The following is a 70,716-nucleotide window of genomic DNA, read 5'->3' on the forward strand; positions in this document are numbered from 1 at the left end:
GTGGGGGGCCCCCACTTCGGTGGTAATTCGGCAGTGGGGGGTCCTTCCACTCCGGGACCCGCCACCGAAGGGCCCCGAAGACCTGCGGTGGGGACCCCCCACCACTGAATTACCGCCAAAGCGGGACCCACCACTGAAGTGCAACCCGGTCTTCCGCAGTAATTCGGCAGTGGGGAGGTCCCCGCCGTGGGTCTTCGGGGCCCTTCTGCAGCGTGTCCCAGAACGGAAGGACCCCCTGCCGCCGAATTACCGCCAAAGACCAGGCTGCACTTTGGCGGCGGGTCCCACTTCGGCAGTAATTCGGAGGCAGAGGGTCCTTCCGCCCCGGAGCAGAAGGACCCCCCGCTGCTGAAGACACGGAGAGGAAGAAGCTCTGGGGACCCAGGCCCCATGAGAGTTTTCCAGGGCCTCTGGAGCAAGTGAAGGACCCTGCTCCAGGGCCCACAAAAAACACTTGTGAGGGCCCCTGCAGGGCCTGGGGCAAATTTCCCCACTTGCCCCCCCCTCTGGGCAGCCCTGTGCCAGCCAGCCTTTATAGCCCTTGAACCCTCAGGCCCACAGGTGCAGCCAGTTCTAACGGCCAGGCACCAGACTTCTCCCTAGCCCCAATCTATTTCCCCTGATTGGGGCTGGCTGAGCAGGGGCTAATTCGGTGCCTTTGCACCAGCACCCTGATACAGTCCTGTTCTCATGCACACTGCTACAGTGCCTCATGCACCTTAAGTATGGGGGCATTTTAGTGTCCCTCTCCTAGCTCTGACTTCAGCCAATGTGCAGAGCGGGGGGAGAATTCCATGTGCGCCAGGTGAGCAGAGACACAGCAAGAATAACATGACTGATGAGTGTTCCCAGAGCACAAACAACCAACATCTTCAACTGGAGCCATCGGGACCAATCCTAGAGAGACAGAAAAGCAGCACCATTGCGTAAAAAATTCCTTTAATCCAGAAGAAGGGGCCGAAATGGACACCAGTCTTATTTATCATGTCTCTGCTTCTCAGCAAAAGGGGGACATTTTGACGACATACAGACACTTCTTAACTGCCCAAAGGCCTTTTGTTTTCAATGGGTACAGAGTGCTTAACTGCCCTGGGTGCTTTCAAATATGCCATAGAAAAATAAATTATTTCAATATCATAAAAGCAAATGAATCATCCTTTGTTCTCTCACCTAATAAATGTAGCATCTGTGTCCAATATTTTCCTAAATGATCGTCAGGCCCAGTGTTGGGGACCCATATTGCTGCACCTCTCTGGAGGTGCTGACCACCCAACTTCTCAAAATCAAGCCCCTCTAAGTTGCCTCAAAGTGGCAAAGAAAAACCCAGGGACACTAAATCACTAGTCCTTGGTAAACAGTTTATCCTGTGTGCACGGTAGGAAAACTGGTGTTGAAATGACACGGGACCCAATATTGTAAGGATGATCTATGAATTGACCAGGGCTTTGATTAAGTATCAGGCACCGTGTGAAAGATACATCACACAGTCCTTGCTAGAGGCTCTAGTGCATCACTCTCCTCCATGAGCTCGGGGCTGGGAACTGGAGCCCATTCACAGATGGATTGATCAGACCCTTAGGAAAAGGGGACCATGATGCAGCTGGGGCTACTCACTGCCCCTGATTTAAAGCCCTCATTCCCCAGCCCTTGCAGGTCTTGAATGGAGACGCTGCAGCCTTGTGGGTTCAAGCAGTGAAGTGCAGTAGTTAGAATCACAGAATCATAGAACAGGAAGGGACGTTGAGAGGTCATCTAGTCCTATCCCCTGCACTCATGGCAGGACTAAGGATTATCTGATCTGGGGTTGCCAAACTTTTTGGCCTGAGAGCCACATTGGGGTTGCAAAATTGTATGGAGGGCGAGGTAGCGAAGGCTGTGCCTCCCCAAACAGTCTGGCCTCTGACCTCTCCCATTTCCTGCCCCCTGACTGCCCCCCTCAGAATCCCTGACCCATCTAAGCCCCCCTTCTCCTTGTCCCCTAACTGCCCCCTCCCAGGACCCCCTGCCCCTAACTGCCCCCGGGGACCCCACCATCTATCCAACCCCCCTGCTCGCCATCCCCTGACTGCTCTGACCCCTATCCACACCCCTGCCCCCTGACAGGCCCCCCAGAACTCTCACGCTTATCCAACCCCCTGTCTCCCCTCTCCTGACTGCCCCCCAGAACCTCTGCCCTATCCAACTGCCCCTTGCTCCCTGTCCCCTCACTGCCCCCCGGGACGCCCCACCCCGTATCCAACCCCCTGGCCCTGGCCTCCTTACCATGCTGCTCAGATAGGCTGATCAGATAGCAAGTACGAAAAATCAGGACAGGTGGTGGTGGTGGTGGTGGGGTAATAGGTGCCTATATAAAGAAAAGCCCCAAATATCGGGACTGTCCCTATAAAATCAGAACATCTGGTCACCCTACGCTCAGAGCAGCATTTCTGACAGCCGCGCCACCCGGCCAGAGTCAGACACGATGCTGCTCTGCTCGGCAGGAGCACACAGCCCCACCGCCCAGAGCGCAGCCCACGCAGCGGCGTGGCTGTGGGGGAAGGGGGAACAGTGGGGAGGGGTCGGGGGTTAGCCTCCCTGGCCAGGAGCTCAGGCCCATGGGCTGTAGTTTGCCCACCTCTGATCTAGACCATCCCTGACAGGTGTTTGTCCAACCTGCTCTTAAAAATCCCCAATAATGGATATTCCACAACCTCCCTAGGGAATTTATTCCAGTGCTTAACCACCCTGGCAGTTAGAGAGTTTTTTCTAATGTTTAACCTAAACCGCCCTTGCTTCAATTTAAGCCCATTTCTTCTTGTCCTATCCTCAGAGATTAAGAAGAACAATTTTTTCTCTCTCCTCCTTAGAACAACCTTTTATGTACTTAAAACCTGTTATCATGTCTCCCCTCAGTCTTCTTTTCTCCGGAGTAAACATACCCAATTTTTTCAATCTTCCCTCAGAGGTCATGTTTTCTAGACCTTTAACTACTTTTGTTGCTCTTCTCTGGACTTTCTCCTATTTGACCACATCTTTCCTGAAATGTGGTGCCCAGAACAGGACACAATACTCCAGTTGAGGCCTAATCAGTGCAGAGTAGAGCAGAAGAATTACTGCTCGTGTCTTGCTTACAAGACTCCTGCTAATACATGATGTTTGCTTTTTTTGCAACAGCCCTACACTGTTGACTCATATTTAGCCTGTGATCCACTATGACCCCCAGATCCCTTTCCTCAGTGCTCCTTCCTAGGCAGTCAGTTCCCATTTTGTATGTTTGCAACTGATCCTTCCTTCCTAAGTGGAGCACTTTGCATTTGCCCTTTGCATTCCATCCTATTTCTTCAGACTATTTCTCCAGTTTGTCCAGATCATTTTGAATTTTATTCCTATCCTCCAAAGGATTTGCAACCCCTCCCAGCTTGGTATGGTCTGCAAACTTTATAAGTGTCTTCTTTATGCCGTTATCGAAATCATTGATGAAGATATTGAGCAGAACCAGACTCAAAACCAATCCCTGCTCTGTGCCCTTCCAGCATGACTGTGAACCACTCCCTGGGAATGGTTTTCCAACCGTTATTCACCCACTTTGTAGTAGCTCCATCCAGGTTGTATTTCCTAGTTTGTTTATGAGAAGGTCATGTGATGACATACCCTTTCCCCAGATACACAAACCAGGGCTCATCAGATTAAACCAATAGGCTGCAGCATTAATACAAACAAGAGAAAATTATTTTTCATACAACACACAATTCACCAGGGAAACTCATTGCCACGAGATGTTGTTTTGGCCCAAAGTATAACTGGCTTCAAAGAAGAACGAGATAAATTCCTAGTGAATCAATGACTATGAGCCAAGAGGGTCAGGGCCCAACCCCGAGCACGAGGGACCCTAAATCTCTCAATGCCGGAAGCGGGGAGTGGAAGATTCCAAATGTCGCTGTTCTGTACATTCTCCCTGTAGTTCTGGTGGGGCCACTGACAGAGACAGGATACGGGACGAGATAGGCCGTGGGTTTGAACCACTAGGGCAGATCTCTCTCTCTCTCTCTCTCTCTCTCTCCCCCCTTATTTCTCTAGCAACGCGTCTTGCCCCTTGTTGTGGGTCCCCAGGCAGGGAGTGTGATCATTGGGGAAGGAGTTGCTGTCCCTTATCAGCAGAGGGATATGCAAATGAGGGTGACAGTGTCCGGTTTAAATCCGTCTCTCTCTGTCCCCAGGCTGCACAAGCCGAGACAGTCCGCAGCCCCCTGTCTCTGTGCAGTTACCAGCCAGTCCCCTGAGAACTTTCCCCTCCAACATCAGGGAAAATGAGACTTTGGCTCCACCTAATTTTCATTGTAGCGGCTTTCGAAGGTATTTTTTCCCGTAATTTCTTTATAGATAGAGGGGAATATTGTGTTCTTCCCAAACAAAATTGATACGATTCTTAATGTTACTTTATTCCCAGGTGTCCGATCCCAGGCGCTGGTGGAGTCCGGAGGGGATGTGAAAAAGCCTGGAGACTCTCTCCGCCTCTCCTGCAAAGCCTCCGGGTTCACCTTCAGCAGCTACAGCATGAGCTGGGTCCGGCAGGCTCCTGGGAAGGGGCTGGAGTGGGTCTCAGCTATTAGGGGCAGCGGGGTTACTATCTACTACTCCGACGCAGTGAAAGGCCGATTCACCACCTCTAGAGACAACTCCAACAACCTGCTGTATCTGCAACTGACCGGCCTGAAGCCCGAGGACACCGCCCGCTATTACTGTGCGAGACACAGTGCGGGGAAGCCGGGCTGAGCTCAGACAAAAACCTGCCGTGGCGGTTACCAGAGAAAGTCCCAGCTGGTTTGATGCTGAAAGGCCGCGCTGGGAGCTCACAGGAGACAGTAATTTCCTCCCTTTGAAATGGGGGAAATGAACCCAGCTGGTCAGTCAGATCTAGATCGACAGGAGGCGGCGATACCGGGAACGGGGTGTCCCGCACTGGGCGTGGTGGGGATTCACTCGGTCCCAGATATTCTATTACAGACAATGATACGGGTGAAAAGAAAGTTTTATCTGCCAAAAAAAGTCTTAATTTCCCCACGTTCACCTCTCCGTACCAGTGTGAGGATAGAAAGCAGGAGAGGTGAAAACACAAACCCTGGCAGCTATAAAAGGACCTAAGGGAGCTGCTCAAATCCCCATTGGTCAATGCCAGAGAGCTGGGTAGTGTCTGTTTATAGATTTATTCGACTCTCTGCCCTGTACATTGTCTCACGTCTATTAGACTCATCAATGAACTGGTCTCCAGCCAGTCTGAGAGCGTAGTACCACGGCGCATTATCTGTCTATTTAAATTCCATTCCCAAATATCCATCGACCTATCTATCTCCCCACACACTATCTATCCTCATTCACACCCATCACTCTCCGGGTGACAGACACTTACCCGGTTTCACAGTACGGCGTCTGCCACCGTCAGGAAGACAAATGCATTTCGGGGCTGATCCAATTCCCATTGCAATCGAGTCTGAAAACTTTCTCTGACTTTCCGGAGCTTTGGCCAAGGCCGAAGGAAGGACAATTGTTCTGGGGTCAGAGCCTCACTGCAGTGAATTCTGGAAGCTCCACGGATCCCAGGGCTGCTACTCCGACTGACGATAGCTGGTGCTCCGGGTCATTCATTCAAACAGATTGAAACGTAGGTAACAGAAGGGATCTAGCGATACAGTGAGATGAGGGCCAGGCACCCACCCGATTGAAATGGCAAGCCTGGTTTAAGAGGGTATTCTTCACATACCGATGTACTGAGTACCCGACAACAATCAGTCAGCAAAACAGAATAGGTGAGATCCCTGTACAGTTATCGACAAGCAGTTCTCAGTTATTGATTATCAATAGCAAATCAAGAGCCAAGACTGGAATTTTAAAAGGCCAAAGAAGCCCCCTGTTTATAACTTGGGAACGGGTTTTTAAGCGTGAGGCTCCCTGGCAAAGACACCCTCTTGTCAAATGTCACTGAAATCTAGAGAGCAGGCAAGAATGTTGTGTCTCTTATAAGGAGAGGGATATGCAAATAGGGGTTACAGTTTCCTGCTTTAATCCCTCTCTCTCTCTGCCCAGGCTGTACCCGGAGACACAATCCGCAGCCCCCTGGGTCTGTGCAGTGACCAGCCAGTCCCTGAGAACTTTCCTCCAGCACCAGGGACAATGAGACTTTGGCTCCATTTACTTTTCCTTGTGGCAGCTCTGGGAGCTGTTTTCTCTCCACAAATCCACTGCAGAAGCAGGAGACTCACTGATTTTTCTGCAATGATATTAATATATTTTGTAAAATGCTCTTCTTTAATTTATTCTCCTGTTAATTAAAGGAGAATGTGTTTCATGCTCCTGGGTCCCTCATTCTTCCTTCCTCCCGCCTTCCTACTTAGGGGCCCAGACACAGATTGTTCTGACCCAGTCCGGTCCAGAAATGTAGAAGCCTGGAGAATCCACTTGGCTGAAGTGCATGGCGAGCGGTTCACTGTTACCAGTTGCAACCCTCACACTATAGGAACTCTTTCAGATTTACAAAGAAATAATTTATTAACACATTTAGCAAAGTCACACACTGGAACTCAATAAGGTAGATAGAGATAATACAGAAAGTACAGCTGAACATCCATACTCACACCATCCTTTGCAGAACAACCTGAAATATTAGCCATTATCTTCCTCATCATCGTCACCTTCCTCATCTTTGCCAGTGGCCACGATTCTGGCCAATCCCAAGGGCTACATCGCTCTCTCTCTTCTACTGCCCTGGGATGCCACTTTTATAATATGTTACGCTGATGTTACCAACCATGTCTAATGCATATTCAGTAGGGGGTTTCTCCCCTCTTCCTTATTTCTATTTCCTCCCCTTACCAATGTTAAGGTGTCCTTCTTCTATAGGTTAGTATAGGTATGATTTACCACCATTATTATATACATCAATTCCTTGCCATCAGGGCTGTCCTTAGGATTTGTGGGGCCCTATACAGTATTATTAAACTGGTGCCCCTATGCCCGACTTGGGGCACAGCCACTACCCCCGCCCTGGCCCCACAGACCTCACCTCGCATCACCGACTCACACCTAGCAGCAGACGCTGTGGCAGCCAGGGCTCACAGGCCGGGGGGCGGGAGGGATGAGGCAGCAAAGGATACCGAGCCACCCAGCCCACCTCACAGCGGCGGAGAATCACAATTCCCCACAAAGACAGGGTACCCTCTCCCTCATACAGACTGCGCCGGCGCAATCGGCTCTGTGAATAAGGCACCTGCCTAAGGAGACTGCAGGGCACGCTGGGTTTGCAGGAGCTGACCCGCTCTTATCTGCTGTTCCGGTGGTGCCGCAAATTTTTGGTTGTCGTGCGGAGCTGTGTATGCTGCATAAGCCTAAGGACAACCCTATGCACCTGCAGAACTTAGCTTTCTCAGCTCTTGTTCTGTCATCTGTATAGGGAATAACTTCCTCTGAAGGGAGATACTATTTTCATAAGTGTTTTATGTGTATTAAATATTGGGTGCCCAGCATGGAATTCCTGCAGAGGGTTTCTCATGAGAAAGTTCTACTCCCCAAAACTCTGAAAGACAACCTCTAAGGCAGTAGTTCCCAAAGTGGGGTTTGCGAACCCCTGGGGTTTCACAGAACATTACAGGGGCTTTGCCAGAAAAAATTCACTACTGGTGGCCAGACTCATAGAATATCAAGGTTGGAAGGGACCTCAGGAGGTATCTAGTCCAACCCCCTACTCAAAGCAGGACTAATCCCCAGACAGATTTTTACCCCAGTTCCCTAAATGGCCCTCTCAAGGATTGAAGTCACAACGCTGGGTTTAGGAGGCCAATGCTCAAACCACTAAGCTATCCCTTTGCCTCAGAGGACTCCAGACATTGGAGGCAGCAAGTGGGACCCGGTTGCAGGGCAGACAGGCCAAGCCCTAAGGAGAGCAGGGCCGGCAGTTTGGGCTGGCAGCCCAAGCCCTTCCCTGTCAGCTGGGGAGCCGGCAGTGGTTCCGGCCTTCCAAGAGCTCTGCAGAGCAAAGCCAGGACATCCATCATACTGAGGAAATTTAAATGTAAATCCCTAGAAATATTCATTTTTAGGAAGGGGTTTCACAATTCAGTGAAAGGGGTTCGCGGGCTGTTAAAGTTTGGGAACCACTGTTCTAAGGTGTCTCAAACTCAACACATAAAAATTGAGGCACTTAACACAATCAGTCAATTTAAAAAAAATTAAATCTTGGTTTTAAAAAATCTTGGCCTATGTGCACAGTAGGGAAATTTATATTTCAGTGATAAAGGCTGAAAAGTTCTCTGCTGAGGACGTTACCTTAACAATTTACCAGCTCTCCAATCAATTTATCGGGCTGTGTGTTATGGACACAGTCACTCCCAGAGCCGGATCTCTTGCTAAATCACTCTCCTATTTGAGCTCTGAGTTGGGGATTTCAAGTCAAGGAAGGGATGAATTTATCAGCCCCTTACAAAAAACCTCAGCTCCCTGCCACCCCCCAGACCCTGCAACCCCAGCACTGAAAAGCCACAGCCTTGAGGGAGAGTGAAAGAGTCAATATCAGCAGAACACCTGACCCAGGCAGAGACCTGAGACTTTGGCTTCTCGCTCTAGCAGAGCTCAAACGTGATTTACTGCCCATCAGGACCGCAGCATCCCCAGGTCCGAGGAGGCAGTCGGCAGCCCCCTGTGTCTGCGCAATAACCAGCCAATTCCCTGAGAACTTTCCCCTCCAGTACCAGGGAAGAGGAGACTTTGGCTGCATTTAGTTTTCATTCTCGCAGCGTTGGAAGGTATTTTATCCCCTCCAGAGCACTGGGGACGCCATAGGAATGCTGTTACTTTCGCGTTTATATTAATGTGATGTGTAGCGTGTCTTTTATTTCGTTTCACAGCTATTGTTTTACAGGGTAAGGAGTGAATGTGGCTGGGTCCCTCATGCCTCCTTGTTCATTCTTTCTGTTCGCCCGTCCGACAGGTGGGTGGCTTGGGTCAGACAGGCGCCCGGGAAGGGGCTGCAATGGCTGGTCAGCTACTGGAAATCTTCAGTGAGCAGCCACTCTTCTCCCAGCGTCCAGGGCGAGTCAGAGACCGAGTCTCCAAGGTCAGCTCCAATTTCTACTTGCAGATAAGCAGCCTGAAGCCCGAGGACACCGCCCTGCGTTGCTGCGCCAAAGACACAGTGAGGGGAAGCCGGGCTGAGCTCGAACACAAACCTCCCGTTGCGGTCTGTAGGGGAAGTCCCAGCCGGTTTAATGCTGACAGTCCAGGCACTGGAAACTCGGAAGAGGAAACACGTTGTTCAGTTCATGATGGGCGGATTTAGCCTGGGTCAGTGCCACAAAAGACAAAGATCCAGGGCTTGGTCCCTGCCTGATGGGAAAAGGTTAGGGAGACCCTCGGGGTCAAATGTTTGATTGAAATATTTATACAGTGTAGAATAAATAGTATGTGCACAAGGCATTAAACACCCTCGCACCGTCCCCATTTCCCAAAGGAGAGGAAAAGGCAGGATGAACCAAACCACAAAGCCTCACAGGTATAGAAAGTCACCCAGCTGGTCCTAGAGACACTGTGCAGTGAAATGTTAACTTAGAAAGGCATTAAATACTGGGTATAAATATAGATCTCATCACTATTAGCCTCATCAATAAACGATGATCTATACAATGTATGAACATAGGGCCAATTCCGATTACCGAGCCCTCTGTTCATCCATTCCTCCATCTATCTGTCCTCATCCATCCCATCTATCTGTCTATCCCCCTCCACTCCCTCTATCTATCTATCCCCATCCACCCCCTCTATCTATCTATCTATCTATCCCCATCCACCCCATCCATCTATCTATCTATCTATCTATCGAATACACATCTCCCTTTCCCTCTTTCTCTCAACCCATGGTTACAATGCTCAGAGCACAGACTAAGGAGAGTGTCTCTTCTATTTATAGGTGTCTATGCAAAGTATGAACCAAATGTCCCGATTAAATTCTGCCCTGCCTCTGACCTTTTCTCTCTCCCTATACAGACACTCTGGCTTGTCTACAGGTTCTCATTTACTTCCCATCCTTGAAAATTGTATTTCTCTACATCCAGGAAGCTGAGATTTTGGTTCAAATTATTTGTCATTTTACAATTTCCCAAGGTGAATTTTACCCTCCCTAAAAATCACAGGATGCAACCCCGAGTCCAAGGCCTGCAGCTTTAAACCCGACATAATCTTAAAAGAGATCATAAAGGTTCACACTTCCTGGTACTCATAGAATGTTTAATTTCCATCTGTTCTGCTCTCTGGCCAAATATTCTTCTCTCACACAACATGAGCCGAAGCCCACTAAAGACAAAGGGAATATTTCCCTTCAACACAGTTGATTTAAGAGCAACCCATGGACATTAATGGGAGCTAAGTGACGTCATTGACATTATCTCCTTATTTCCCCAGTGATGTGAAAGTATAATCAGGGTCTCACCCCGATGTTCCAGGGGCTGCACATACACGCAGTAAAGAGTCGCATCACTCGCTCGGGTAGGCAACCTATGGCACGTGCACCGAAGGCGGCACGCAGCTGATTTTCAGTGGCACTCACACTGCCCGGGTCCTGGCCACTGGTCCAGGGGGCTCTGCATTTTAATTTAATGTTAAATGAAGCTTCTTAAACATTTTAAAAACCTTATTTACTTTACAAACAACAACCATTTAGTTCTGTATTATAGACTCATCCAAAGAGACCTTCTAAAAACGTTACAATGTATGACTGGCGCCCGAAACCTTAAATCAGAGTGAATAAAGGAAGGCTCGGCACAGCACTTCTGATAGGCTGGCGACCCCTAAGGAGACTCCTATCAGAGACTCAGTAGTTCAGCCCATTAAGGGAAGGTGTTTGTATCTCTTATAAGGAGGGGGATATGCAAATAGAGGTGGCAGGTCCCTGTTTAAATCTCTCGCTCAGTCTCCCCACGCTGCACCCGGAGAGACAATCCTCAGCCCCCTGAGTCTGGGCAGATACCAGCCAATTCCCCGAGAAGTTTCCCCTCCTGCATCAGGGAGAATGAGACTTTGGCGCCACTTACTTTTCATTGTAGCGGCTTTGTCAGGTATTATCTTCCCCTGAACGCATTGGACATGCTGGCAGATGGGATATTACTGGCATTAATGTCGTTATATGTAAACACGATTTTATTTATTTCTTTGTTACTTTATTTATTTTATTCCTGTTAACCGATGGAGAATGTATTTAACGTGACTGGTTCCTTCCCTGTTCCCTCTTTTCCCTCCTCCTCCTCTCCAGGGGCCCGTTCGCAGGTTGTTCTGACCCAGTCGGGTCTCGAAGTGAAGCAGCCCGGAGAATCCACCCAGCTGAAATGCGCCGTGAGCGGGTTTGTTCCTAACGACTGGTGGATGGACTGGGTCAGGCAGCAGCCGGGAAAGGGACTGGAGTGGCTGGTTCACTATCACAAATCTTCAGTCACGAATTACTACTCCCCCTCCATCCAGGGGCGATTCACAGCCTCCAAGGACAGCGCCAACTTCTACCTGCAAATGACCGGCCTGAAAGCGGAGGACACCGCTGTGTATTACTGTGCGAGAGACACAGTGAGGGGAAGCGCGTCTGAGCTCAGACACAAACCTCCCCCTGCAGAGACCGGGGAAGGCAGCAGCTCTGCTCCCCAGCACTGAGAACATGCACGAAGTGTCTCCCCTCAGGGACACCGCACAGAGCTGTACCAGGAGACAGAGGCTCTGCTGACCCCACTCCCCCGGGGAGCGCAGGGAGCGGATGCCCAGGGTCTATTTCACGGAGCAGGAGGAAAGAACAGGTGCATCCGCCCTCGCTCTGTGGATGCCCCCAGTGCCCACCAGAGCTTTCGGATCAGATACTCCGCAGTTACGGATCCCTCCTTCCCCAGTGAAGTCAATGGAGACGCCGAGCCCTTAGCGAAGAGCAGCGGGAATGCGGAGCCCTGAGGGAGGATTATGGACTGGAAGGCGGGGGTCGGGGTCAGTGATCATCTATCGCTTTTGTGCTGAGGCTGATAATTCTCTGCGGTTGAACGTCACCCCTTTTTAGAGGAGCCAGCAGAAGGTCCTCGCCAGCTGCCGAGCCCCACCTAAGCCTCCTGCAGGATTTATCCACTAGCGGAGCCTTACGCTGCCCTTCTGCACAGGGACGGTTTTTATCCCATCTCCAGAGCTCTGACCCTTCCCCTCAGACTGTTGCTCTTTCTATGTGATTTGTATTGTGGCTTCCTTCCCAGGTGCAGCTGGTGGAGTCCGGAGGGAATGTGAACAAGCCCGGAGACTCTCTCCGCCTCTCCTGCAAAGGCTCTGGGTTCCCCTGCAGCAGATGCGCCTGCGCTGGGCCCGACAGGCTCCCGGGAAGGGGCTGCAGTGGGTGGCTGGAATTAGCTCCCTACGCGGATGGAACCAGTGGTGCTCTAAGGCTGTCGAAGGGCGGTTCACCAGCTCCAGAGACACTTCCGTCACCAGGGCATATTTACAAATGCCTGGCCTGAAGCCCGAGACACCGCCCGCTGTTACTGGGCGAGCCAAGACAGACAGTGAGGGGGGGCCGGTCTGAGCTCAGACCAAAGGGGAGGGGATTTCCTAGGGGCGGCGCTCTGGTTCCACAGCAATGAGAACGGACACAAAGTATCTCCCCTTATGGACACCGCACACAGCTGTAATCGGAGAGAGGCAGAGCAGCATAAAAGAACAGCTGCATCCGCCCTCGCTCTGCGGATGCCCCCAGTGACTCTCTGATCAGACACTCTCCAGGTTAAGGCTCCCCCTTCTCCCAGTGCAGTCAGTGGAGAAGTGGAGCCCTTAGTGCAGGTCAGGGGGCCTGCGGAGCCCAGAGTGAGGGTTGTTTGACAGGCAGGGTGGGGTCAGTGATCTCTGAGTGATCTCCCCCCTCAGCCCATTGATAATCCTCTGGATAAAAATCCACCCTTTTGTAAAGGGGGCAGCACAAGCGTCTATGCACCTCCTGAGTGGCGTGGAAGCATTTTAGTGTTTAACATTATTTGAGGGTCTGATGCCCAGATCCATATTCCCACCACAATCCAAAGGAAACACGTCTGTGAGTTTCATGCTCCGTGGTGGGAAGAGGAAGGCCAAAGTGGGTATGAATCCAAACATAAATATGAATGGGAAGGGGAATCGAAACGGAAGTATCCAGGGGGTATTAATCTGAATGGGGATATGAAGTGGAGTATAAATGGGACTACAGGGGGAAATAGGAACAGTATGTCTGTGCATTCATATTTTTCATTTCCATTCCCTTAAAAGTGTCATTAGGAGAGTATTATATTGACATGCCCCCTCACACTAGAATTCTCCCCTCTCCTTTACACCTCCCCCCACTACCCTCCCCACGGCCACTCTCACCTCATAGAGACCCTACATTACTGCCCATTTTCCTCCTCTCTGCACCTACCCACCACGGCTACCCACAGCCTCCCTCACGCCAAGAGACCGAAAAGGCTGGGTGCACCTTCTGCCTTCTATACCGGACACCACAGTTACTGTCTTCGCCCCATAGAGACCCGCTCATCCTGGCCTGGTCCCCTCCCTTCTACCGCTAATCCAGGCTCCCTCTTCATTTGAAGAGGACATCTCTCCCTCCCCGGGGGTTGGCTCCCACATATCAGGGCCGCCCAGAGGATTCAGGGGGCCTGGGGCAAAGCCATTTGGGGGGCCCCTTCCATAACATAAAGTTGTGATACCATAGAATAGATCCTTTCCAGCAGTACTATTGCCTAGCTAGTTATTCCCCATTTTGTAGTTATGCATTTGATTTTTCATTCCTAAGTGTTGTATTTTGCATTTGTTTTTATTGAATTTTATCTGCTGATTTCAGACCAATCCTCCAATTTATCAAGGGCATTTCAAATTCTAATCCTGTCCTCCAAAGTGCTTTCAACCCCTCCCTGCCTGGTGTCATCTGCAAATTGCCTAAGTGAATTTTTGACTCCATTATCCAATTGATTTATGAAAATATTGAATAGTACTGGACCCCTGTGGGACCTGCTGGACACATTTCCCCAGTTTCAAAGTGTATCATTGATAACCATTCCTTGATTACTGTCCTTCAACCAGTTTTTCACCCACTATTTCACCTACCTGCACATGACTGAGCCGTAGAAGGCAGGCCAAGCACATACTTGGCTAAAATAATGTAGAAATATCTTGTGGTTAATCTGAAGAGCAGAAATACACAACTTTTCTTCTTTTGCCCAAGGAGTGATTCAGTTGTAGGTCAGGAGGAGGAATGTGCTCCTGCCATCCAGCAAAAGTAACAGCTTCAGCCAGATATCTAGGCACTGGGACAGAGGCTGGGTGAGAAGCTGAGGGTTAAGGTAGGCCAGCTATATTTAGCAGATGCCCCCTATGAGACTGAACTCCGGCCAGTGGGCCATTCAGGCTAGGCATAAGGAGCATACAGAAGCCTGTGTGGTTACAACTAAAGCTGGGTGATTTTTTTGTTCAATCAAAACAACATTTAAGAAAAAATGTGCAGAAAAATGTTGTTTCATTCAACTTTTGTTTTCCACTTAAATTAAAGTCTTTAAAAATGTTTTTCATTGAGCTTTTTCTCTCTTGGGCTTTCCTTCTCCTCGCCTCCTTTTCCCTCTCAGGGTGGGGAGAGAAAGAGATAAAGAGGGAGAAAAAGGAGGCAGAGTAGAAGGGTAACAACAAATTGAAAACCTTGGAGGCTTTTTTGGTTCTTGTTTCACCAAGAAGCATAAAAACAAAAACAAACAAACAAATAAAAACCGTGCTAAACATTTCAAATGAAATGAGAATTTTTTAGAATACCTGACTCCTCTGCTCCTTGTCCCCTGATCACCCCCCGAAAACTCCCCCAATCCAAACCCCCCTCCCTGTCCCAGGGACTCCCTGCCCCTTATCCAACCCCAGGCCCCCGCCGTTTATCCCCCGGTGCCTCACCGTGTGCCTCAAGAATCGGCTCTGGACAGCGGTGTTACGGAGAGGGTGTCTCTGGGGCTGGGGAATGAGCTTTTCTAAAAGGGCCGCGTTCCTCTTTACCTCCTGGTTTCCTCTGGGCTTCTAATATGCTGGAGCTAGAGAACCCCACACTGACTTTTGTGCGTACCCAGCGCTTGTATTCCCTAGCTCCAGAAAAAGTCTGTCCCCCCTAAAAAGATACTAGTGTTCTTATGAGGTAGGAGTTGGATTTTTCAAAGGTGTCTTAGAGAGATGGGTGCCCACATGGCATCCAAATCCAATGGGAACTGGATATTGAATTTTCTTGGTGTTGTTTGAAAATACCAGTCTAGAAGCTTCTCTCTTCACACACACCATGAGAACAATCTGTCAGTGTGAGAAAGCAATTACAACGAGAAGAAACGCTGCTAATGGTGATTGGTTTAAATACTATTCATCCATGTGGCTGTTACTAGAAATTATTTAAACAGTATGAGGAGGTGCTGCTGCTGCTGCTGTGTGTGTGATACTGGTCTGGCTGTGTATATCTCTATTGCAGAGTTGTGGAGAGTGCGTTGTGCAGGTGCTGTATGTGTAGCTCTGGTTGCTGTTGTTGGGATGCAGATTTGTGTGTTAATATGAAGGGGGGCAGAGAGGACACCTGTGGACCAAAGTAGTCACCATCCTGCAGGAGAAAGGCGAGGAAGTCATCCCCAATGGGCAGGGCAGCTAACTGGGAGTCAGAAGATCTGTGTTCTAGTCTAGGCTTGGCACTAGAGATCAGAAGCCCTGGGTTCCAGTCCTGACACTCATATTGCTGTGCTGCTTGGCTGTGTTGTGTACATAGGGACACTCAGGAAAATCCCCTGTTAAGGGAATTCAGGCCACTTTTCTTTTGAAGAGTTTTGGAAAATCCCACCCTAAACTAACTATAAAAATGGGAGTGAGATGCATGTAGCACAAGATACGGCAGGGATTGTCATAGCCTATGGGAATTAGGTGCCCAATTGCCCTTGACAGTCAGTTCCCTTATGCTCCATTCACACCCCTTCCAATTATTCTTCTTATCTCCTTATTCTCCTCCCAATGGAAGAGTCCCATTCATTTCCAATGGCCCAGTGACCAGTCTTTGAAATACTGAGCCTGATTCTCCTCTCACATACACAGGAGTAAGTCGGGACCAACTCCATTAAAGACCAGGCAGTTCCACTGCTGTAAAACTGGTGTATGCAAGAGAAGAATCAGCCCCTTTATATTTTGCTCATCATTTTTCTTTGTGCATTTGCCTCCTTTGTTTTCATGTTCGTTGTTAAAGTTTCAGCCTGAAATTTTCTAAGCCACCTAAAGGATTTGGACACTCACTTGTTTTCCAGAAGGAACTGAGCGTTCAAAGCCTCTAGGCAGCTTTGCGAATCTCAACTTCTTTGTTTATCCTTGTCAGGGGAAGGATGTTCTGGTTCTGGAGACACTAGCTTGAGACACTGAAGAACAGGATTACATTTCATGTGACGAGGGCCAGGAGACCTTCCTTGGATTCTGTACTGTGGGGAAGATTTTCAGTAGAAAATTTAGAGCCAGATTTTCAAAGGTTTTTAGGTACCCAGAGGGATTTTTCCAAAGGCACCTAACTCCCATTGATTTCAAAAGATCTTAGGTGGCTCAATGCTTTTTCAAATACCACTAGGCGCATATCTCCTTTTTTAATTGCCTAAATATGTTTGAAAATCTGGTTCTTGATCTCTCTGGGACAGATGTTTACAAGGTATTTAGGCACCTAAAGATGGAGGTAGGAGCTTAGGTACTTTTGAAAATCCTGCTAGTTTCCTGTCTTCATGTTCAGGTAACTAAATAGCCTTAAAATCTGGTCCTTCATGCCTAGTTTTCCCTATCTGTATGAGGATAACATTATTTCTCTACCTCACAGAGATGATGTAAGATGAAATATGTTAAAGTCTCCGATGAGCTCAGATACTACAGTCATGGGCACATATCAATTCTATAGGTAAAAGGCCCTATTCTCATTCACCCCAATAAACCAGAATTCGTGCCCAATTTTTCTTTCTTTCTTTGTGTGACACTGGGTGAAATTAACTTCTGTGTAGAGGGCTAGTAAAATTCCTGTGCATCACTTAAGCTCTCAAAGTAGGGGTAAAGGAATAAATACTCTGCTGAATGAAGTGGACACAACTCCAGTGAATATGTCCCTCTGTGCATTGTGTTGTCCCTTTGCACTGGAGTCAGTTTCACCCATTGAGAGGTACACTCACAAAGAGATGAGATTCTGGATTTACCCACCTGTTCCCCTGGTCCAGCCCCATTTGATGTGTTATACTCTGCTTGTGAAACCTGCATGCAAATTGCTTCCCTCAGGTTTATCCTTTAAAGAGAAACTCCAGAATCTCAGAACCTGAGTTTGTCCCAAGGAAACGAGCTGGTGATTCATGGCAGAGAAATCTCTCCAGTAAAGAAAAATATGAAACTATTATTGTTCTGCATTTTCATCTCATCCTTCCACATGTGTATTTGGGGATTGACTGAGGGAAATAATGACTTGGGCTGGGTTTAAGGGAATGAGGTGTCCAGTTCCCATTCAGTCTCAGTGGGACCTTGCGTGTACGTCTTTGAGAAAACCAGCCTTGATTGCTGGTTCATTACCTCTTCCATTAATGTATTTTCCCTCTCTTGCCAGGCCCCATCTTGGGGTTTACGATGACCCAGTCCGGTTTAGGAGAGGTGACAGTCTCAGGGTCCCTCAATCTGACTTGTGCTGCCTCAGATTCTGCCCTCTCTACTGGAGAAGACTGGTGGCATTGGATCAGGCAGCCCCCAGGAAAAGGTCTGGTGTGGCTCGCATTTATAGACAAATATGGGAACACTCGCTATCTCCCTGATATTCAAGATCGAACTACCATCGCTAAAAGCAGCAAAGAATCCTGTGGCACCTTATAGACTAACAGACGTTTTGCAGCATGAGCTTTCGTGGGTGAATACCCACTTCTTCGGATGCAAGCAGTGGAAATTTCCAGGGGCAGGTATATATAAGCAAGCAAGAGGCAAGCTAGAGATAACGAGGTTAGTTTAATCAGGGAGGATGAGGCCCTGTTCTAGCAGTAGAGATGTGAAAACCAAGGGAGGAGAAACTGGTTCTGTAATTGGCAAGCCAGTCACAGTCTTTGTTTAATCCTGAGATGATGGTGTCAAATTTGCAGATGAACTGAAGCTCAGCAGTTTCTCTTTGAAGTCTGGTCCTGAAGTTTTTTTGTTGTAGGATGGCCACTTTAAGATCTGCTATTGTGTGGCCAGGGAGGTTGAAGTGTTCTCCTACAGGCTTTTGTATATTGCCATTCCTAATGTCTGATTTGTGTCCATTTATCCTTTTCCTTAGAGACTGTCCAGTTTGGCCGATGTACATAGCAGAGGGGCATTGCTGACATATGATGGCATATATTACATTGGTGGACGTGCAGGTGAATGAACCGGTGATGGTGTGGCTGATCTGGTTAGCTCCTGTGATGGTGTCACTGGTGTAGATATGTGGGCAGAGTTGGCATCGAGGTTTGTTGCATGGATTGGTTCCTGAGCTAGAGTTACTATGGTGCGGTGTGCAGTTACTGGTGAGAATATGCTTCAGGTTGGCAGGTTGTCTGTGGGCGAGGACTGGCCTGCCACCACCCTTCCAAGGACGAGTTCTACCTGCGAGTGGACAGCCTGAGTCCACAAGACACAGCAACATGCTAGGAGCACCCACCGGATGTATAAACCACCATGATACACGCTAGGACAAAAACAGGCCTCAGCCTTAGCCCCCAGAGGCATTTTTTTTCAGAGTTACATACCTTTCAGAACCCAGCACTAAGTCACGTAGGTACTTTTGAGAATGTTTCCCTAAATCTTATGTGAAGTGAAGGGAATTTAAGATCCTAAATCCTAAAGTCACTTTTGAAAAATGAAATGTAGGTTCCTAGGTTACTGAGTGCTTCTGAAATTTTTACCCCGTGTCATTTTTGAAAATGAAATTTAGGCTTCTAATGTATTATATGCTTTTGAGATTCCCTATTTACTTCAATGTCCACTGGTTTCAGCGGGCTAGATTCCTGCTTCAAATCCAGGTGCTGCAGAATGTGCTGCTTGGTCCAACAACTGAAAAGAAAAGAAAAGAAAAGAAATGAAAAGAAAAGAAAAGAAAAGAAATTTCTCTGTATTTAAATATATAAATAATTCTTTCCTGGTGTAAATGGACATAACTCCAGTAACTTCTGCTCCAGTGAATTTCTCTCTAGGTGGGTGACAGACCATTCATGTATATGTATAAGTTAACTGAAATTAATGCAAGAACAGAATCAGTCATAGTTGAAAGGGAAAGAAACAGAGGTGTTTCTTGTTCTGATCCAAGACAGTAAATAATTGGCTATTTATATGACTTTCACTTGTATATTGAAAAAAAATCCATTCTCTCTCTCTCTCTGCTTCTCTCTTGCACACGCACTCTCATGCTGTCAAGGTTCCCTCCACCCCCAACCTTGCATCAAGCAAAAGTAATCCTGAATTACAGGAGGATTTTACTAATTTCTATGGCTCCCCGCAGTGCACATTGCTTGAGGCATTTGTACCTTCAGATTATCCCATTAACTTAAAGCATAGAGATATCTAAACGATCACAAAGTGCTTGAATTTCCAACCCCAGAGTGCTAACTTCCAGCCCTTTCTGCTTTACCCACTAGACACCAACGTGCTTTCAAACCCGGGATAGAGCCCAGGCTCACAAAGCCCCCCTTCTGTAAGTCACTGGACCCAATTCCCTTCCCAGCTCTGGGATAGAACCCAGGAGTCCTGACTCCCAGAGTCTCAGACACTCTGCACCCTCATCTCTTCACAAAGCTGGGAATAGATGCCAGGATTTCTGACTCCAATCTCTCCTGCTCTAACCCACTAAACTACACTCTCTTTCCAAAAGTGAAAATAGAACCCAGGAGTCCACTCTCCCCAGTACCACCCCCTAATCACTGACTGCTCTGACTTGCTTTTAAATTCATTTCCTGAGCTGCACAGATGCTTCCCCTAAAGAACAGAAGGGGGAGGAGAGAGGTAGCAACAAAATAACCACTTGGTTGCTTTTATATCTGCCACTGAAGCATGTACACTTCATGCAAATCAGGCATCTGGGTTTCTTGTTTAGGGACACTTCCAGAAATGGATGTTATCTCATGTTGAATTCACTGACCACTGAAGACACCGCCACTTATCATTGTGCTGCAAATAAATACTACCACCCCACCGTGATGCATCTCATTTAAAAAATCATGTCACCAGGATGTTAAGGAATGGCACATTATTTCTCCATGTTACAGAGAGAGGGGACTTGCTGCATTTTAGGCTTCTCTTACTAATTAAAACTGACTGGATGGATTTCAGACTATTAATGAGATTTCTCTGTACATGCTTTTGACAGGAAAGAATGGATGGATGGATGGATGGATGATCAGTCACACCATTATATTTTATCTTCAACTTTGGATAGATGTATCCATGGTCACATCATTATCTGAATGTAATGTGCTGTCAGTGTGTGTGTGTGTTACCACAAATAATTTCTATGATTGGGCTTCAAGAAGAAATAGTTTTGACTGAAATATCCAAGAATTACAAGATGGGAGGAACAGGATAAAAGAGGGTCTGGATCTATATGAGGCCTAATTTGGTGCCACACCACAGGCTCAGCATTTCAAGCTTGTTCAAGCTGCTAATAGACAAACATGGGCCTCCAAGTACCTAGCACTGGCTCAATAAATATCTGTTCCTACAACTCTGCCGGCTGCATCACTTATTGCTAACAAAACACACAAGAATGAGGTGTGGGATTTTCAAAAGCAACTCGGGACCAGAGTTCAAAGTATTTAGGCACTTAAATGATTTTGAAAATTCTCACTGGGTGCCTAAATACCTTAAAAAGTCTGGTCCCAATTATGTACAGGCGCAGATAGATACCGAGTAGTATTTACAACAGTAGGATTCAGGTACCTAACTCACCTAAAGAGTTTTGCAAATCCCGCTGGAGATCTATCAATACCTTTAGGCTCCTAAGTACCTTGTAGATATGTCTCAGTGATTTATTAGCTTAAATCTCATTGAAAGTCAAAGGAATTACTCCTAAATTACTCAGGTTCTTTAGAAAATCCAACATGGGGAACTGATAACCTTTGTAGAAGTGCTGGTCATCCAATAAATCTCACTGAAAGCAAGGGAAGCTGAAGGTGCCCAAGGCATTTGGGGCCACATTTGTAAAGGCATCTAGGTGCCTAGTGGGATTTTCAAAACACAAACAGGTGCCTTTTCCCCATTGAAATCAAAGGCTGTTGTGCACCTTGGCAATTTTGAAGGCAGCTCACAGGCACCTTAGAAATTTGGCTCTTCCTCTTTCCAAATTGACTTTGAAAACCAGAATTGCCTCCTAAGAAAGAAAGAAAGAAAGAAAGAAAGGCCTCAGACACCACTTGTGGAAATATTTAGCCTAAAACTCGCTCTCTCTCTAAAGGGATGTGGAGGTGGAACAAAGCTTCTGACACCTGCCAAAGCTAAAGCAATTCATAATGGAAAGACAACAGCAAACAGAAAACACTGGAGAAGAATGAGATGGGGTGTATAACCCTGGATCAGAGCCAAGCTTTGCCCCAAAACAGCACCATTTTCTCCCATACGATATATGCACCCATCACTGCTCCATCCTCTGTGGAATCATTCTTAGCACATGCAGGTCTTTGGCAGTGGGAACATTTCCAGGCAAAGGCAAATCTTGTGTCTCTCCTTTGTGCTTTTATAAGGAGACTCCAAGGGACAGGGGGATAGTTATCTAGCCAGAGGTCCTGATGCCAGCCCCCTTCTATCTTCCATCCCCTTGTGTGTGAAACCTGCACGCAAATCCCTGCAAGGGAGTTCCTCTTTAAATACAAACCCCTGATTCTTGGAGCCGCGGTCTCTGCCCAGACACAGACCTGGGCTTTCCATCTCAGACATTCTCCTCTTTCACCATCCCATTTCACCCAACTTCCTTTGAAATCTCCTGCCCAAATCAGTACAGGAGCTGGAAATACTCCACATGATGGAGCAGCCAAGAGGGACAAGAAAAAGCCCGGTTTCATGAGGGGAGCTGGTGAAAGAGGAGAATGTCTGAGGTGGAAATGCGAGTTCTGTGTCCGGGCAAAGACCGAGGTTTCAAGAATCAGGGGTTTGTATTTATGTTCTTATATTCCTATGTTCTTATGAAAAGTCCTAGTGTCACAGAGTCCCCAGATGATGTTCTGGAACTGCTCCCTACGAAGCCTGTCAGAACTCTGGGGAAGTCTCCTCTCTGTGAGCAGACTGTCTCCAGGGCAAGAAACTCACATGGTTTCACCTTCCTGGGTCTGACCTTGGAGCATTTACCATTCTCTGCCCCTCCGTGCACTTCCCACAGCGAGTCCGCACAGGTGGGGTCCTGGAGAAGCCACAGTTCTCTGCACCCCAACTTTGCAGTCAGACGTGACTCTCAGCCAGCCAGTAAAACAGAAGGTTTATTATATGACAGGAACACGGTCTAAAACAGAGCTTGTAGGTACAGAGAACAGGACACCTCAGCTGGGTCCATTTTGGGGGGCAGTGAGCCAGACACCCACGTCTGCACTCACTCCATGTACCCAGCCAGCCCCAAACTGATTCCCCCTCCAGTCCCTCCTCCTCTGCTTTGTTCCTTTCCCTGGCCAGGAGGTCACCTGACTCCTTTGTTCTCCAGCACCTTTAGCTCTCACCTTTCAAGGGGGGAGGGCCCCGGCCATTAGCTGCCAGGAGACAGAGTGTCGGTCAATTATGTACACTGACCATTTGCTCTGCAACAATTACACCCCCTTATCCCACCACCTAGAGACTTAAAAACTGCATAGGGGAAACCCCTACAGTGTTCAGAGGAAACTTTAAGAACAATCCCACTTCATCACACCAAGCCATTCACCCCCAGCGGGGTGGTAGCACTTACTGATTTATTTGACCCCTGCTGGTACTTCAGTATCACCATTCCCGAATCCAGCTGGTCCATTCCGACCGGGAGCTGGTGACACCAGAGGAGACCCTCGAACTGACTTGTGTCGGTGGTTATCTTGTGGAGAGGGACTGGATCCGCAAGTCCCCAGAGGGAGGGTTACAGGGACTGGGAACCCTACATTCCTACTGCTCATCCTTCCAAAACCGACTGAACATCTCTGGGAATGTCCCTGAAGACGAGTTCTGTCCACAGCTGAGTGACATGTCAGCTGCGGGAACCGCCCTGTGTTACTGCTCCAGACTCAGGCAGTGAGCCGGAGCAAAGCAGGGATAGGAGCTAGAAGGGAAACCGGTTTGCAACCACCCCTCCAGCCCCCCTTTAACACCGGGCGGGTTAAGAGCTAAGGGAGAGGGACTCGCTGACAGGAGGGGTTTTCAGGAGGGGAAGTTGGAAAATACCTCGTGTATCAAGTCCCCTGCAACACACCACAGACTTCACGGGTCTTATTCCGTTTCGTTGGGAGCAGTAATGAAAAACACACGTGTTTCTACACACCCACCCTGAGAACGTCTCATCCCCTCCAGCAGGCGGCAGCACGGACACACAGACCCAGGGAAAGCAAGCGAGCGAGCGAGAAGTCACGCACTCCCACTGAGACTAGCAAACACACATGGGGGGGGGTCGCATCTCCGTCAGCAGGAGGCAGCAGTGAAATACACAAACGTACACACACACACACACGGGGTAGCGCACGCGCACACACACAGAGATGGTTTTATTACTCCCAGTAAGAGGCAGCAATGACAGAAACACACAAAAGCTGATCCGGATTCTCCCCCACCCCCATACGGACGAGCAGGGAGGGACACCCCCCCATACAGAACGAGTTGGTCTTTTCTCTACCTAGCAGGAGCCAGGAGGCCTCACAAACACACACACACAGACACACACTCGGCACTTCTCCTCGGGCGGGACTCCTTCAATCCAGCAGAGAGCAGCAATGAGACACACATGGATTTGCACCCACGCGCCATTCAAGAAGTCCTACAAGGAAGCAGGGTGCCCCTTGAGGATTAAAATTTAGGAGAACCGGGTTCTGTTCGCGACTCTGTTGCTGGGTGACCGTGGGAAGTCACTTCACCGCTCCGTGCCTTAGTTTCCCTGTCCCTATAGTGGAGATAATTCTCCTTAATTCCAGTGACAGGCGGCCGGGACACACAGCGATACAGTCACACACGTGCCACCCAGCAGGGGTCCGCAACACCCGAACAATCACACCTATGGTAAAACCCAGGTCTTATTCCACACCCAGCCAGGGACATCACCACACAGACACACCGCAGCGGAGAGCGCAGGTCCGGGCGCTCAGTCGAGGCGGAGGGAGAGCTACCGGGGTTCAAGCTCCGTGGCAGTGTGTGGAATATACTTAGAAGTGTTCGCTGTCACTTGACGAGCCGGCCCAGCGTCCCACAAATAGAGCAGTTCCGTGTCTCACCCCGGTGTGAGGCGCAGGCCTGAGGCAGGAGAAGATTCCGGCTAAATCAGAGCCCCCCGCCCCCCGCCAAGCCCCTTTCACCTCCCCTCCCCGCTGGGCGAAACCCTCATGCAAATCCCTGCCCTGCTTAAACACCAGCCCCGGATCCTGCGAGCCTCAGGCACCGCGCCGCGCTGGCCCGTTTCTTCCTGCTGCGGGGTGTCCCCTTCCTGCTGCACCTCGGAGAAATGGCGCTGCTGCTGCCGGGGTGTCTTTTCTGCCTCCTGGCGGCTCCCTTCTGTGAGTATTTCGGGGACACGCAGCCCCCGCTCTCCTCCCTGCCCGCAGCGCAGCGTGGAGCGTCACTTCCCCTTTTCTCTCCCTTTGCCAAGGTGTCCTCTCGCAGATCCAGCTGGTCCCGTCCGCCCCGGGAGTGGTGAAGCCCGGAGAGTCCCTCACGGTGACTTGTGCAGTGTCGGGGGACTCCATCGCTACCCGCGCCTGGTGGAACTGGGTGCGCGAACTCCCCGGCCGAGGGCTGCAATGGGTGGGGCGCATCCATTTCTCCGGGAGCACGAACTACGCCCCCGGCCTGCAAACCCGAGCGAGCATCAGCAAAGATGACGCCAAGAACGAGTATTACCTGCAGCTCCGCTCCCTGACCGCTGCGGACACCGCCACCTATTACTGCACCAGGTGGGACCCACGGTGATACGCGCCGGGACAAGACCCCGGAGGGGAGAGTCTCCCTGAATGAGGCGGCTACGTCTCTTCCCTGTCACAACCGCCCTGCCCTCGCCCAAAGCGCCTGAGATCTTCCCGCCCCCTTGCGCTGATAGCTCGTTTCCAACCCTGAAATGTTTCCAGTGGGTTTCCCCTAAATAGTTCGAATCTTCACTGACCGGGAGGAAGTGGGATTCGGGGACCAGGGAGCTGGCCACAGGCGCAGCTGCCCCGTTTACTGCTCTGCAAAACCTGAGCAAATCACTTAGAGCCAGATTTATAAACGTATTCGGGCGCCTAATAATTCCCGTTTAAACACCCTTAAAAATCCGGCCGTTCATTAGTCTCTGTGACTGCCCCCCTCCCCCAGAATCATAGAACGGTAGGACTGGAAGGGACCTCGAGAGGTCATTAGGCCAGTCCCCTGCACTCATGGCAGGACTAAGTTTTATCTTCTGGACCATCCCTGACAGTGTTTGTCGAACCCGCTCTTCAAAATCTCCAGTGATGGAGATTCCAGAGCCTCCCTAAGCACAAGACTCGCCTTGCACAAGTCCCTCTAGGCCACATTTCCAAAGTTGGGCACCTAAAGTTGCAGATGTACAAATCTCACTAGATGCCTAAGTACCTCAGCAGTTTAGCTCACCAACGGCCACCTGTTTTTACCATATTTAGGTGCTTACGGTGTAGGTATTTCCCTAACTCCCACTGATTTCAATGAGTTGTTGACACCTGGATACTTTTGAAAATCCCAATACCTTCCTATCTGGATGTTTAGGAACCTAAATCCCTCTGAGAATCTGTCTTTCTCTGCCTCAGTTTTCAGTCTGTGTAATGGGGATAATAACACTTCGCTACTTCACAGGAGAGTTATGAGCGGAAACACACTGAAGACTGTGAGGGGCTCAGACACTATGGTAATTAGGGCATATCAGTGACTGAAATGGATGGCAAAAATTTCCCGTCAGAGCTTTTCTGCAATGGACAATTAGGAATTTAGCTACAGTTTTTCCAGAAAATATCTATTTGGGGCATTTGGTTGAAAGATATTTTGTTTTTTGTAGATGATTGTAAATTTTTACTTTTCAATATTTCTTTCTTTCTTTCTTTCTTTCTTTCTGACAGATAAAAGTTTTTGAGGGGAAACAGCCTATTTCCCACCCAGCTCTGCTGGACTCAGACCCGTCTCCATCTGGCCCAATCCTCCTGCTAGTTCAGCCAATGAAAACCAGATTCTGCTCATTTACACTGGTTCAAACCCTGCCTGACATCACTGCTTTCTGCGGGACTAGTTCAGATCTCCCTCCCTCCCTGCTGTCATTGGGGGGGCGGGGCTGGACCCTGGCCATTCCATCGCTGACTTCACTGGGAGCAGAACCAGGCGCTAACGCTATGTAAGGTTAGTTCCCGGTTACCCAGAATGCACTTCTTTACTTTTCTGCCCGCGAAGCTGATCTGAGAGATCATCACCCCGAGTGATCATCACCCCGAGTTTCGCCCGATGGGAAGGGCCAGGCCCCTGCCCAGACAGATCCCCACCTGCAACCGGAATGAATTTAGCAGCTGGTCAATTCCCCCATGTTCCGCTGCAGGGCAGCAGCACCTCGACCTGTTTCCTCCATTTAGCCCAGAACCAGCTCCCTGCCGGCCCCTTTCATCTCCCATTCCCGCTGGGTGAGACCCGCATGCAAATCCCTGCCCCGGGGGTTCCTGTGTAAATACAAACCCCTGGTTCTAGGCGCCTCAGTCTCTCCCCAGACACTGAACTGCCCGGCGCCGGACGCTGGGGAGTCTGCTCGTGATTTCAGACCCTCATGGACTTGTTCTTCGCCTTCCTTTTCCTCTTAGCCACCCATTCTGGTGAGTGTCTGTGGGAGGCGGTAGGGAAAGTTCTGCTTCGCTTGTACGGGAGCGAGAAATGCCCCTTGACTTCAGCAGAGCAGGGGGAGTCCCCGGGGAGTAGCTGAACAGCATTATAATTCCTGAAATAAATTCCCTCCTCTTTGCAGGTGTCCGTGCCCAGATCCAGCTGGTCCAGTCCGGCCCGGGAGCAGCGAAGCCCGGAGCGACCGTCACCCTGACCTGCGCGGTCTCGGGTCAGTCCATCACTAGTGGTCACGGCTGGCACTGGGTCCGGCAGCCCCCCGGGAAAGGGCTGGAGTGGCTGGGACGGGGATATTACAGCAGTTCCACTTGGTAGACAGACTACGGCTCATCCTTCCACAGCCGAATCACCATCTCCCCTGTTTCCCCCAAGAACCAGGTCTCCCTGCAGCTCCCTGGCAGCTGCAGACACCGCCAGGTATTACTGCGCCAGGCAGAAACAGTGACACAGAGCACGCAGGGACCTGTGCAAAAAGGGGGCGTGGATTCTGAGCAGACCTTCAGGCCTCTGTCTTGCTGTAATTTATCTGTCTAGAGAAAGAGAAACACAAACACAAGACATTTGCACTAGATGGAAATGAAGGGACATCTTCTGTTTCCCCTTTCCACTCCCCCCCCCTCACCAAATAGACTCCTGTGCTAAACATTCCTGAGAATCATGGCACGGTGACCTTAAAGAATAACAGCTATTGCTCCCTGGAGACTAATCTACAAATATCAATTACTCCGAATCAATATAAATCAGTTTCGTTAAATGGGTGCCACTTTCGTGTGTGCACGCTCTTATTTCGGTTTCAAATTTGTTCCAGCGGTTCAGCTTGGGAGCCAGGAAAAATGCTGGAAGCAAGGTTTATAACCAGTGCATGAGTGTTCACACAGAGAAAGTCGAAACGGTTAATCTCAATGGGATTGGAATCACATCGATACTTACATCATCACCCCTGTGAGTGTAGAACGTGTGTGTACACGTACACACACACACACACACAGAGATCTCATTCCTTCCGGTAGGAGGAGCAGTGATACAAGCATCCCCAGAGAGAAAGCGAGAGAGAGTGAGAATGCTCTTGTAATCCGAAACTCTGAAAGGAACAAGTGAGTTTTTTTCTCTCTCATAGAAACATGATTAGATATCGGATGAGATTAGAGGTCTGTCTAATCCGGTATCCTACCTCCAACAGTAGCTGATGCTTCAGAGGAAGGATGTTTGCACTGTTGTTGTAGCCATGATGGTGCCAAAAATATTAAGATACACAAGGTGGGGGAGGTAATATCTGCTACTGAAACAACTTCCAGTGGTGAAAGAGACGCGTGTTTGCGCAACACAGAGCGTCTCTGCAGGTCTGGAAAAGGTCAGACCTGAAGAAGACCTCTGTGTAGCCACACAGCTTGTCTCTTTCACCAACAGAAGTTGGTCCAATCACAAATATTATTTCACTCACTTTGTCTCTCAGAGGAAGGTGGATGATAATCTGTGCCACACACAGGTTTTGCTAAAACAGATACTAAAACTCGGAGATTACTTATGGGTTGTTGCACGAAACGTCGGGTGAGGTTCAATGCCCTGTGCAAGTCAGACTAGGTGATCAAGTCCCTTGGTAATCCCGTCTGACCTTAATACCTATGAAAAGTACTGAATTGTTCCCAATGTGATTGCAAATGAAGTGAAATTACATGAAAACATTCAATGAGATTTGGCTGCCTAACTCCCTTAGGTCTTTCTGGGGGCGAGGGGGGGGGCGGAAGCCATTGAATAATAATTAACAGGAGAACTCAATCTCACACCTTCTGTTTAACCGTCAGTGTTTGGACACCCCCTGCAACAATGTTTCCTGGCATCTGCAGACGCTATAACCTATTCCTGTGCCAGAAGTAGCCCAATGACAGGGAGGAAAGAAGGGACTGAATTGAAGAGGAATAGATTTTTCACAGAGAATCCAGAATTTACCCCCTTTTCCTGCAAACCGTTTGGCTTTCAGCTACCGCAGGATCTCGTCAGACTCCCTGAGAAAATAAATGCGTTTGTTTTCATTACAATGGTTACATGAACAGGCAGGGAAAGATTAATGGGAGTGTAGAGTTACACAAAATCACTCAGGACCCAGGGGCTCCGCTCCCTGATTTCTTCTGCAATCGGGGGCGGGGGTTCCGGGGCTGACAGGGGGCAGGAGGGGATTGGATGGGACAGGAGTGCCAGGGGGCTCTCAGGGGGTCAGAAGCCAGAGGTGTCGATAGGAGGCGAGGTCCGGGCCACGCCTGGCTGTCTGGGGAGGCACAGTCTCCCCTAACCAGCCCTCCATACAATTTCTGCAACCCGAAGCGGCCCTTAGGCCACAAAGTTTGCCCGCCCTGCAGTAGAAGGTAGCACTGACACAAGCGCACGGAAACAAAAATCAGCACCACAGATCCCATTCCTGCCTTAGGGGGCAGCAGTGTTTCTCCCGCCCACCCTCACCCCGAGGCAGTTCTTCTACATGAAACACACCTATTATAAGGCGCTTGGTTTCTCCCCAGCCTGCGGGTCAGATTCTGCCCTGTGTCCTGCCACCACAGCCTGTGTTCTGACAAAGCCCAGGAGCTGCCTCTTCTCTCCATCCCCTTTTCCATCCCTCTCACCACAGCTGCTTTTCAGGCCCTGCAGCCGAAACCAGCCCTTCCCCCACGTTCAGATGCTGCTCCTTCCCCATCGGACATTCCCACAAGAGTGTCATTTCCCGGAGGCCATTTATATCAATTTCATACGCCCAACACATTTTCCTAATAGCCACCGCTCCAATACAGAGACACCTTTTACTCAATTGTGAACAAAGAAAGAACGAAAGAAAGAATTAGTCCAAGTGCAGGCCAGGGGATAGACGCTAAACCCTGGAAAGGCACTTTTCTACCCAAAGGAGAGTGCACACTTGGGGTTAGACCAGGATATGTACATGGATTTAAATTCACATTTTAGGTTCTACCCAAACTAATTTCCCCTGCAGACAAGGCCTAAGACAAACCAGAGTAACTCTGTTTCTAAACCAGTCATGACTCCCTAGAGCACTCAGCTCCAGTCCGCACACAGCTTTTGAACTCATATCACTGCTTGAGGTAGGGGTATAATGTTTTCACCCATGTAGTTATAACAGTGCAACGCCTGCTTTGGATGAGGTGATACCAGTGTAAAGGTAATAAGGGTAATAATTGGAGATATACCAATCTCCTAGAACTGGAAGGGACCTCGAAAAGTCATTGAGTCCAGCCCCCTGCCTTCACTAGCAGGACCAATTTTTGCCCCAGATCTCTAACTGGCCCCCTCAAGGATTGAACTCACAACTCCGTGTTTAGCAGGCTAATGCTCAAACCACTGAGCTATCCATCCCCCCAAGGCACCTTACTCCACTCCAGTTTGCCCTCTTTCTCCTCTGGGTCATGAGCAGACATTTTGTCAGCCGTCTCCGTGGACGCCCCGGTGTTGGAGAGAAAGAGCAGAGTGTATGACCCAAGAATATTGGTTGTCCCTGAGCCATTCCCTGCCTTTCTCAACAGTGTCCCGAACCGCGCAGCTTGGAATGGGGTCACCGGATACTTTACATGCCGGTGTAAGGGGCGCTCTGGGTTCAGCCTAACACACACCTGTACACGGAGCAAGTTTCACTCCCCACCGCAGGGCACAGCAGCGTGTGTCTCTCACACACACTGTCTCTCCGCCTCACAGGTGTCCCTGCTACAGGAAAAGCAGCGGACACTAGGGCGATGCGTTTCCCCCGAGCGTGGGCTCAGACTGTCCCTGGGTTAGTGCAGTCACGGCCTTTACTCTGACAGAGCCCACAACCCGCCCCGCCCCTCCGTGCCCAGCTCTCCCCTCTCCCTGGAGCGGTTTCTCACTCTCTGGTGCCCGGCCGGAACCAGCCTGTGGGCGGCTCCCCGCAGCTGCGGCTCCTTCCCCATCCAACACTCCCGGGACAGTGTCAGTCTCTGGACATCTCCCCTCTCTTGTTTCTATTGTTCAGCTCTGCCCGGGGCATTCGGCACCAGGCGCGGCTGGATTGGAAGCCCCCAGTGTAGGGACCCGATCCACAGCCCCTTGCTTCCCTGAAGGGCTCCAGTGCAGGTGACTTGACTTTGGGTCACACGCTAAGACATGAGGGGATGCGGGACGCTGCTTCCCACAGACAGCGCTCCCTGCCTAGCGGTGTCCCTCCCTTTATACCCGCTGGGGAGACCCGCATGCAAATCCCTGTCCGGGGGGTTCCTGTTAAATACCAACCCCTGGTTCTAGGAGCCTCAGTCTCTCCTCAGACACAGAACTGCCCGGTCCTGCCCGCTGGGGAGTTTGAAAAGGAGGATGAACTGTCTGTGGCTTTTCCTTCCCTTGTTCTCCGCCTTCACCTGTGAGTGTCTCTCGGACAGCGGGAGAATCGGGACAGATGCACAGATTCGTTCGGTGGCTAATTTCCTCCATGTTTTGTTTCCCTCTCCCCAGGTGTCCTCTCCCAGGTGCAGCTGGTCCAGACCGGCCCGGGGGCGGTGAAGCCCGGACAGACCCTCGCACTCACCTGCGCTGTCTCGGGTGTCTCCATCACTGACGGCAGCTACGGCTGGGACTGGGTCCGGCAGCCCCCCGGCAAAGGGCTGGAGTGGGTAGCTCGTATATACCCACACGACGGGAGAAAGTGGTTCGCCGCGTCTCTCCAAAGCCGGACCAGCATCTCTTCGGATACCTCCAAGAACCAGTTCTCCCTGCAGCTGGCCTCCCTCGCGGCTGCGGACACCGCCATGTATTACTGCACCAGAGACACACAGCGACAGGGAGCAAAGCGGGGCTGGTACAAAAAGGGGAAGCGGATTGTCTAGAGTCACTCGGGGCCCTGTCACACTCACGTCTCCACTAGAAGCGGGGTGAGACACGGGCCCAAAGGAGGTTGGGGCGGGGGGGGATTCCTCGTCTCCTAACGCAGCTCCTTGTAACACAGACACACAGAGATCCCATCGCAGGGCTCCCCCGGGGGGAACCAATCAGACAAGCACCGGCAGGTCTCGTTCCCATCGCTGTGGGAGGTTTGATAGCTATAGATATACAAATATCAATACAAATACAAGATAGAAACATTCATGTGTACCTCTGCGTGTAGACACACGAAACATTTCCCGTTATTCACGCTACTGTGGCTCTCTCGGGTAATGTCGATCACTAAATCGGCTCTTTAATCCCTGAGGTTTGACTATCACTGGTTCAAACCCAGAAGAAGGAGGTTTAATATCCCCGCCAGCCATATTCTGCCGCCTTTCCAGTGTGTGTCCCAGGCAGCCCCGACCCAACCACAATCACAGGCCGCCTTTGGCTACAGCCCAGAAGCTGCCGCTTTCCTGTCCGCCAACTTCCCGGCCTCCCTCCTGCCCCGCCTTTACCCCAATCCCTGCTCCATATTCTGAATCCTCTTACTTCCCCTGCGCTGGTTCCTCCTGCGTTTTATGTGAGCATCTGCCTCTTTACAACCACGGGATTGATTTCCAAATTCTCTTTCCAACCCCACTCAAATGACGTCAACAATTTAAAACGGGCCCAAATCCAGCGGGTTTGGAGATCCCAGTACCCTTAAATCCTGTTCCAAAACCCCACCCATATCCGCAAATTTCACATTCGCCGCCCGCCCGCCCCACACCCCGGTGTACAACACTCAGGGGATGGGCTCCGTGGATTAAGGGTGCGGGGTTATTTAGAACCCCGCGGCATTTCGGAGCCAGAATCTCACGGGATTTCGCTGGCAGCTGGATGCCCAGCCCGCAAACTGTCTCTGTTCTTCTCTATCTGTAAGCGGCGCCCAACCATTCCTGGATCTGACCGTCACAATCCGCACCGAGCCAGGGAAGCCTCATTAACCCCGTTTTACAGACGAAGAACTGAGGCCAGGTTCACTAATGGGGAGATTACCCAAGCCGCCTAGGGTATTTAGGCACCCACCTCCCACTAACACGAGTGGGATTTGGGTACCCACGGCCCCTACGTGGATTTACCCAATGGCAACAGTGATGGCCCGGACGATTTAGACCCTGAGATTTTTGTCTTGGCTCCTAAGGCGCTAGGCGAATCGTCAAACTCAGACACCGCTTTAGGAAATGTCAGCCCGGAGGAGCCAGTGTCAGAGGCGCTAAGCGGGCACTGCTCTGCCTGAAGTCAGTGAGAGCTGCCGGGGCCCAGCGCCTCCAAAAATCAGCCCTCCCGCTGCAGCTCGTTATGGGAGGAAGGGTAGGATTAGGGGAAAGGCGCGGGACTGGGTTAAGGAGATTCGGGTTCCGTTCCGGTCTCTGCCAGACACTGCCTGAGAGGAAGTGGGTAACTCAGCTCATCTCTCTCTCCTGCCCGGTCCCCACCTACAAAAATCCCCCCTTCCCACCTAGGCGTCTCACTGCCACATCCAGACAGCGATGCGCGAGGCCTTTCTCTGACAGCAGCAGCTGCAGCTCTGGATGCGGCCAGACGGAGGCGCTGCTCCCAAGCAGAATGGAATCCTACCGCAGCCAGGACCAGGCAGGGAGCGGAGTCGATTATGCAGCAGCCTAGGTGGGGACAGCTCATAATTCCCGGTGTCCCGTCATATCATCCCCTGTTCCCAGGGCCCCGCGGGGCGGGACAAGACCTATCAATGTCGGGAAAGGACAAAGAATCGCAGAGCCCTCTTTGCAAAATTAAAGGCAACATCATCATATTGATTTCATCTCAAAGGAACAACAACTTTATAATCAAATAACAAACTGGAGGTGCCCAAAGTTACGGTGATGGGCACCAGTAAAAGAACCTGTTCTCGGACATCGCGCTGGATCTACAGGGTCTGAGCAATAGTCCAGCTAGCTCAGTAGCCTCTCCTCTGACAGGGACCAAAGCCAAGTGCCGCCTGAGGAATGAACAGAAAAGGGCAGTTTGTTGAGTGATCCATCCTGTGTCGTCTAGTCCCGGATTTTGGTAGCCAGAGCTTTAGATACAAGTGGAGTATGGGGGGGTGTTCCTGGCCACCTTGGCTAATAGCCATGGATGCACTTAGCCTCATAACACAAGAACTAGGGGTCACCACATGAAATGAACAGGCAGCAGGTTTAAACCAAAGAAAAGGAAGCAGTAGCGGATTTAGAGTTACTGGGGCCCTGTGCTCAGCTTCATTTTTGGGGCCCTTCCTGGAGACCCAGCCAAGAAAAAGAAAATTCTCTCTTATCTCCCCCCTGCCCCCGTTTGTCATTTCATCCTCCTCCTCTAAGTAATATCAAGTACATGAAAATAAAGTGAGGTACCTTGATTGATTGACCATTTAACGATCTTTCCAAATATTGTTGGTACCATTAGCTAACTATTGTAAAGTGCTTTGGATAAGAGCACTTTATAAAAATAATATTTAAAAAGTTGTGGTGCGGGATCTGGCGAGGATTTAGGGTGCAGGAAGGGGCTCAGGGCATGGGGTGCAGCATCTGGGAGGAAGTTAGGGTGCAGGAGCAGGCTGGGGGTTGGGGTGCAGGATCTGGCCAGGGTGAGGGAGGGAGCTCAGGCCTGGGGCAGGGGATTGGGGTGTGGAGCGCTTACCTGGGGCAGCTCCATTTGGTGCGAGGGGTGCAGGTAGGAATGTTGTGGGGGTGCAGGAGTCAGGGAGGACAGGGGGCTGGGTGTATGTGAGGGGGGTGCAGGAGTCAGGGCAGTGGGATGGTGTGTGGGCTGGGGTTGTGGGGGTGCTCCCAGCCCCCTGCCCCACCCCAGCCCCCTTCCCTGAGGCTCACAGCAGGGGCGTGGGGGTGTATGTGTAGGGCAGTGCGGGGCCCCGCATTTGCTCCGCCCTGCCCCGATTCAACCCCTTCTCCACCCCCCCTCTTCTCTGCCTCCTTCCCCCAGTGCGCTGCGATCCAGCTCCTCCCCCTCCCAGAGCACCGGAAAACAGCTGTTGGACGGTGGGGCAAGTGCTGGGAGGGAGGGGGAAGAGGCGGGGGAGGGGGGAGCTTGACTGCTGTGGGGGCGGATCCTGCAGCATGAGCCCCAGGAGTCAGCAGGACCAAGCTTCTGCATCCCCAGCTGCCAGTCCCTGGGGCCCCCTGTCATTGGGGGGCCCGGTGCCAGGGAAACCCTTTGTTTCAATGTAAATCTGCCTTTGAAAGGAAATATTTCTTCACACAATGCAAAGTCAACCTGTGGAACTCCCTGCCAAAGGATGCTGTGAAGGCCAAGACTATAACAGGATTAAAAAAAGAACGAGATAAATTCATGGACAGGTCCATCAATGGCTGTTAACCAGGCTGGGCGGGGATGGTGTCCCTGGCCTCTGTTTTCCAGAAGCTGGGAATGGGCGACAGGGGATGGATCACTCAGTGATTCCCTGTTCTGTTCATTCCCTCTGGGGACCTGGCATTGGCGCCGCCAGACCACAGGACACTGGGCCAGATGGACATTTGGCGGGACCCAGTAACCCTGGCTTCTGCTTTATGTTCTCCGTGAATTCATCTAATTCTTTTAAAAAACAGTTTTAGTTTTGGCCTGAAGGGCATCCGCTGGCCACAAGCTCCACAGGTTGGCTCAGGCTGTGCACGCTTTGAAGAGGTACCTCCTTCCGTTTGTTTTAAAGCTGCTGCCTATTCAGTTCATTGGGAGACTCCTAGTCTGATGAAAGAAAGAGGCCAGATCACACAGCATTTGCTGATCACCGGTTCAGTTCCCGCCCTGTTACACAGACATGAGAGCGCAACTGAACGAAGGAGCTGAAGAGCTGGGGTGGTTTCAGCTCCTTTTCAAGGGTGAGGTCGGAGTGTCTGATCTTTATGCAAATCTCCCGGCCAGGATCCCCGTTTAAATAGCAGCTCCTGGGTTCTCTCGGGACCCGCCTGCCGAGGGGCTGAAGTGAATTTCGTTCTTTGTCCTTTTTTCTCACCTTTTAAAGAAGATGGAGAAGGTTCTGTCGCTCCTGGTGTTACTCGCCATCTCGCCCTGTAAGCCAGGAGGAGAATTTCGGGGGAAATGACCGAACCCCGAGGAAGAGAGGTCAGGATTTAACTGTAACGTGTCCTGTCTTTGCAGGTGCCCGGTCCCAAATCCAGCTGGTCCAGTCCGGGCCCGGCGTGGTGAAGCCCGGAGAGCCCATCTCACTGACCTGCACCGTGTCTGGTTACTCCATTTCTTCTGGCTACGACTGGGCTTGGATCCGGCAGGCTCCTGGGAAAGGCTTGGAATATATGGGGCATATATACGGACCTAGCCAGGGCACCAACTATGCCCCAGCTTTCCAGAGCCGAATCACCATCGCCGCCGACACCGCCAGGAACCAGTTCTCCCTGCAGCTCCGCTCGCTGACAGCTGCGGACACCGGCACCTATTACTGCGCCAGACACAGTGACACAGAGCAGAGCGGGACTGGCACAAAAAGGGGAAGCGGTTGCTATACAGACATTCAGGGCATTTCATGCTGGGATTTTCCTCTCAGACACACAGAGACAGGTGCAGAGAAGGAGCGAGAATCTCTACGAGTGAAGGTGTCATAACGTTCACACGAGCAGTCGATACCCCGATATTGCAGAACAGCAGTGACAACAATGTCACTTCTCACTGCAGGACTAAGGGTTAAACAAGGAAATCACCGGCAAACCCCGACTCTCCCGGTCTGCTACCATCCAGGGGCGGCTCTACAAATTTGGCCGCCTCAAGCAGTCATGCCCGGGAGGCGCCCCCAAGCCGCGGGAGCAGCGGACCTCCCGCGGGCATGACTGCGGAGGGTCCGCTGGTCGCGCGGCTCGGCTGAACCTCCCGCAGCTGCGGGCGGTTCGCTGGTCCGGCAGCTCCGGTTGAGCTGCCGCAGTCATGCCTGCAGGAGGTCCAGCCGAGCCGCGGGACCAGCGAACCGGCAGGTCCGCTGCTCCCGGGGGTCCGGTGGACCTCCCGCAGGCATGACTGCGGCAGGTCCGCCGGTCCAGCCTGCCGCCCCCACGGGAAAGGACCGCCCCACGCGGCTGCTTGCCCCGCTGGGCTCTGGAGCCGGCCCTGCTCCCATCCCCCGCTGCTTCCCTCCCACTCACCTGCCGTTCACACCTCAGGATTCACCACTGAGCCTCGCTGGAAGAACTGATGATGTCACTGTGCATAGGGCTGGGACGGACATGGGAATTTGTGAAACCTCACACACTGATAGGAACTGCAAGGTGAGTGAGAGCAATGCACAGGGAGGCGCCCAGATGCTGTGGTAACCTCTGTATCGGAACGTGCAGACAGAATAGACTAGAATAGAAACTGGAAGCGCCACCACCTCCTCGCCTTACAACCCAGATTCGGGAGAGGAAATGTCGCACATTGAAACATGACCCCATTTAGCTTTCAGCCACGTTCCCTAGCGGAGTCAATGTATTCTCGTTCCTGGTGTAGATAACGGGACATTAGGAGTTGCGGTTATTGTCAATGTGACATTGGTGCCCTCACTCCGCAGCCGATAAGGGGTCACTGCCCTGGGCACCTGCTTTCTGGCCCTGTCCTGAAGAGCTCACAGACTGCACAGACAAAGAGGGAGGGGAGGCACCGCCTGGGGAAATGACTTCCCAGGGTCACACAGCAGGGCCAGTGACACACCCACCCGCAGTAGCTGGACTGTTCATTCCTAGCCGAGGGCCCCTCGCCTCTGTAATCACAACACAGCCCTGAAGATGCAGCTTCTCTCCATGCCCAGCCCCCTCCCCGCTCACTGAAGGTATTTCTTGGTCTCTGATCCCAGAAACAAACACGGGTCAGGGACGGTCTGGATCACACTGCACCCAGCCAGGAGTGCAGGGAACTCCACTCGATGGCGTCTCCAGGTCCCCTCCAGTCCTACCATTCTCTGATTTCTCTCCCCGCCACTGCGGCTCCTCCCCCAACAGATTCCCAGGACGATCTCACTTCTACTGACCCGGCCCGTCCATCGCACGTACTGATTTTATTCGCCCAGCCCATTTCGCACTAGCCCTGCTCCACTGGAGAGACACCCATTGACTTCAGCAGCGTTTGGCTCCTACCCTGTGACAGGAAGGGTGGGGGTGGCTCTCCCGTCCCGCACACGGCACTCACGGGACAGAGGTCTACCTGGTACACCCCCACACCCAACCCGCATGTTACTGCCTGTCCCAGCAGATTCTCCTCAGTCCCAGCCCAGGACCCTCTCCTCTACACTCTCCAACCCACCGCCTCCCATTCCATGGGCACTGAGATGAGCGCACCGTCTCTCTGGGGTGTAAAGGGGACACCTGTTGATACCAGTCAGCTCCGTGTTTGGGGGGAACCAGGGCGCAGTCTCTGGCCTGTCTGACTCTTGAGAGACTCCCCCCCACAATCTCTGCTTGAACCAAGAGGGACCAGAGAAAGGCCTGCAGAGAGCAGTGAAGGGTGTCGGGAGACACAGCTAGACCCCGCCTGACAAGGGTGACAAGATTAAGACATCTCCATTGTTCTTTCTCTACAAAAAACCCTCCCTATATGCAAGTCAGTGTTCTGATGCTTAGATCCAAGCTATGCATCAGTTCCACTGGGACTCCATCTCCTGACTGATCTTGCTGGGGGATCTGCCTGTCTCCCATACTCAGGACCCTGAGCTACCAACATCACCTGGGAACACCGTCCAGTTCAAGCTTCAGGGAGCAGTGAGATCCTCCTCCTTTCTCTCTCTCTCTCTCTCTCTCTCTCTTTCTCTGTGTTTTCCCTTCTACCTTAGGTATTAACCTTGAATAATGTATGTACTGTGGGTTTAGCCTCCTTGTGTAGTTATCACTTTTATTCAATAAATAACTTTTATGGTTAAGCTGGTTGCTTCTCTCTCTCTCGCTGAACTTTACTCCTTTGTGTTTTTAGCTTCCCCCATTCACTCTGCAGTGACGCTTCTTTCACCTGAGCTAAAGATCCCTGCAGTGCCCAAAATACTGCGGGGTTTGCTCATCAAGTAGGTTACTACCACTATGATTGTGAAGTGAGAGTGGGGATAGGGACCTGCTGAATCTGGGACACGTAAGGGTGGCAGCTTGAAAGTGCTGCTTGACCCAGTCCATTGAGTCCAGGGACACATAAGGGGTCAGCTTGAACGTGCTGACGTAAGGGAGAAGTAGAGATCCACATGAAAACACACGTGACACAAGCTGTACATTGATAGAATTACAGAACCCCCTGCCCCCCAACGAGTAACCCAAATACATGAGCAGACCCCAAAGTAATGGGCAGATCTGGTAACACTGTCCCCAGGGGACATCGCCATGTACTGAGCGCTCATCCCCTGTCATCTCTTATACCCATCCTGGGGAACCCGCATGCAAATCCCTGCCTGGGGGTTCCTGGTTAAATACAGCCCCCCCGGTTCTAGGAGCCTCAGTCTCTCCCCAGACACAGAACTGCCCGGTCCTGCCTGCTGGGGAGTGTCTCCATTAACAATCACCATGACACTGTCACTGCTCTGCTCCCTTTTCCTACTCGCCGCCCCATCAGGTGAGTATTTCATGGGACGCTGAGAAACACCGAGGTGGGGAATGCACCGGTTCCAGGCGAGAGTCAGCTCTGTTCTTTTCCCCAGGTGTCCTCTCCCAGGTGCAGCTGGTCCAGTCCGGCCCAGGAGCGGTGAAGCCTGGGGAGACCCTCACGCTGAACTGCGCTGTCTCGGGTTACACCATCACCAGTGGTTACAGCTGGCACTGGGTCCGGCAGCCCCCTGGGACAGGGCTGGAGTGGCTGGGACGGGGATATTACAGCGGTTCCACGTGGAACACGAACTACGCCTCCTCCTTCCAGAGCCGAATCACCATCTCCACTGACTCCTCCAAGAACCAGTTCTCCCTGCAGCTCCGCGCGCTGACAGCTGCAGACACCGCCGTGTATTACTGCGCCAGAGACACAGTGACACAGAGCAGAGCAGGGACCGGACAAAAAGGGGAAGCGGAGCCTACATAGAGTTTCATGCCTCTGTGACGCTGATTAATATAGAAAAGCAGGAGACCCACCTGTCCGCTAGATGGCAGTAAAGGGACAGCCTCTGCTTTTACTTGCACGTGGTGAAAATTCATGAAGACAGAAATAGAAACCAGTGAAGAGTGATCGCTCCGTGAAACGTGTCTGCACACAGGTGCTGAACTGATTTACTTTCTGACGGTTTAATTCAGTCTGTGTAAATTCTCCCTGCTGACTTTCTCATCCCATCTTTCAGATAAAAGCAAACGGAGTGACTGTGTGCAACACACACACCGTGATCTTGTGTCCCTGTAGGAAAGAGTTTGTACTATAAAATTTTTAAAGCTCTCTGCCATGGTCTCCCCGTCACCAACCACATTCATCCTCACACCAAACCCCGTGTCCTTCCACCTAGCGCAGGTGATAAGGATACAGGAGCCCGGACACCCCCAAAACAAGGCTCATTCACTCCAGCGATACACACACACAAATCTTCCCTGGTCTGGACAGTGTCTATTCCCTTTCCAGCTGGGAATATGTATTGACTTTCCAGCCATTGCTTCTTTCTCTCTCCCTCTCTACCGAGCTCTCTTAAGGGCGCCACTACCATGTTACCCGAGCGCCTTGCAATCTGTACTGAGCCTCACAGCACTTCTAGGAGGCTGGTAAGTCCGTATTGGGAACTGAGGCAGGGACACACTGTGATCATGTATTTTTCTATCATAGGTAATTTTATGGCTCCCGTCACCGCAGTATCTGAGCCTCACACTCTTATCAATGTATTTCTCCCTGTGTGGCGGGGCGGGGGGTGCTGTTACTCCCATTTGAGGCGGAAGAGAGGACCAGCCAGGCTAAGTGACTTGCTCAGGGACCCTCAGGGAGTCTGTGGCAGAGAAAGAAATGGACGCGGACGCTGTAACATGGACAGGATTTCCAGTGGGGGTTGGAGAGGACTGGACACATCACAGAAATAAAACGTTACACGGCCACTGCTAGCGGTGCCACAGGGAAGGTTGCAACAGGGATTTGGCTTGAAGCTGAATAATGAATCCGGGTTAACGTCCCCATATAGTCAGATCAGCTTCAAAGCTGGTGTGTCAGTGCAGGGGCTGGAGCAGAGATCATAGTGCCAATTCGCAGTTATTTCACTGAGAGATCCCCGGCATACACCCTGCCTCCCCTCTCCCCTCGAAAGTGACCCATCCCCAGCCCTGGAATAGAAGATCTCTGAGACTATTTAAAGTCGCAGAAACCCTTCTGCCAACGTGTTGTTCTGGAAGAGAAGAGAACTGTCCATATCCCTCCAGAAACTGAGCTCCTTCTCCTTGGAAACATAAGGGGGAGATTTGCGAAGATGTCTAGGGGATCTGGACCGCAAGTTCCCCTTAATACGGTAATAGAGCCAGCAAACTGCCTGCCCAGCTACTCCTGTGCATCCTATCAATAGCCAATCAACGGGCGTCAATAATCAATAACTGTTGAGTTTGGGAAGCATTGGGGGGAAGTGTTTGGGGCTTTGAAACAGGGAAAGGTACCGAATAAGAACAACTGAAGCTCTTGGGCCAGAAATTCGACTTCTTCAGCGCGTCCTTTGGCTACACGAGTGAATGAATTGACACCAGAAACTGATGAGAGATACAGCGGTGAGGTGTGAGAGTTCAATTCACTATGGAGTTTTGTATTTTCCTCCTCTGCAGCAATCAAGCAAAGCATTTGTGTGTGTGTGTAACTGTCATGGAGTCCCCGGGCGATGCTCTGGAACTGCTCCCCACAAAGCCAGTCAGGACTTTGGGGAGCCTCCTCTCCCTTGGAGCAGACTGTCTTCAGGGCAAGAAGCTCATACGGCTTCATCTGCTGGGTCTCTCCTAGGAGCATTCAGCATCCTCTGCCCCTCCGTGTGCTTCCCACAGTGACCCCGCCTCAGCGGGGTCCTGGGAAAGCCACAGGGTCCTGCCCCCCCACTTCCCAGTCAGACGTGACTCTCAGCCAGCCAGTAACACAGAGGTTTATTAGATGACAGGAACAGGGTCTAACACAGAGCTTGTAGGTACTGAGAACCGGACCCCTCGGCCGGGTCCATTGTGGGGGCAGTGAGCCAGACCCCCACGTCTGCCCTTCACTCCTCGTCCCCAGCCAGCTCCAGACTGAAACCCCCTCCAGCCCCTCCTCTCTGCTCAGCTCCTTTCCGGGGCCAGGGGGTCACCTGACCTCTTTGTTCTCCCACACCTTTAGCATCCCCTTGCAGGGGGGGAAGGGCCTGGCCATTAGTTGCTAGGCGACAGAGGGTCGGCCAGGAACTCAGCCTCCCCCCACTCCCCAGTATTCAGAGAAAACATTAAGAACAGCCCCACTTCATCACAGTAACACACTCTGTCTGTCCAGGGTGGGCACAGAGAGGCAGAGGGCTCCCTACTCTGTCCTTTTTATTCTCTGTCCCCTCCCCCGACACACCCTTCCTGGGGCGCTCCCACCTTATGCAAATCCCCGCTCCGGGCTCTGTGTTGAAGTAGCGGCCCCGGGGCGCCCAGACCCGCAGTCCCCAGGCCCTGAGCTGCCCCTTGCGAGCTCTGTGTTGTCCCCGCCTAGTGCACAATGGACTCTCTGCTCCTCCCCCTGCTCCTCCTGGCTCTGGCCCCAGGTGAGTGTCGGCGGGAGGCTGCGGGAGGCGGCGCTGACTAGGGGGGAAGGTGGGTTTGAATCTGACCAATCCCTGCTTTCCCCAGGTGTCCTGTCCCAGCTCCGGCTCCAGGAGTCCGGCCCGGGGGTGCTGAAGCCCGGAGAGACCCTCACACTCACCTGCACTGTCACCGGGGGCACCGTCACCAGCAGCTACTACTGGAACTGGATACGCCAGGCCCCGGGCCAGGGGCTGGAGTGGATGGGATACTGGACCGGGAGCACAAGCTACAACCCGTCTCTCCAAGGCCGAATCACCATCTCCGTGGATTCCTCCAACACCAAATATTATCTGCGGCTGAGCTCGCTGACAGCTGCAGACACCGGCACCTATTACTGTGCCAGGGGATACACAGTGACACAGAGCAAAGCAGGGACCGTACGAAAAGGGGAAGTGGATTCTGAGCAGCGCAGTGAGGCCAGTTCAGCCTGGAGTGGTGGGTGCTGACCCGACCCCTGCACACGGACTCTGTGTGTCTGTGTGTATCTGTGTGTGTGTCTCTGTGTGTGTGTTTCTATGTGTGTCTTTCTGTCAGAGTGTGTGCCTGTGTGTCTGTGCATGTGCCTGTGTGTGTGTGTCTATGCGTGTGCCTGTGAGTGTGTGTGTCTCTGTCTTTTTCTGTCAGAGTGTGTGTGTGTGTGTCTGTCTGTCTGTGACTGTGTATCTCTCTGTGTGTATCTGTGTTTTCCTTTTAGGATCATATTGGCTGATGTTCTCCCAGAAGAACATTTCCTCGCCCACACTGCAGCTCCTGTTCCAGTGGGTAAATCGGCACCAAAGAGTCGAGACTTCTGTGTTGTCATCAAATCTCTCTGACATTTATCTAGAGAGCAGGAGCTTTAACACTGCTCACTGCTTCTCCCCTGTGCATAGAGCCCCCTACCCAACCCCCAGCCCCTTTCAACTCCCCTCCCCGCTGGGTGAGACCCGCATGCAAATCCCTGCCCCAGGGGTTCCTGGTGAAATACAAACCCCTGGTTGTAGGAGCCTCAGCCTCTCCCCAGACACAGAACTGCCCGGTCCTGCCCACTGGGGAGTGTCTCCATTAACCATCAGCAGGACATCGTCACTGCCCTTCTCCCTTTTCCTGTTTGCCACCCCATCGGGTGAGTATTTCATGGGACACTGAGAAACACCGAGGTGGGGAGTGCACCGGTTCCAGGCCAGACTCAGCTCTGTTCCCCTTTCTCCAGGTGTCCTCTCCCCGGTGCAGCTGGTCCAGACCGGTCCGGGACCGGTGAAGCCCCGAGAGACCCTGAGTATCACCTGTAAGGGCTCTGGTCCCGTCAGCACCGGGTGGGGGTTGCTTCCAGCTGAGGGCAGGAATGACACATGTAACTGTTCTGTTTGAAAACAGACCCCAAAATAAAGTGCTTCATCTCTTTACTGCCTCTCCCCACCCTTTGTTTCTACAGTCACAGCCCTTGTTCTGACAGAGCCCACAAGCTGCATCTTCTCTCCATGCCCAGTTCCGTCCGCTTTCATTTAAACCTAGTGTCACTCTCCGGTGCCTGAAACCAGCCTTTCTCCTGCTGCAGTTTGAGCTGCTTCCCCATCAGACATTTGCAGGTGAGATTCATTCCTGTGGACAAGGCGTGTACATTGCTTATATTTATTTTATATGCCCAGCGTAGGCCCATAGGTGCCAGACAAATCACTGTGGAATATCAGAGAACAAAAGACTCTGTTGATTGCTCCCCCCAGACACCCATAAACAGGAGAAGTGCAGCTGGGGGAAGGGAATAAGAATCCATGGAAACACACCGGTTCCTGTCAATGGGCCTTGGGTGACACCCTAAGACATGGATGTGTAACTCCCCATTCACGAGACAGCACTGCCAAGATATACAGGCCTTCCCATTAGTTTATCCCACCTGACTGATACCGTCAGACCACTTCCCAGCCCAGCAGGTTCTCCTGAGTCCCAGTCCAGGGCCCTGTCTTAAGGACTCTGCTTCCTACCCTCTCACAGCCACCTCCTGTGTCACGGAGTGGGGGTGAGTCAAGGCCCTGCACCCCCCACTTCCTGCGATTCACCATGACTCTCAGCCAGTCACTAAAACAGAAGGTTTATTAGAGAACAGGAACACAGTCCCGAGCAGGGCTTGTAGGTGCAATCAGGACCCCTCAGTCAGGTCCCTCTGGGGGGCAAGTATCTTAGACCCCAGACTTGGGGGTCCCTGCTTCTTCCCAGCCAACCCCAAACCGAAACTAAAACCCTCTTCAGCAGGCTCTCTCCTTCTCTCCCCCTCTCCCTTTGTCCTGGGCAAAGGTGTTCACTCGCCCCACCCCACTTCCTGGCTCAGGTTACAGTCTCAGGTACTGTCTCTCACCTAAAGTCACCCCCTGCTCTCCCATCCCCCAAGCAGACAGTTCCAGTAAAACTAAAGACATTCTCAGGTCAATCCACCCCGCTCCCTACTGCGTCACCTCCTGTTATTACATGTGTGCTGAGCTGAGTACATGGTCTCTCTGGGGTGTAAAGGGGACACTGCCATGGACTGAGAGCTCACCCCTGTCATCTTATACCCACTCAGGGGAACCCGCATGCAAATCCCTGCTCTGGGGTGTTCTTGTTTAAATACAAACCCCTGACTGAAGGAGCCCCAGTCTCTCCCCAGACACAGAACTGGCTGGAGTCTCCCACATTGCATGAAAATGAGAATGAAATCACTGTTGCTTTTCCTTTCCCTGTTCTCCATCCCCACCTGTACATGTCTATGGGATGAGGGGGTGGGGTGCAGTGAGGTGAGTGGGAATTGGGGACCGATCCACAGATTTGTGCTGTGATTAATTCATTCCTCCCTTTGTTTCCCTTTCCCCAGGTGTCCTCTTTCAGGTGCAGCTGGTCCAGTCCGGCCCGGGAGTGGTGAAGCCCAGAGAGACTCTCAGTATCACCTGTAAAATCTCTGGTGTCTCCATCAGCAGCTACCATTGGAGCTGGGCCCGGCAGCCCGCTGGGAAAGGGCTGGAGTGGATGGGGATTATCCGGAGCTCTGCAGCAGGAGAGACCACAGAGTATAACTCGGTTTTCAACCCTCATGTCACCATGACCAGGGACACCTCGAAGGATGAATGTTATCTCCAGCTGGGCTCGCTGACAGCTGCAGACACCGGCGCCAAATTACTGTGCTCGATACACGATGACAGAGCAAAGCCAGGCCTGGCACAAAAAGGGGAAGCAGGTTTCTAAAGTGTCAACCAGTGTTAACTCTCAGTTTGTGCCCTAGGGGACAAGACAGGCAGGGCATTGCCAACTCCGATTCTGCCCTGCATCCCACCCCCTCCCAGACACTCCCACCAAGGAATTTCAAATGCTCCATTTCCTCATGCTGCAGCGCTGAAATGTGCACCCTACATCATATTTTGGACACTTATTCCAAGACACTGTGGGCCTTATCTCTGGAAGATGCTCAACACTTTGACCTCAGGAGCTGTGGACGGATGTCACTCTCGGGAATCAGGTTCATCGTGTCTCAAACTGGGATCCCAGAGTGAGACTCCCAGACTCACCAGAAACCACTTTTAGGACATGCAGTGGAAATTGCAGATGCCCCCAAGCACACCCCAGCTGAGGTCAATGGAAGCTGCCGGTGCCCAAGGCCTCTGAAAATCAGTCCCCAAATTTCAGTTTCTCGTGAGAGGAAGGACGGTGCTGGTCTCGGTTTAAGAAGATTTGGGTTCAGTTCTCATCTCTGCCTGAGGCCCCCTGAGCCTCAGGGGAATTTACTTCATCTCTGCCTCAGTTCCCCTTCTATACAAACAGGGATTTCTGTACGTGGATCATGGAGCAGGAGCGTTCTCTGAGTGTGAGTCTGCACAGTGCCCAGCACCATGGGGCATGATCTTGGCTGCGGCCTGTGACGTCTTTAGTAAAATTAATAACAGTAAAATGTCATTGCTAGTTCGGCATCAGAGGCCCGTACACTGGATAGCAGCTATGTCAGCTCGTGAGGTCAATGTTTAACATGGAAAATAAGCAAGAGGGCACCACCCCAACCCCTGTCAGCAGGGGTTTCCCACTCACCGCAGCAGGACTGGGCTTGGGAGCTATGGCTGCTCTGGGAGGAAACAAGGGGTGGGGACCGGCAGGGAAATCGGCTCTTCGCTGAGAGGACTCTGGCGCTCATGGCTAGAAGTTGAGCCTGAGCCTCTAGGGTGATGATCAGGAACCTCCCCTTCCCACCCAGGGCCGCACGGAGGATTCAGGGGGCCTGAGGCAAAGCAATGTCGGGCGCCCCAGCCATAAAAAAAAGCTGCAACACTATACTTTTTACATTTCCAAATACATGATACTAACCAGTGAAATACATTCAAAATAATTTTTTATCATTTGAAAATACACAAAATAGATTAATTAAAAACATTAAACACTTTACTGGTCTGTCTACATTTGCAATTACATAATGGCTGTCACTGGGTGATGGCTGGTGCCAATGGGCTGTCGGTGCCTGGGGGTGGCACTGCTGTTGGCCAGGACTGGGTAGGAAGCTGGGCTCTGGGTCGGGGGGTGTCCAGCTCAGAGGGGCTGGGGTTGGAGCTGGGGGTCAGTGCTGGGGAGGGACAGGGGTGTCCGTCTCAGAGGCTGGGCTCAGAAATGGGAGTCAGCACTGGCGGGGCAGGATGGTGTCCGGCTCAGAGGGGAAGGGATAGCGGGGTGTCTAGCTCAGAGGGGCTGGGCTCAGAGCTGGGGGTCAGTGCTGGGGAGGGACAGGGGTGTCCAGTTCAGAGGGGCTGGGCTCAGAGCTGGGGTCAGTGCTGGGGAGGGGAGGGGGTGTCTGGCGCAGAGGGGCTGGGCTCAGAGCTGGGGGTGAGTGCTGGGGGAGGGACAGGGGGTGTCCGGCTCAGAGGGGCTGAGCTCAGAGCTGGGGTCAGCACTGGGGCGGGGCAGGAGGGTGTCCGGCTCAGACGGGGAGGGACAGGGGGGTGTCTGGCTCAGAGGGGCTGGGCTCAGAGCTGGGGGTCAGTGCTGGGGAGGGACAGGGGTGTCCGGCTCAGAGGGGCTGGGCTCAGAGCTGGGGGTCAGTGCTGGGGGAGGGACAGGGGGTGTCCGGCTCAGAGGGGCTGGGCTCAGAGCTGGGGTCAGCACTGGGGGCAGGAGGGTGTCCGGCTCAGAGGGGCTGGGCTCAGAGCTGGGGTGAGTGCTGGGGAGGGACAGGGGTGTCCGGCTCAGAGGGGCTGGGCTCAGAGGTGGGGTCAGCACTGGGGGCAGGAGGGTGTCTGGGTCAGAGGGGCTGGGCTCAGAGCTGGGGGTCAGCACTGGGGGCAGGAAGGTGTCTGGCTCAGAGGGGCTGGGCTCAGAGCTGGGGGCAGTGCTGGGGGCAGGGGTTTCTGGCCCAGAGGGGCTGGGCTCAGAGCTGGGGGTCAGCGCTGGGGGAGGGACGGGGGTGTCCAGCTCATAGGGGCTGAGCTCAGAGCTGCGGGTCAGGGCTGTGGGGAGGGACAGGGGGGTGTCTGGCTCAGAGGGGCTGGGCTCAGAGCTGGGGTCAGCACTGGGGGCAGGAGGGTGTCCGGCTCAGAGGGGAGGGACAGGGGTGTCTGGCTCAGAGCTGGGGGTCAGGGCTGGGGAGGGATGGGGGTGTCCGGCTCAGAGCTGGGGTCAGGGCTGGGGAGGGAGAGGGGTGTCCGGCTCAGAGGGGCTGGGCTCAGAGCTGGGGTCAGTGCTGGGGAGAGACAGGGGTGTCCGGCTCAGAGGGGCTGGGCTCGGAGCTGGGAGTCAGTGCTGGGGAGGGACAGGGGGGTGTCTGGCTCAGAGGGGCTGGGCTCGGAGCTGGGGTCAGTGCTGGGGCGGTCAGGGGTGTCCGGCTCAGAGGGCTGGGCTCAGAGCCGGGGTCAGTGCTGGGGCGGTCAGGGGTGTCCGGCTCAGAGGGGCTGGGATCAGAGCTGGGGGTCAGGGCTGTGGTGGGGGGGGGGAAGTCAGGGGGTGTCCGGCTCAGAGGGGCTGGGCTCGGAGCTGGGGTCAGTGCTGGGGAGGGACAGGGGTGTCCAGCTCAGAGCTGGGGGTCAGGGCTGGGGAGGGACAGGGGTATCCAGCTCAGAGCTGGGGTCAGGGCTGGGGAGGGACAGGGGTGTCCGGCTCAGAGGGGCTGGGCTCAGAGCTGGGGTCAGGGCTGGGGAGGGACAGGGGTGTCCGGCTCAGAGGCGCTGGGCTCCGAGCTGGGGTCAGTGCTGGGGGAGGGACAGGGGTGTCCGGCTCAGAGGGGCTGGGCTCAGAGCTGGGGTCAGGGCTGGGAGGGACAGGGGTGTCCGGCTCAGAGGGGCTGGGCTCGGAGTTGGGGGTCAGTGCTGGGGCGGTCAGGGGTGTCCGGCTCAGAGGGGCTGGGCTCAGAGCTGGGGGCAGGGCTGGGGAGGGACAGGGGTGTCCGGCTCAGAGCTGGGGGCAGGGCTGGGGGAGGGACAGGGGTGTCCGGCTCAGAGGGGCTGGGCTCAGAGCTGGGGTCAGGGCTGGGGAGGGACAGGGGTGTCCAGCTCAGAGGGCTGGGCTCAGAGCTGGGGGCAGGGCTGGGGAGGGACAGGGGTGTCCGGCTCAGAGGGGAGGGACTGGGGTGTCCGGTTCAGAGCTGGGGGCAGGGCTGGGGAGGGACAGGGGGTGTCCGGCTCAGAGGGGGAGGGAGTGGGGTGTCCAGCTCAGAGCTGGGGGCAGGGCTGGGGGAGGAACAGGGGTGTCCAGCTCAGAGGGGCTGGGCTCAGAGCTGGGGGCAGGGTGTTGGGGAGGGACAGGGGTGTCCGGCTCAGAGGGGGAGGAACAGGGGGTGTCTGGCTCAGAGCTGGGGGCAGGGCTGGGGGAGGGACAGGGGTGTCCAGCTCAGAGGGCTGGGCTCAGAGCTGGGGTCAGGGCTGGGGAGGGACAGGGGTGTCCGGCCCAGAGGGGAGGGACAGGGGGTGTCTGGCTCAGAGCTGGGGGCAGGGCTGGGGAGGGACAGGGGTGTCCGGCCCAGAGGGGGAGGGACAGGGGGTGTCCGGCTCAGAGGGGCTGGGCTCAGAGTTGGGGGTCAGTGCTGGGGCGGTCAGGGGTGTCCGGCTCAGAGGGGCTGGGCTCAGAGCTGGGGGCAGGGCTGGGGAGGGACAGGGGTGTCCGGCTCAGAGCTGGGGGCAGGGCTGGGGAGGGACAGGGGTGTCCGGCTCAGAGGGGCTGGGCCTGAGCTGGGGGTCAGGGCTGGGGAGGGACAGGGGTGTCCAGCTCAGAGGGGCTGGGCTCAGAGCTGGGGAGGGACAGGGGTGTCCGGCTCAGAGGGGGAGGGACTGGGGTGTCCGGCTCAGAGCTGGGGGCAGGGCTGGGAGGGACAGGGGGTGTCCGGCTCAGAGGGGAGGGACTGGGGTGTCCGGCTCAGAGCTGGGGGCAGGGCTGGGGAGGGACAGGGGTGTCCAGCTCAGAGGGGCTGGGCTCAGAGCTGGGGGCAGGGCTGGGGAGGGACAGGGGTGTCCGGCTCAGAGGGGAGGAACAGGGGGTGTCTGGCTCAGAGCTGGGGGCAGGGCTGGGGAGGGACAGGGGGTGTCCAGCTCAGAGGGGCTGGGCTCGGAGCTGGGGGTCAGGGCTGGGGGAGGGACAGGAGGGTGTCCGGCTCAAAGGGGGAGGGACAGGGGTGTCTGGCTCAGAGCTGGGGCAGGGCTGGGGAGGGACAGGGGTGTCCGGCTCAGAGGGGGAGGGACAGGAGGTGTCCGGCTCAGAGGGGGGGAGGGACAGGGGGTGTCCGGCTCAGAGCTGGGGGTCAGTGCTGGGGGAGGGACAGGGGGGTGTCCGGCTCGGAGCTGGGGGTCAGTGCTGGGGGCGGTCAGGGGGGTGTCCAGCTCAGAGAGGCTGGGCTCGGAGGGGGAGCAGAGAGTGTCCAGCTCAGAGGGGCTGGGCTCAGAGCTGGGGGTCAGGGCTGGGGGAGGGACAGGGGGTGTCCGGCTCAGAGGGGTTTACACGCTGCTTACTCCTGCCTCCCCCCTTTCCCAGAGCCACAGCGCCGGGTCCAAACGCGGCCCTGGACGGAGCTAAGGCGGCCTGGCTCCATAGCTCCCACCGCTCAGCCGCAGCTGGCAGCACCGCCCCTGACCAGGCCGCTCCCAGCGGGAGACGCTCAGGCCCCGCCGGAGCCCCGCCGCTTTAGCTCTGTCCAGCCCTGCTCCTGGAGCCGTGCGCTGCTCGCGGGGGAAGGCGGAGGCGCGGGGAGCCTCTGACATTCTCGTGGGGGCCCCTGTGGGGCCTGGGGCAAATTGCTCCCCGGCCCCCCTCTGGGCGGCCCTGTTCCCACCGGGCTTCTCATTCCCACCCCCGGGCAGCGCTGAACGAGACTTTCCGCAGGAAGCAGCAGCTGCAGCTTTGGGTCTCACCAGACGGGGGCGCTGCGCCCAAGCAGAGCGGAATTCGAGTGACCCCAGCGCCAGGCGATGAAAGCCCGGAGGGGCAGAGAGTTAATTCTGCAGCCGCCTGGGTGGGAAACACGCTTCCCTTGGGGCCTGTCCTGTGCTTTGCAGGTTTCCAAGGAATCAGCAGGAGGGAAAGGACTGTAAATCTGTGTAGAGGAGTGGGAGAAAGGACAGTCCCCTGTGCCAAATGGAGCTCCCTGTGCTCTTCGGAAAGAACCGACAACTGTGAAATCACAGACATGAACTCAAAATGTGATGGGCGCCAATGGAGGGGCGAAGGAAGGAAGGGCAAAGTGGACACTAATTAGAAACTGACTGAAGAGCAGTAGCTAGAGATCGCGCTTTGTAGTGCGGTGGCGGGTGTGTGTGATGTTTATGCAAATCTCAGCTCCGGCTTCCCCCATACAACGGCAAACCCCGGCTTCTCCCCCGCTCCTGGCTGCCAGAGAACTGGATTTCCTTGGCTGCGCTCTCCTACTGGAAGATGAAATCGTTGTTATCCGCTCTGTGTTTGCTGTCCGTCTCGCCCTGTGAGTGTCTAGGGCAGGCGGTGGGGAAATGATCGCGGCAGGGCGGCTTTAGCGAGTGCGGGGCCGCTTCGGGGGCTTGTACTCACCGGGCCGCGCTCTGGCCGGGATAGCGGGGCCGCGGGACTCGCCGCGCTCTGGCCGGGATAGCGGGGCCGCGGGACTCGCCGCGCTCTGGCCGGGATAGCGGGGCCGTGGGACTCGCCGCGCTCTGGCCGGGATAGCGGGGCCGCGGGACTCGCCGCGCTCTGCCCGATGCTCCGGCCGGGGTAGTTACTATTTAACTCTAATTCCCTCAGGGGTCCTGTCCGCTACGCAGCTGGTCCAGTCCGGCCCAGGAGCGGTGAAGCCCGGAGACACCCTCACACTGACCTGCGCTGTCTCTGGGACCTCCATTAGCAGCGATACCGCCTGGCATTGGGTCCGGCAGCCTCCCGGGACAGGGCTGCAGTGGATGGGATGGGTGTATCCATATGGCGGGAGCACAGGCTACGCCCCGTCTCTCCAAGGCCGAACCACCATCGCCGCAGACACCGCCAAGAACCAGTTCTCGCTGCAGCTCCGCTCGCTGACAGCTGCAGACACCGGCACCTATTACTGCGCCCGGCAGGCGCACAGTGACACGGAGCAGAGCGTTCGTACAGAAAGGGGAAGTAATTTCCACACACCCGTTCAGGGCCCTTGGACAGGAATTTCCCCTGTAGTGGCTGAGGCACCGGGGATATTTACAGGAGGCAAAAGGAATAAAATGGGTTTATTCAACCTTGTTCCCTGTAAAGAGAGACTTGGAGAAGGACTCGTTCCGCCCCATAGCAGGAAAGTGACGAGCACACACACACACACACACAGAGCCCTCATTCTGATAAAGATCAAAGCTGTATCTTCTCCTGATGCCCAGTTGCCTTCCCTTTCGTTAAGGCTGTTTGTCAGACGTGTCTAAAACCAGCCTTTCTTACTGTGACGGAGCAGGTCGGATTTGACCTGGGAATGTTGCAGGGAGGTTACATTGGAGATGGGAAGAAATCTACCTGCACTGTAACCTGAGCCAGGAGGGGGGTTGGGCTCACCTGCCTGGGAGACTGGACAAAGGGAGGAGGAGACGGAAGGGTGAAGAGAGGGGCTGCAGGGATTTTTGGTTTCAGTTTGGGCTGGGTGGTTGAATGCCGGGAATCCCAAGCTGGGGTCTAAGCTCCCTGAACCCCCAGAAGGACTTGATTGAGGGGTCCTGGTGGTGCCTACAAGCTCTGCTGTAGCCTGCGTTCCTGTTGTCCAATAAACCTTCTGTTTTACTGGCTGCCTGAGAGTCACTGTGAGTCCCAGGAAGAGGGGTGCAGAGCCGGACTCCCTCACACTCCATGACACTTACCTTGAAGTTGCAGCTCTTTCCCCACCAGGCAACCTGTGGAACTCTTCACCAGAGCATGTTGTGAAGGCCAAGACTAGAACAGGGTTCAGAAAAGAACTCGAGAAGTTCATGGAGGATAGGACCATGAATGGCTATGTAGTGAGGCGGCCTGGCTCCCGACCGGCCCAGAGAGAGAGGAACCAGAACAGCCACCTCAGTGGGCGGAGCCGCCTCAGTGGGCGGAGCCACCGCCGCCTGTTCCCGCCCCCCGGAAGTCAAGGGGCGGGACAGGAAGTATAAAAGCCCGGCCTCAACCCTCAGTTAGAGCCCAGCGGCCGGAGAGGACGGACGCTCCTGTTCAGGCTCCTGACCGGCCGAGCCTGCCCAGAGCCAGGTACCCGGACGCGGACGGACCAAGCCTCCCTCGAGCAAGGTACCCGGACGCGGACGGACCAAGCCTCCCTCGAGCCAGGTACCCCGAGGTGGACTGGCCGAGCCTGCCCCGAGCCCGGTACCCCGAGGAGCTGCCCGAGCGTTCCTGTGACCCGAGTCCAGAGGAGCAGCCCGACTTAGACCGCTTCCAGCTCACCGAGGAGCCCATGATATGGGACCCCGCTGCCGAGCCCAGCGACGAGCAGGTACCCGAGGAGGGGGAGATGGAATGCAGCCCGGGGGTAGCCGAACCCTGTCCGGCTGAGGGCACTGACGTGCCCATGTCAGTGTGTTGCGGCCAGGATCCCCACTGACTGCAGCGGATCCACGCCGCTGTTAGGGCCCCGGGCTGGGACACAGTGGAGTGGGTGGGCCTGTGTCCCCCCTGCCACCCCACTCATGGGTGGCAGCCTCCCCCTCCTACCAGCGTTCAGGCAGAGAAGCCTGCACTTACCTGGGCTTCTTGAACTGCTGCCATAGCTCAGTTCCCGTTACAAGGCCCTGAGCCTTGAGCTATTGTTTGTTGCCCTGCCCTGACTGAGGGCCTGGGCCTCCTGAGACTGATGCCGCTGCTTAGCTCCTGATGCAAGGACCTGAGCCCTGAACTACTTTGTATTGCCCCGCCCTGATTAAGGGCCTGGGCTTCCTAAGACTATTATCGTTGCTCAGTTCCTGAGACAAGGACCTGAGCCCCTGGGACTATTGGTTGTTGCTCAGCCCTGCTGTGAGGAGCTGAGCTAGAACTGCTGTGTTGCTGCCCCGCCCTGACTGAGGGCTTGGGCTTAAACTAGTGACTTTGTGTGCTCAGCCCTGCTGTGAGGAGCTGAGCTAGAACTGCTGTGTTGCTGCCCCGCCCTGACTGAGGGCTTGGGCTTAAACTAGTGACTTTGTGTGCTCAGCCCTGCTGTGAGGAGCTGAGCTAGAACTGCTGTGTTGCTGCCCCGCCCTGACTGAGGGCTTGGGCTTAAACTAGTGACTTTGTGTGCTCAGCCCCTACCTGAGGGTCTGAGCTAGAACTGCTGTGTTGCTGCCCCGCCCTGAGCTAGGGCTTGGGCTGTACAGACGTAGACTGCTGCTCAGCCCTGTAGTGGGATCTGAGCCCCCTGGATTCTGGTGTGCTGCCCCGCCCTGACCTAGGGCTTGGGGCTTACTGACTCTATAACTGCTCAGCTCCGGCTGCCAGGACCGGAGCCTAGACCTAGTGTCTGCTGTCCCGCCCTGACTGAGGGCTGGGACTCCTAGCAGGAACTGTGTGCCTTCTGTTCTGCCCCTGCTTGAGGGGCAGAACCCCAAAAACCCTTCAGAACCCGGGGACTGATAGGGCCGTGTAGTGAGGCGGCCTGGCTCCCGACGGCCCCTGAGACGGCACGGCCCCTACCGCGGACTATTACAGGCTATTAGCCAGGATGGGCAGGGATAGTGGCCCCGGTCTCTGTTTGCCAGAGGCTGGGAATGGGCAACAGGGGATGGATCACTGGGTGATTCCCTGTTCTGTTCATTCCCTCTGGGGCACCTGGCATTCTCCACTGTTGGAAGACAGGATACTGAGCTAGATGGACCTTTGGTCTGACCCACTATGGACTTTTGTATGTTCTCATGTTCACGCACTCCCGGGAGAGTCTCATTTCTATTGACACTTTCTGTGCATTGTTTGTATTTTAGGCCATTATTTGCCCAGGTCATTTTGTGGTAGCCAGTGCTCCAATGCACAGACAACCATTGACTTCATCTCACAACTTAATACATAAAGAGCATGTAAGACTCTCTCCCAACAGAGAGGTCTGCCTAGCTAGAAGTATCTCTGCCAGTTTATCCCAACTGGGAGAAACTACATGCAAATCCCTGTTCCAGCAGGTTCTTCAGAATCTCAGTCCAGGCCCTCTGGTCCCACCATTCTACCCTCACACAGCGCCACAGCCTGACATAGAATGAGAGAATATTACAGCTGGAAGAGACCTCAGGAGGTCATCTAGTCCAACCCCCTGCCCAAAGCAGGACCAGTCCACAGACAGATTTCTGCCCCAGATCCCTCGATCTGCTGGCAATGCTCCTACTACTGCAGCCCATTATGCCGTGAGCCTTCTTGGCAACAAGGACTCACTGTTGACACATATCCAGCTTCTCGTCCACTGTAATCCCCAGCTCCTTTCCTGTAGAACTGCCACTTAGCCAGTCGGTCCCCAGCCTGTTTCAGTGCCTGGGATTCTTCTGTTCTAAGTGAAGGACTCTGCACTTGTCCTTGTTGAACCTCATCCAATTTCTTTTGGCCCAATCCCCTAATTTGTCTAGGTCACTCTGGACCCTATCCCTAACCTCCAGCGTATCTACCTCTCCCCCCAGCTTAGTGTCATAAGCAAACTTGCTGGGTGTGCAGACCAGCCCATCATCCAGATCATTAAGGAAGATGTTGAACAAAATCGGAACCAGGACTGACCCCTGAGGCACTTGGCTTGATACCGACTGCCAACTAGACATGGGTGCTGAGCTGAGCACACAGTCTCTCTGAGGTGTAAAGGGGACACATCTGTCCCCGAGGGGACATTGCCATGTACTGAGTGCTCACCCCTGTCATTTCTTATACCCACCCTTGGAAACCCGCATGCAAATCCCTGTAAGGATCAGGCCTTTCTCTGCAGCCATATTGTAAGGCCTAAAGCCTACGGCCTTCGTCTGCAGCCAGATTAAAAAGGCAGCCAAGCAGCAGCCATTAGCTGAGAAGCAGGAAGTCACCTCCTCACATTCCATCTAAATTACATTAAAACAATGTACTAGCAGGCTGTTAAGAAGGAGACCCCGTCCTAATGGCACCCACTATCACCAGATAAAGAAACAGATCTTAAGACAGTTAAAGAAAACTTAGTTTGATTCCTGTCTGTCAAGAAATCACTTATCAATAGCTCCTACCTCCCATTGATTTCAATGTGAGTCAGGCAATTAAATAACTACTGAGGAAAATGGTGCCCTACAAATCCCAGCACCCTAGACGACCTCCTAGGTCACCTAAATGATTGCACCAGCCCTGCCAGGAGGATAAATATGATTTCTGGTGCCTTTGTTTTTGTGGGTGTCTCACCCAGATTGTTAGTGCTTTGAGTTCTCTGATAATTCCAGTCCCACATGTCCCTTGGAGACCCTCCCCTTGGATTTTCAGCCAGAGCAGCTCCACCCAAGTGATGGAAGGGCTGTCCGTGACTTATGTGAGGGCTGGAAGTAATATCCTGGATCCTCTGAGAAAATACCGGCCTGTAGCCAAGCCGAGTTGGGAGATAATTAGGTTTGGCAGATTTGGGGTTCTTAAAAATAATTTGGTAACCAACATTTATGTTTGTTTGAAACCATTTTTTTGATGTTCATATAGTTACACAGAATTATGAGTAGTAATATTTTATTTACTTTGTCAATTTCTATGATTAAGGTTAGAAATATGTTTTTTGGAGGGAGTGTTTGATTAAATCCACATTTACCATCTTTTACCAGTAAAAATCTGATGCTGCCTAGCCTACAAATAATGGAAGTTGTGAGACATTAAGTGCCCTGTGTGTCTGCATGGAAACTGCTTCCCCTTTTTGTAGGAGTCCCTGCTTTTCTCTGTATCACAGTGTGTGTTTCTGGCACAGTAATAGGTGCCAGTGTCTGCAGCTGTCAGCAAGCGGAGTTGCTGGGAGAACTGGTTCTTGGAGGTGTCTGCAGAGATGGTGACTCGGCCTTGGAGAGACAGGACAGAGCCTGTGGTCCTGGAATGAGGATACACATATCCCATCCACTCCAGCCCTTTCCTGTGGGGCTGCTGGATCCAGTCCCAGCTGTAGCTACTGCTGCTAACAGAGAACCCGGAGACAGCACAGGGCAGCGTGAAGGTCTCTCTGGGCTTCACCACGCCCAGGCTGGACTCAAAAAGCTGCACCTGAGAGATGACACCTCACAGGTGGGGACGGAGAACAGGGAAAGGAAAAGAAACAGAGATTTCATTCTTGTTTTCATGCAGGGAAACTCCCCAGTGGGCAGGACAGACCGGGCAGTTCTGCGTCTGTGGAGAGACTGACGCTCCTAAAATCTGGGTTTTGTATTTAAACAGGAACCTACGTGTTACCTGCACACATTAGGGCATTCCCCCTTTTCCCACCTGGTAGGCCTCCAAGCGAAAAGCACCTTCCCTTACCCAATTCATAGGGCTCAAGGCTACCCCTACCTAATTCGTATGTGTAACTAACCTGGTCAATTTAAGCACCCACACCCTTTCTCAATAGGTAGGGTTCCGGGTGTATACTACTTCTGCAGGTGTGCAGGACCTTTCACCAGTGACAGAGGGAAAATACGGTGGGCTTACAACTTTGGCCAGGCTTTTAGGCCTAAACTTTGGATACGCTTGTTTCTAGGCTGTGTTGAACTTTGGTTCAGCCTGTCTCTGTGTATAAGGGGCAGAGAGGAGGGGGACAGAGTGAAGAAAGAGTGATGGAAAGTTGCTTCTGTGTGTCATGGGGTAAAAGGAGTCACCGTGGAAAGTTCCCAAAATGGAACAATGGCTTCGTGTGTATAAAGGGCATGAGGAGGCAGAGTGATAAAGTCCCCAAGTAGCATAAGTTGCAGTGTCCAGGCATGTGAAATATAGAACCACAACAGTTGTGTTAGAAAGGTCGCTGACCGCAAAGGAACAGACAGTGAGTGGGGGGAGGGCTAGTCGGCGAGACACTTGTTTTTGCTTTTGTCCGATATTAATTTTGCAATATATTCCAAATAAGGTAATTAATATGGAAGTATGTGTCATTTGTCTGTGGGTTTAACCTTTATAAGCTAGCTGAAATATAAGGAGGCCAGAGCAGCTTGCCACCTTGCCTGGGGCCATGCTGACTCTCCTTGCATATATGCTCGTATAAAATAAAGGAGCCTCAGGCTGTCTGATCCAAAATCAATCATGTGGTCAATTTTCCACAACACTAATATCCTGATCCTCCATTTCAGGGATCCGCAACCTTTAGCACATGGCTCCCCAGCGTAAGCCCCCTGGCGTTGTGGGCCAGTTTTTTTACCTGGCGTGTCCACAGGTTCGTGGATCGTGGCTCCCACTGGCTGGTTCCCCGCTCCAGGCCAATGGGGGCTGCAGGAAGCAGCAGCCAGCACATCCCTCAGCCCACACTGCTTCCCGCAGCCCCCATTGGTCTGGAGCAGCAAACTACAGCCAGTGGGAACTGCGATCAGCGGAACATGCAGACAGGGCAGGTAAACAAACCAGCCCAGCCTGCCGGGGGCTTACCCTGGCCAGCAGCGTGCCAAAGGTTGCTGAGCCCTGCTCTATTTATTAACAATTACCAAGGGGAATACACATTAAGCGTACAATACCTTTTCAGATCTGGCCCATTCAAGCTTGTCTACACCATGCAGCTTTTAGCGACACTCTTTGTGGGTACTTTGTCAGCACTTTTGCTGACAAAATACTTCCATCCACGTGAGCAGGAGCGGCGCCAGGGTTTTTGGTGCCCTAGGTGGGGGTCCTTCCGCACTCCCGGTCATTGGCGGCAATTCTGCGGCAGGGGGAGTCCTTCCGTGCTCCCGGTTTTCGGGGCACTTCGGCGGTGGGTCCCGGAGTGAGTGAAGGACCCGCTGCCGAATTGCCGCTGAAGACCTGGAGCGCGAAAGGCACCCCCACCACTGAATTGCCGCCAAGGGTGGCAAAATGCCACCCCCTGAAATCCTGGCACCCTAGGTCGCCTAAATGGAAGCGCTGGCCTTGCACGTGAGCGACGTTAGCTTTGTCTGCACTCCTGCCATCAAAGCTGCTTTCACACTGCCACTTGCACCAGCAAAACTTTTGTCTTTCGTGGGGGGAGGGGGGCTTTTTTAAGTACCCCTGAAAGACAAAAGTTTTGTCGACAGCTTCGCAATGTAGAAACCTCCTTTTCCATGTTCCCATATCACCCACCACCTCCCCCAGCTATACAGGATGTTCCCTGGTACCCACAGGGACACACCAGTAGGAATTCTCTCCAGGTTGATGACGTTGGGGTGAACTGAGGCCATTTTTGACACTTTCTATGAGTCAACCGGTTCAAAGGCCTCCTCGGAGCGCGAACCGACGGGTAACTCAGGGGTTTAGGAAGAAACTTCCCCTCTGAGCGGGATATTCCACAGGATCCCACTAGGGGGGCAGCCTGGCACCATCCCCTGAAGCGTCTGTCACCGGCCGCGGCCAAAGACAGCTGGGCTCCGGTCAGATCCGCCCCTGCAATTCCAGTGTCTCCTTTCGTGCTGCGTGGAAAAATACCCAGCGAGCCGGGGGAGGGGGAGATGGGCTCCCACCCTGACCCTGCTTTATACCCCGGGGCGCTGTGGCTCCCTCCCATGCCGGGTTTCACTACACGAGGGAAGCCTTTGGGGCCAGCTCCGAACCCCCTGGCAGTGAAGGCAGCGATGGTCTCTGGGTGAGGCCCTCGGAGCGCCGCCCTGTCTCACCCACACTCCCCGGGGGAACGTGCAGAGATCTGGATTCTGCCTCTCGCAGCGTCAGATGCAGGCACGTCTCCATCCAACCAGAGCCCGTCCTGCTCCCTTCATCTCCATCCCCCTGATTGAAACCCGCATCATGCAAACCCTGCCCCGGGGGGTTCCTGGTGAAATACAAACCCCTGGTTGTAGGAGCCTCAGTCTCTCCCCAGACACAGAACTGCCCGGTCCTGCCCACTGGGGAGTTTCCGAGGAGCGGCGAAGCCCAGAGAGACCCTCACGCTGACCTGCGCTGTCTTGGCTTCTCCATCGCTGACCGTAGTTACGGCTGGCGCTGGCACCGGCAGCCCCCCGGGGCAGGGCTGGAGCGGGTGCGATATGTGTATGAACCCCCTATGTTAGTGTATAGCAACGGGAGGGCAAGCTCTGCCCCGTCTCTCCCGGGCCGAGTCCCCATCTCTGCGGAGTCCTCCAAAAACCAGGTCTCCCTGCAGCCCCGCTCCCTGACAGCCGCAGATACCGCCTCGTGTTACTGCGCCCAGAGACACACACAGTGACACAGAGCACAGCAGGGACTGGTAGAAAAGGGGATGCGGTTTCCATGCAGACATGCAGGGCATTTAATGCCTCACAACTTCCATTAGTATTCTTCCTTGTTCGCCAGGGACCCATCACACCTCTCTGGAGTGCCTTCTGTCTGTCTATCTGTCTCTCTCTCTATCCCCATGCACCCCATGATCCATCTATCTATCCCCGTACGCCCCGTCTCTACCAGTGTCACTCAGGGCAGGGATGTGTATCACACTTATCTCTATCTATGGGTTCTTTCTTTGCTATATAGAATTGTCAACGCCTAACTGTCAATCAGCGATGTTGATGGGATGTCGTTAGTGTCTGTGGTTCCAAGAAATTCCTGTGATATTGCAGCTGAGCCGTTTCAAGGAGAGGAATAAGAGGATCGGAGAGACTCACGTGGGTCTGTCCCTGGGTAGTGGGATGAGTGGTGTTTTCATTGCTGGAAAAATAATACCTATAAAACCGAAGAGAGAGAGACTACTCCTCTTGCTGGAAAACAATGCACATTCCCAGCTGGAAAGGCAATATGCAATGTAAGAGACCAGGGACATCTGTGAATATATTTGTAAGTAGGTAGATTAAGGGGTCACAGGGAACTTGGAGCACAGATCCCTTAGGCACCTTTTGAAAACTCACCCTTATATTTCCAAGGACAAGGAAGTGAGTTTCTGGAGAGTTCTGGCCTCCTCTTTTCCATAGCAACACATTGGTAAGAGGGTTTGTGTGACTTTGAAGGGGTCAGAGATGTTTAAGGGCAGAGTTAGAGATGACTGATTTTGGGACAGGGGGGCAGGGGCAGGAGCGGCGCCAGGGTTTTTGGCGCCCTAGGCACAGGACCCGCTCTAGCCATTTCGCCGCCCCAAGCAAGGCGCCACGCCGCGGGGGGCGCTCTGGCGCTCGCCGGTCCTGCGGCTCTGGTGGACCTCCCGCAGACGTGCCTGTGGGAGGTCCACTGGAGCCAGCTACCGCCCTCCCGGCAAAATGCCACCCCCACAAATCCAGGTGCCCTAGGTCGCCTAAATGGAAGTGCCAGCCCTGGGCAGGGGTGTATGTGAGGAATCACTTGGTGAAATAACCTCAAACCGGCCCCACAATCTCTACTCCAACCTCTGAACTGACACATCAGGTTTCAGGCTCACCTGACTCTCAATGAAGATTTTAGCCTGGATTTATAATTCCACGTGAGCTAGAATCAGATGGACCGTTGGTATGACACAGTGTGGCCATTCTTACATTCTTATGAAGCACTTGCTCTCACAACTGGCACGATGAGCCCGTGGAATTCGTTGCCAAGGGATCCTGTGAGGGCCAAAACTCTAACAAAGTTCAAGAAAGAAATAGATAAGTTCATGGAGCACAGGTCTATGAAGGGCTACTAGCCAAGGTGGGCAGGGATGCGACCCCATGCTCTGACTGCTAGAAGCTGGGACTGGACAATGGGGGATGGATCACTCAGTGGTTGCCTGCTCTGTTCATTCCCTTTGAAGCACCTGGCATTGGCCACTGTCTGCAGACGGGACACTGGGCTTGATGAACCTTTGGTCTGACTCGATGAGGCTGTTCTTATGTTCTCATGGGGAGAACTTCACACTGATCTGTGATGTGTCTGATTCCTCCTTAGGACCAGATTTTTAACGTTATTTAATGATCTAACTACCAAAAAAGGGGGCCAGAGGATTCTACGCAGTGCAAAGAGACCAGTTTTAGATGTAGCGTTGGATCCTGGCTGTGACAGACACGTGTCACATGAACACAAGGTCATACACAGTGATACCCCTGCGCGCGCGCGCACACAGACACACACACACTGATGCAGTAAATCGAATATGAACAACAGATACCAAAAACAAAAATCTTCTCTCTTGTTTCTCTCTCTCTGTCTTTCACACACACACACACACACACACACCCCCACACACACACACTCCCTTGTAGACTCACCCAAAGTGAATAGAATATGAACACAATACATACAATGTTGTATTAAAGAAAACAGACTTTAGGTAATTTCTCTCTGCCGCATGCCCTACCAGAGCAACGTCTGTCTAATGTCCCACAATACACTGCCCCAAAGTTCTGTTGTGATACACAAATTCAGTGAAAATGTCTATCGGCATAATCCGACATGCCACGGGAATTATGTGAAACAGAAATAAGTTAATGTAACAGCACAGCAGACATGGAAAGATGAACAGTTTAGTGACCTCTCCATCCCAGCCCAGACGTGCTGCAGACGTGTTTCTGTTGACTCCACCAGACAATCCTCCTTACCTAGACGTCTCCCTGTCGCCTTATATCCACTGGGTGCAACCCACATGCAAATCCCTCCCCGGGGGCTGCTGTTTAAATACAAACTTCTGGTTCTGTGAGCTTCAGTCTCTCCCCAGACACAGAACTGCCCTGTCCAGCCCACTGGAGAGTTTCTCTCATTGCATGAAAATGAGAATGAAATCTCTGTGGCTTTTCCTTTCCCTGTTCTCCGTCCCCACCTGTAAGTGTCTATGGGGAGCAGGGGAATTAGGGGCAGAACCCTAGATTTGTTCGGTGGTAATACTTTCCTCACTTTGTTTCCTTTCCCCAGGTGTCCTCTCTCAGGTGCAGCTGGTCCAGTCGGGCCTGGGAACGGTGAAGCCTGGAGAGACCCTCGCACTGACCTGCGCTGTCTCCGGGGTCTCCATCACTGACAGCAGCTACGTCTGGAACTGGATCAAGCAGCCCCCGGGGAAAGGGCTGGAGTGGATGGGGTACGTGTACATGTATAGTGGCGGGGGTACAAACTACGCCCCGTCTCTCCAGGGCCGAATCACCATCTCTGGAGACACCGCCAAGAACCAGTTCTCCCTGCAGCTCCGCTCGCTGACAGCTGCAGACACCGGCACCTATTACTGCGCCAGACACACAGTGACTCAGAGCAAAGCGGGACTGGCACAAAAAGGGGAAGCTGGTTCTAAGCAGCCGAGTGAGGCCGGAGAAGCGGGGAGAGCTGAGCCCTTCAGACATACACAGTTGACCGAATATGAACAAACTGCACACTAATAGCTTTTAAAATGCCTCCAGCTGCCACCCATTCAATAGACACCATTTACCTTTCCGCTGCTACAGGAAGCTTTGCAAAGCTACTGAGAAATGTGACATTTGTTACATTACATTTATTATAGTAACAGGCAGAGAAAGATTCATGGCAACACAGTTACACAGAAATGACTCAGGACTCGTGTTTCTGTCTGTTTGCCTGCGTGTGTCTCATTCTGTGCAATAGGGGGCAGCAGTTTTCCTCCCCGCGTGCCCCCCTCCCCAAGCAGTTCTTCTGTAGGCGAGCACCTAAACTTAGATGCTGCATTTCCCCCGTGGGGCCACGCACCAGTTCCCCCCGCAGTTCTGCTCCCACGTGTTGCTGTGCCAGGGACAGAGAGTGTGTGGGGGGGGGGGGGTGCGGGGACGCTGATACAATCAGTCCTGGTCACATTCGCAGCTCATGAAATACAGCGTGATCAGCCCCTGTGTTCATAGCCCTTATCCCCGGACTGCAGAGCGGGGCTGCAGCCAGGAGTTCAGGCAGAGATGGCGGGTGCCCAATTTACAGGGGTTGTGGAAAAACGTCACAAAACATAGACAGAAGCCCATGGACAGATGGGAGAGAAAAAACTCTAAGCCTGTACCCATGATGCCCTGCGATCCATTCCCCATTCCCACAATTCCCAGCAGCAGCAGGGGGTGAGTTGCAGTGGGATAGTTACCCATGGTGCACTGCGATCCATTCCCCATTCCCACAGTTCCCAGCAGCAGCAGGGGGTGAGTTGCACAGTGGGATAACTACCCATGGTGCACTGCTCTCTCTGTCTTTGCTAGAGAACCCACTGTGGACCTGCTCTGCCAACACAGGGAGCAGCGTGTGAACGTACACAAGGGATGCAATTATTGCAGTGTAACTAGCCTCAACTTAACTCTGTAGTGTAGACACAGACTTAGGGAAAGTGGATTCAACACCGAAGTTGTCAGTGCCGGATTTAGGCCGATTCCCCCGAATTGGGCCTGTGCCTAAGAGGGCCCCGCGCCCTAAAGAAGAGCGCCTAACTTTTTAATTTTTACTCACCCGGCAGTCGTTGTGGTCTTTGGCGGCGGGTCCTTCACTCACTCCAGGTCTTCAGTGGCATTTCCGCGGCGGGTCCTTCAGTGCCACTGAAGACCCGGAGTAAGTGAAGGACCCACTGCTGCCAAAGACCTGGATTGCTGCCAGGTAGCCAACTCAGGCCCCGTACTTTCTAAAGCCAGCCCTGGAAGTTGGGGCCTCTCAGGTGCTGTAATTTACCATTTCCATTGTAGCCTGCAGGGAACAAGCCACTGGCCCTGCCTCACTCCAGATGTTGGCGCCTACAGACAAAACTGTTCCATCCCCATCTATTGTGCATCTCCCTTCAGGGCTGCTGCAGCCCCAGCTCTCAGGCTGAGACACCCCAGAAGAGGCATCGTCTCTCCATGCCCAGTTCCTCCCCTTTCGATAAAGCTGTTTGTCAGTCTCTGGTGCCTGAAACCAGCCTCTTAATCCTCCTGCAGCTGTGACTCCTTCCCCTCAGATGTTCCCAGGAGCTTCCTTCCTATAGGCAGAGTCTGAACACGCCTTGTGCTGAGTCCGTTTCCCCAGCACAGTCTGCAGTAGCCACGGTTCCAATGGAGAGAAACCCACTGACTTCCCCGGCCTGTGGGTCACACCCTAAGGGATGAAGGGGGCTGTGAATCTCTTACGCACCAGACAGCGCTGCCTAGCTAGAGGTCTCCCAGGTAGCTTATACTCACTGGGTGAAACCCGCATGCAAATCCCTGCCCTGAGGGGTTCCTGTATAAACATAAATCTCTGTATCTCTCCCCAGGCACAGAACTGCCCAGTCCTGACCTTGCAGAGTTTCCCTTATTGCATGAAAACGAGACTGAAATCTCTGTGGCTCTTTTCCCCCGTTCTCTACCCTCAGCTGTGAGTGTCTAAGGGACACGTGTGGGAATTAGGGGCAGATCCGTGGATTTGTTCTATGGCTAATTCTCTCTTTGCTCTGCTTTGCTTTTCCCAGGTGCCCACTCTCAGGTGCGGCTGGTCCAGTCCAGCCCGGGGACGGTGAAGCCCGGAGAGACCCTCCCACTGACCTGCGCACATGCGCTGTCTCGGGTGTATCCATCACTGATAGAGGCTACGGCTGGGACTGGGACTCACAGGCTTTTGGGAAAGGCTGGAGTGGGTGGGAAGGAGTTTTTCATATGATGGGAGCTCAGCCAACGCTCCGTCCCTCCCAGGCCAACCCACCGTCTCTGCAGACAGCGCCAAGAACCAGGTCTCCCTGCAGCTCCGCTCCCTGACAGATGCAGACACCGGCACCTATTACTGCGCCAGGAACCCACACACATGGTGTCACGGGGCAGAGCAGGGACTGGTACAACAACGGGAAGTGGTTTCCAGGGCCCTTTGAAAGCAATTTCTCCACCAGTGGCTGGATACTGAATATATTTAGGGGGGTGGGAGGGGAGGGAGGGAACACAGTCTTGTCCCTGTGCCCTGCTGAGACAAACACAGATCAGGACGTACTCCCTGCAGCTGGGATGGGACACACACACACACCCTCGTCTCCTTCCCTCTGCTACGGAGCAGGAATCACCCACCCCTCTATTCTGCATGAAAAGGGGCTACGTTTCTCCAGGGTCCATCTCACTGCTGTGGCCCGGCCCTCACTGGCCTGGTTCTCACAAGGCCCAGAAGTTGCCTCTTCTCTCCTCGCCCTGTTCCCTCCCCTTTCACCAGGGCTGTGCCACTCGCTGGTGCCTAAAACCAGCCTTTCCCTCCCTGCAGCAGCGGCTGCTTCCCCGTCCCACGTTCCCAGGAGAGTCTCTGTGCTGACACCGGCTGTGCCTGGATTCTGGTTTTTATTTTCTTTGCCCAGCACATTCTGTAGCAGCCCCTGCTCCAGTGGAGGGAAGGCCCCTGGTTTTACTGGGCTTTGGGTCACACCTGAAGACATGAAGGGGGGTGTGACTCTGTCCCGGACCAGACAGCCCTGCCTGGCTAGGGGTCTCCCTGCTACTTCGCCCCATTGGGCAAAACCAGCAGTCAAATCCCTGTCCCAGCGAGTTCTCCTGGGTCCCAGCCCAGGCCCCTCTCCTCTGCACACTCTTCCCTCCCCTCACATCCACCTCCTGTCACTAAAGGAGACACTTGTCACCGAGGGGACAGTGCCATGTACTGAGCACTCACCCCCCTGTCATCTCTTATACCCACCCTGGGAACCCGCATGCAAATCCCTGCCCGTGGGGGTTCCTGTTAAATACCAACCCCAGGTTCTAGGAGCCTCAGTCTCTCCCCAGACACAGAACTGCCCTGTCCTGCCTGCTGGGGGATTTTGCCCATTGCATGAAATGAGAATGGAATCTCTGTTGCGTTTCCTTTCCCTGCTCTCAGCCCTCACCTGTGAGTGTCTCTGGGGCAGGGTGACTGTGTCGGGAGGAATTATGGGCCGCTCCATGGACACGTTCGGTGGCTAATTCTGTGCTCGCTTTCTTTCCCTTTGCCCAGGTGTCCTCTCCCAGGTGCAGCTGGTCCAGTCGGGCCCGGGAGCAGTGAAGCCCGGACAGACCCTCACCCTGACCTGCGCTGTCTCAGGTGTATCCATCACTGACAGCAGGTACGGCTGGGACTGGTTCCGGCAGCCTCCTGGAGCAGGGCTGGAGTGGGTGGGAGGGATTTATCCACATGGCGGGAGCACAGCCTATACCCCGTCCCTCCAAAGCCGAGCCACCGTCTCTGCAGATACTGCCAAGAACCAGGTCTCCCTGCAGCTCCGCTCGCTGACAGCTGCAGACACCGGCACCTATTACTGTGCCAGGGGACACACAGTGACACAGAGCAGAGCGGGACTGGCACAAAAAGGGGAAGCGGTTTCTAAACGGCCGAGTGAGGCCACAGTTACCGGGACAGTTGAGCCCCCGGAGACAGAGACACGCAGTGGAGAGAACACGACAAACAGATATTTCTAAACATGCCTCCAGCAGCCACCTAGTTTCTCTGGTTCCCTTGGAGCTGCCTCAGGAATCACGTCAACCTCACCAACAACCCACATTCAAATCCCGGTCCCGGCGCGTTCTCCTGAGTCCCGTTCTAGTGCCCTGTCCCCTGGACCCCCCTTCCTCTCCTCACTTCTGTGAAAGGGAAGCAGTGAAGTCCTGACCCTGCCCTGTCCAAAGATACACAGGGACCAGGTCTCCTGCCATGCACGAGGGCAGTGGCTCTCAACCAGGGGTACGGGTACTCCTGGGGGTACACAGAGGTCTTCCAGGGGAACATCAGCTCATCCAGAGACTTGCCTCATTTTACCACAGGCTACATAAAAAGCACTAATCACGTCAGTACCAACTTCACTTCCAACTGCCGTGCTGCGTAGTTCTTTGGTGGATGTCTCCTTCCGGCATTGCTGCCATGACAGCCTCTGTTCAGGCCAAGCCCAGACGTTGCATCTCCTCTTCCTGCCCCATCCCCTCCTTTCCATTAGAGTTCTCAGTCTGTTCCCAGTTCTCTGATACCACAAAGGAAGCATTCTCTCCCTGCAGCTCTGGCAACTTCCGCATCGGGTATTCCCAGAAGCATCGCTCCATTCCATGTCTCCTGGGCTTTGCCTCACACCCTAGGACGACAGGGAAGACTGGTTCTCCTACCCACCAGACAGCACTGCCTAGCTAGACCTCTCCCTGTTAGAGTATCTCCACTGGGTGAAACCAACAGCCAAATCCTGGTCCCAGTGAGTTCCCCTGAGTCCCAGTCCAGGGCTCTGTCCTCTGGACCCTCCAACCCACCCACCCACAGCCATCTCCTCCCACATGTGCGCTGAGATGAGCACAAGGTCTCTCTGGGGTGTGAAGGGGACACCTGTCCTGAAGGGGATATCGCCATGCACTGAGCGCTCACCCCCGTCATCTCTTATACCCACCCTGGAGAACCCGCATGCAAATCCCTGCTCACGGATTCCTGTTTAAATACCCATCCCTGGTTCTAGGAGCCTCAGTCCCTCCCCAGACACAGAACTGCCTGGTCCTGCCCGCTGGGGAATTTCCCTCATTGCATGAAAATGAGAATGAAATCTCTGTGGCTTTTCCTTTCACTGGTCTCCGCCCCCACCCGTGACTCTCTAGGGACACACACACACACACACACAAACACACATACACACACATTCAGTGGCTAATTCCTTCCTTGCCTCATTTTGCTTTCCCCAGGTGTCTCATCTCAGGTGCAGTTGGTCCAGTCTGGCCCAGGAGTGGTGAAGGCCAGAGAGACCCTCACGCTGAGCTGCGCGTTTCCGGATTCTCCATCAGTAGCACCGGTTATGGTTGGGCCTGGTTCCGGCAGCCTCCCAGCAAAGGGCTGGCATGGGTTAATTCCAGCAACGGAGGCACAGGCTTCACCCCGTCTCTCCAGAGCCACCTGAGCTTCTCCGGAGACAGGGCTAAAAACGCGCTCTCCCTGCAGCTGCGCTCGCTGACACCTGCGGGCACCGCCACCTATTACTGCACCAGACACACACTGGCAGGACTGGTACAAAACCAGAGCAGCTTGTACGCAGCCCGGCGAGGCGAGTTTAGCAGGGATCGCTGAGCCCCCAGACAGACTCACACAGAGAGCTGAGTAGGAAAAACACGCACAGCAGCAGCTCTTTTCAAGATGCATCCAGCGGCTGCCCGGTTCTCCACGCACAATTCACCTTCAAGGGATCGAGCAAAACGTAGGCCTGGTCTACACTGGGGGTGGGGTGAGGATCGAGCTAAGATATGCAACTTCAGCTACGGGAATAGCATAGCTGAAGTCCACGTATCTTAGATCGATTTAGAATCACTTACTTCATGTCCTCGCGGTGCGGGATCGACGGCTGCGGCTCCCCCATCAACTTTGCTTCTGCCTCCCAAGCTGGAGTTCAACAGTCAAGGGGAGAGTGATCGGGGATCAATTTATCACATCTACACTAGACGTGATGAATCAATCCCTGATAGATCTACCGCTACCCGCCGATCCGATGGGTACTGTAGACGTACCCTTAGCCAGGAAATACGATTCTCTGCTTGCATCCAAATGGTTCTAGGCACAGACACAGGGACACACCAGGAAATACAGCATTACACCAAGCAACAAAGGCAGCTTGAGGTGATGGGGGGCAGGGTCTTGTACACTGTACAAAGGTATCCCTGAAGAAGAGATGATTGACGATCCACATTTCTATAACAACACCCCCCCCCAAAAACAACCTCACCACCTCCCTGAGGGGTGGCAGTCAGTCCCTCTGGCTGGCTCAGAGAGCACCTGCTCTGCTGTACTCAGCACCCTAACACAGTAAGTCATCCATCTTCCTCTAGTGTCTCTTTCTGTATGGGTCCCTGCAATCACAGCCCTCACTCTGACCAAGCTTGGGGCTGTCCCATCCCCTCCCCATTCACTGAAGGGGTATTTCAGGTTCTGCTACCTTAAACCACCCTTCCCCTGCAGCTCCGTCTTCTTCCGATCGCACATTTCTAGCACCATCTCATCAGCCTTGGCCTTTCCCGGGCACAGTTTGTATTCACTTTATTTGACCAGCCCGTTTGGCAATAGCCACTTCTGCATTGGTGAGTCACCCACTGACTTCAGTGGGTCACTCGCTAAAAAGACACAAAGGGGATGTCTGACTCTCTCTCTCCCAGCAGTGTCTGGAGAGAGTCCTCCCTGGGAGTCTATCCTCCCTGGCTGACACCCACATGCCAATCTTCAACCCAGCAAGTTCTCTTCAGTCCCACTCCAAGACCTTGTTCTCTGGACCCTCCTTTCTGTCCTCACAGCCACCTGCTACCATGACGTGTGTGCTGAGCTGAGTGCACCTGTCCCCATGGGGACATCGCCATGCACTGAACGCTCACCCCCAGTCATCTCTCATATCTGTCCTAGAGAACCTGCATGAACATCCCTGTCCTGGGGGTTCCTGTTTAAATAGAGACCCCTGATTGTAGGAGCCTCAGTCTGTCCCCAGACACTGAACTACCTGTTTCTGCCCCCTGGGCAGTTTCCCTCGTTGCATGAAAACAAGAATGAAATCTCTGCTGCTTTTCCTGTCCCTGCTCTGCTGTGAGTGTGCACGTGGGAGTGGTGGAATCAGGGACAAATCCACAGATTTATTAAGTGATTAACTAATCCTTTGCTCTGTTTTCCTTTCCCCAGGTGTCCTCTCAGGTGCAGCTGGTCCAGTCCGGCCCGGGAGTGGTGAAGCCCGGAGAGACCCTCACTCTGAGCTGCGCTGTCTCCGGTGAAACTGTGGCTAGTGGCTATGGTTGGAAGTGGATCAGGCAGGCCCCGGGAAAGGGCTGGAGTGGATGGGATATTTACCTGCACAATATACCAGGGAGACAGGTTACGCCCCGTCTCTCCAAAGCCGAGTTACCATTTCTGCAGACACCGCCAAGAA

The 70,716-nt window shown here is 53.3% G+C and overlaps 6 gene segments (V, D, J or C); all 6 read left to right on the forward strand.

Moving 5' to 3' along the window:
- Window positions 1–10,986: 10,986 nt before the first annotated feature.
- LOC120380827 lies at window positions 10,987–12,118 on the forward strand. The segment is given in 3 exon segments: window positions 10,987–11,075; window positions 11,270–11,574; window positions 12,050–12,118. Coding segments are annotated over 3 exon segments (420 nt in total).
- Window positions 12,119–24,661: 12,543 nt separating this feature from the next.
- Window positions 24,662–26,476, forward strand: LOC120380828. The segment is given in 3 exon segments: window positions 24,662–24,713; window positions 24,806–25,109; window positions 26,262–26,476. Coding segments are annotated over 3 exon segments (360 nt in total).
- A 4,830-nt stretch (window positions 26,477–31,306) lies between these two features.
- LOC120380462 lies at window positions 31,307–31,856 on the forward strand. The segment is given in 2 exon segments: window positions 31,307–31,390; window positions 31,483–31,856. Coding segments are annotated over 2 exon segments (417 nt in total).
- Window positions 31,857–35,859: 4,003 nt separating this feature from the next.
- LOC120380444 lies at window positions 35,860–36,598 on the forward strand. The segment is given in 2 exon segments: window positions 35,860–35,957; window positions 36,046–36,598. Coding segments are annotated over 2 exon segments (507 nt in total).
- Window positions 36,599–50,914: 14,316 nt separating this feature from the next.
- LOC120380439 lies at window positions 50,915–52,488 on the forward strand. The segment is given in 2 exon segments: window positions 50,915–51,471; window positions 51,768–52,488. Coding segments are annotated over 2 exon segments (687 nt in total).
- Window positions 52,489–62,655: 10,167 nt separating this feature from the next.
- LOC120380441 lies at window positions 62,656–63,328 on the forward strand. The segment is given in 2 exon segments: window positions 62,656–62,750; window positions 62,841–63,328. Coding segments are annotated over 2 exon segments (513 nt in total).
- The last annotated feature ends 7,388 nt before the right edge of the window (window positions 63,329–70,716 follow it).

The sequence above is a fragment of the Mauremys reevesii genome, linkage group 13, assembly GCF_016161935.1.
Source record: "Mauremys reevesii isolate NIE-2019 linkage group 13, ASM1616193v1, whole genome shotgun sequence".
NCBI lineage: Eukaryota > Metazoa > Chordata > Testudines > Geoemydidae > Mauremys > Mauremys reevesii.